General features: G+C 40.8%; 1 protein-coding gene across 2 annotated transcripts; it reads right to left on the reverse strand.

The window, feature by feature from the left end:
- Positions 1–1,016: 1,016 nt before the first annotated feature.
- LOC132768945 (neuropeptide Y receptor type 2-like) lies at positions 1,017–32,188 on the reverse strand. 2 transcript variants are annotated; one of them, XM_060765425.2, is made up of 3 exons: positions 32,089–32,183; positions 23,657–23,732; positions 1,017–2,625 (listed from the first exon to the last, which is right to left on the reverse strand). In XM_060765425.2, exon 3 carries the CDS (start codon positions 2,572–2,574, stop codon positions 1,414–1,416), a length of 1,161 nt encoding a protein of 386 aa, XP_060621408.1. In that variant the 5' UTR covers positions 2,575–2,625; positions 23,657–23,732; positions 32,089–32,183; the 3' UTR covers positions 1,017–1,413. The 2 variants fall into 2 exon arrangements, with proteins under 2 accessions (XP_060621408.1, XP_060621409.1); XM_060765426.2 differs by lacking the exon at positions 23,657–23,732 and having other exon boundaries at positions 32,089–32,188.
- Positions 32,189–72,089: the final 39,901 nt, after the last annotated feature.

Below are 72,089 nucleotides of genomic sequence, written 5' to 3' on the forward strand. Positions count from 1 at the left end.
AAATCACCCCTTAGTATTCCAAGCTATAAATCAATAAGTAAGTTGAGGACTGATGTGTGTATTCCTTCTCCCACAGCCTTTTGAGTCCCATCCACCTGCAATGAATATTTAAAGCTTAAAATAAAAGTGATAAGTCAACCAACTTTAAATTTCATAAGGTGTAGCTTTTCTCTTCTATTGTCCTCTTAAGAACAGAAACCTCTCATTAACAGAAAACCAAACTGTGGCCCATTTTTCAAAGAATGAATACAAAATAACATATTTCACACACTCAATTTCAATTTTGACTTTGGGACAACATGGTACAGGTTTCCTGCATGTTTCATATAACTATCAGGGATGTATGTTTTCAAAATGATGATTCATAAGATATTTTAAAAATAACATATGCACCTCACTATAATTCCCTCCCTCACAATTGTGCCATGACTGTGCTTATCCGAAATTAGTATTTTATCTGCTATAATACAAAATTATCAATGTATCCTGGTGAGTGGAGATAAAAGTGACAGGCACTATATATTCACCATCTGTGAAAGGCAGTGTGAGGTGGGAGAGAAATAGCCAGTAAAGAAGGTGAAGCCAAGATTTCTACCCAGAAAATCTGAGTATGTGTCACATTAAAAAGTAATAGGATTTTAGCAGTGCTCCTTGACTTGGAAGGAGAGCACAAACAGACTGACTGAGGCACTGCTTTGAAATGCCTTTATCAGTAGCTATTATCAGGAAAAGCTACCATTAAGTTACAGAACTGCAACATCAAAGTATTCATTTATGCCTAAATAAGCATAGTGGCCATTAGTCAGAGTTTACTATTTTAAAGAAGAACATCTACTGCATCCATGTGCCACACACCTTCTGCCTCCTAATTATTTTGTATACCTCTCAGAAAATGCCCATAATATAACACCAAGGGTTCAGCTGAGGTCTAGGAATGAAAGATATAACTCTGGGATGAGTAATACAAAAGAACAGACAAACCGGTCAATTAAAAGAATACACAATTTAATATGTACCATACAACCCTGTATTTTGCCCATATTTGTACAGATATTTCCATTCGTACTGGGTGCATAAAGCAGTTAAGTAATCTTGTTCACTCTTCCAGAGAACAGTAGGGCTTAATTGTTTCACAAATTAAAGTACCCAGTATACAACATGTTTTCCTCTGTTTATGTTAACAGGCAACAGAGAACCTAAGGCATGGTTTAATTAACTTGCTTCATGAAACATAATGGGCAGCACATGAGTTACTTTGGAGAGATAGACAAAGTGCTTGTGTTTGGCTATGATACTGATAGCATTTTGGCAATACAACACATTTTTTAACTTTTAGGAAAGCCATGAGTTCCAGGTGGATGTTACTCCTCAATGGTGTTCCAGCCCCTATATGGGGATGCAGCTGTTGGTTTGTTAAACTTGTGTTGGTAGCTGCCCATTGCCTGTTGAGTGCTTGATGCTCCCATTCAAGGTGGTGGCTCTGAAAGTGTAGGACCGACCCCTGATGGATCCTTCAGTATACAGTCTCTCTGGTTTGTTCTGACAGCGGAAAAACATGAGGAACCCATTCCGGTAGTTTTTGTTCATCCAGCCATAGAGCAAAGGGTTAGCAAAGGTGGAACACATGGCCACCACATGGAACACCGTGTAAAGGAGTTTATAATCATGGAAGTTGAGCACTAGATCTAAGTCAATAGCAAGCTGGAACACGTGAAAAGGGAGCCAAGAGACTGCAAACACCACTACTACCATGACTAGCATTTTTGTGGTCTTTCTCCTTCGGCAGTGACTGTCATTCCTAGCAGTGGGACTGATGTGGCTTCTGAGCTTGAACCATATCCTGATGTAAGCATAGCAGATGATGGAAAGTGGGAGAACATACTGCAAGAGGAGCATGGACAAGCTGTATATGGTGGCATCCCTGCTTTCAGAAGGCCATTTCTCTGAGCAGACAGCTATTCTGAGATTGATGGTTGGGATTTCTTCAAATCTGTACTCTCGGAAGATGGCAAGTGGACTTGCTAGAATGGCAGCAACCAGCCAAGTAATAGCTATGATGGTGAAGCTGATCTTCTTGGAAATCCTGCTGTCTAAGTGGAAAACAATGCATCTATATCTGTCCAGAGCAATAACAGTTAAGGTCAGGGTGGAGACATGAACACTTAAAGCTTGAGCATAGGACACCAAGTGGCAAAGCACAGCCCCAAACTTCCATTCATCCAAAAGAGTGTAGGCCAAGGTGAAGGGCAAACAAAGTGTGTCCACCATTAAATCTGCCAGTGCTAGGTTAGCTATGAAAAAGTTAGTTACAGTCCTCATAGTTTTGTATTTCACGATCATGTAGATGACCAAGGAATTACCAACAAATCCCAGCAGAATGATTAAGGAGTAGGCAGCTATCAGTATGATCTGGACCCCCAAGATTTTGGTGCTGTCCATCATCGCATCATTGGATCCTTGGAGCCCCTCACTTGCAGTGGCAAGGCTCTTTGTGTGCCAACCAAATAACAACTTTTTATCCAAGATACGCTCATCCACAATGATGGTGCTGTTGGCTTGATCAAGCAGCCCCATGCCTCCTTGTGCTCTTTCTTTTGTATGCAGGGTGATGGTTTGCAACTTTCTCTGTGAAAACAAGACAAGAACAAACTTTAAAAAGAATGACATTGTAAAAGGAATAAAACCTTCGACATTCTGTTTAGAGTGACATATGCAAAATAGTGTTTCAAACTAAGACCCATCTCTAAAGCCCTACCTTGGTGTGGAAATGCATATTGCTGGTTTACATACACAGCAATTCTGAAAGCAAAGGCTTACCCTGTTAGATCCCCATTTTATTGTATCTGCAGAATAAACTTAATATTGACAAAAGCACTGCAGTTGAATGATTAAAGTAGCAACCAAAATAAAGTAATGTATTTATCTTGCAAATTCTATTTATTTTATATTTAATGGATTAAAAAGATTCCAACAAATGTCATGCTGATGCAATCATTTAAACCATATATCCAATTTATCTATTAAGAAGGGCCAGCCATTAGCTTATGGTCTGTTTCTCATCTAGTTTCTGGTGACCTTGACTCTGTTTCTCAGAATAATGAAATGAAAATGAAGGATGGAAAGGAATACAGATAAATATATAAATTGATAAAGGGAAAGAATTAAAAAAAATCTTTGCCCACTACTAGTGACTATGGCTGCAATTCTCATCTCATACCATTTTGTTGAGTATTTCCTAAAGCCTTGGCACTCTGGCAGGGTCTACTACTCAACAGATGGGAAAATATAGAGCTACAACTGGCTGCACTGGCTGGAAGAACCTGGGAAATATAGCCTAAAGAAGTCATTTCTGCAGACTCTGCCAGCCCTACTTTGATATCAATTGTGTAAGGTAGATGGGATTAGGAACAGCCATTAAAAGTTCTCAAAGTACTTCAATGTCCCTCTGGAACAATATGAGAAATTTAAAGCATCCACCTTGCTTCAAATATATATGAGAGAGAGACTTAAGAAGGGTATCAAACATAAGATCCAGAAGCCCTACCATGCCCTTAAAAGATCCAGCTGTGTCTTACAGACTGCCTCCAAAGCAGGATTATTACTTAAAAGATAATCCTCTGCTGGAGTATGAAACTGGAATCCTTGGGCCAAAACAGATGATTTTAGGGTTCAACTTGATTTCATTTGATTTAATTTTAGGGTTCAACTGGATGGTACATTTAGAAGAAATGCTCCCTCAAATACTGAAAAACATGTGTTTACTTTAACACATGATTGTGCACAACCACATATCTTGCATGTAGTGTGGTTTATCTTGTATTTGGTCCTTGAAAGGTAAATGCAGATTTTCTATTGAAGTACATATCATAGAATCAAAGAGTTGGAAGAGACCTCATGGGCCATCCAGTCCAACCCCCTGCCAAGAGGCAGGAATATTGCATTCAGAGCACCCCTGACAGATGGCCATCCAGCCTCTGTTGAAAAGCTTCCAAAGAAGGAGCCTCCACCACACTCCGGGCAGAGAGTTCCACTGCTGAACGGCTCTCACAGTCAGGAAGTTTTTCCTAATGTTCAGATGGAATCTCCTTTCTTGTAGTTTGAAGCCATTGTTCCATGTCCTAGTCTCCAGGGAAGCAGAGAACAAGCTTGCTCCCTCCTCCCTGTGACTTCCTCTCACATATTTATACATGGCTATCATATTTCCTCTCAGCCTTCTTTTTCAGGCTAAACATGCCCAGCTCTTTAAGCCGCTCCTCATAGGGCTTGTTCTCCAGATCCTTGATCATTTTAGTCGCCCTCCTCTGGACACATTCCAGCTTGTCAATATCTCTCTTGAGTTGTGGTGCCCAGAACTGGACACAATATTCCAGGTGTGGTCTAACCAAGGCAGAATAAAGGGGTAGCATTACTTCCCTAGATCTAGACACCATGCTCTTATTGATGCAGGCCAAAATCCCATTGGCTTTTTTGCCGCCACATCACATTGTTGGCTCATGTTTAACTTGTTGTCCACGAGGACTCCAAGTTCTTTTTCACACGTACTGCTCTCGAGCCAGGCGTCTCCCATTCTGTATCTTTGCATTTCATTTTTCCTGCCAAAGTGGAATATCTTGTATTTGTCCCTGTTGAACTTCATTTTGTTAGTTTTGCCCATCTCTCTAATCTGTCAAGATTGTTATGAATCCTGCTCCTGTCCTCTGGAGTATTGGCTATCCCTCCCAATTTGGTGTCGTCTGCAAACTTGATGATCATGCCTTCTAACCCTTCATCTAAGTCATGAATAAAGATGTTGAACAGGACTGGGCCCAGGACGGAACCCTGCGGCACTCCGCTCGTCACTTCTTTCCAGGATGAAGAGGAAGCATTAGTGAGCACTCTCTGGATTCATCCGCTTAACCAATTACAGATCCACCTAACCATAGTTATTGTTGTTATTATTAGTTTACTTCAATTTAGGTTAACTGAATTCAAAATGTAAAACCAACTTGTACTCAATTAACCAGTGGGGAGGGGAAAGAGGAAGGGGCAGAATCTTGCCCTTTCCAATTAACTCAGGCAAAAGCAAACTTTTCTGACACTGGCCATCTTGACCACACACCAGTGGTGACTGGCCATTTGTGGCCTGGTTTCCATCCATGAAATGCTAGAGGATACTCATAAATACATGATTTGGCATCCACTCAGGGCTATTCGTCCGTTCCACAACTAGATCCTACCGATCTTTCATGTGTGCTCTAGGTATTTAAGAATGGGTTTGCAAAATATTTTTCCAGATTTTCTAACATTGTTTTATTATTTAAAGCATTTTATTCCTCCCTTCAGTTGATAATTCCGTGCATTACTGATCCCTGTTTGTATGCTATCCACCCAAGGCCAAATTAGATGCAACTGAATTTTCTAACATGTTACCTTCCTTTGTTTAAAAGTAGTTATTTGTCTCAGAGCCATAGTGCTGGTTAGAGTAGTCACCCTTTTCCTCCTTCTTTTCCCCTGCTCATTTGAATCATGCAAAGAATACATTAGCCCCAAAAGGTACAAAATCGGATGCAAGAATACTCCAGATGCTGGCATAGCCAAGGGATAGGATTGTATCACTCTGCTGACAGAAATCAAGTGGCTTACGTGCATGAGTGTTCTACTCTAAAGACATAACTCCATAGACAGTTACTGTTTCATTCCCAATGCCAGACACAGTTTCTAATTTTACAGCTTCCATTAAGCTCCATCATCATAAACTTCCATTAAGCTCCATCCCTTGAGCTTCTAAATAATAATTATCTCCCCCTACAGCTCTTACAACCTCTCTTCCCTCACTTATGGAACGTTCTCAGACATTTGCTTTGACCAGTCTGTCATAGCTTGAAAAAAGGTGATGTGAACCTGAAAATATAGTAATTGTATGTCTATGTTTGTCTCCAGGCAACCTGTTTTAGCTCTCTCTCTCTCTCAAAAAAAAACTCTTACAAATTTCACATGCCCAACTCTTCAAAAACTTGGTCATAAGCAGTCATTGACACTGGTGGGATGACCTGCAAATAACTGGTTTAAAGACAGGGGTGGAAAAGATGCACTTGGAACAGAGCATCTATCCTGAATTTATAGCAGCTCTCTCAATTATGTTTGTCAAATGCTCATTATGGTTCTTTAAACAAAGGGGGAATGGCTGGCCACACAATGACTGTTGTGGGTTTGTGTTTTTATTCATAATAAATGGTCCTGTGTTTGTTTATCAGTTGGTATAACAAACTTCATAACACCCTTACTGCAGGGACTGGCTGTTAAACTATGCAACTAAGAGAGAACTTCCCTGGATTCATCTTAAATGTTTTATGCCCTTTCTCTGCTCTGGATGTGCATGTCTTTACTCTCAGAAGAGTTTAGCACATGCAGCTGGCAAATCACAATTACAGCAGGATAACAGCACAACTTATTACATGTCATTGTCATTTTCTGTTGTTCTTACAATAGGAGACTATTATCATTGTTGGCTAAGAGAAGCTATGTTCATTCACATGCTCCTTGGGCAACAAGAGGACCACTGACTCCTAAATTAAAAAGTAACTTATCACATGAAATCTGATGATTTTGAGATAAAAGGTGAGCGAAATGTAGTTTGCTAAGTACACATTGCTCTGATGTGGAACTCTCATGATGAACAATCTAATGATCAGGATGAGCCATATTTGACCTTGGGTATGGCAGCCTTTTCTGTTATTTTACCCTTGCAGTCTGATATCTCCATGCTTGAGGGAAAGAAATTAATTGCACGTTGAAGTACAGAATGACGATTGAGTTTACTCCTGGTTTTTTAGCAGCTGCATATCAGTGTGGGAAATAATCCTTCCATCGTTACTGTCGGTAGATATCAAACTGAGCCTGTAGCTGCAGTACTTTGCCAACTCAAGCTGGGTACATTTCAATTTTATTGACAAAGTGTTCAAACTAAAAGGAAAAGGCACCACAGCCCTCCCTCAGTTAATCATGGAGAAGCAATAAGGGAGGAACATCATTATTTCTCATCAGCAGAACTAGGCCTAGATGTGCTCAAATGGATCATGTAGGGCAGGTGCAGAGGATCACCAACATCGACATCAGATGTGACAACAAAAATTATTTCCGCCAACAATTGATCTTTCTTGATAACTCAAAACACAAACATTTGGTATATGCACAAGCTGACATCACATAAGATCTATTGTGTTACAAGAGCATTTCATTATGTCTTATATACCTTAGCTCAGTCATTAATAAAAATAGAAACTGCAGTTATGAAATGAAAAGGCCACTGTTTGGGTATTTGTGCCGAATTTGGTCCAGTGAATGAAAATACATCCGGCATATCAGATGTTTACATTACAATTCATAACAGTAGCAAAATTACAGATATGAAGTAGCAATGAAAATAATTTTATGGTTGGGGGTCACCACAACATGGAGAACTGTATTAAGGGGTCGCATCATTAGGAGGTTGAGAACCACTGCCCTAATTCTTTGAAAGCTTTGTTTTGAAAGCATGTCTGAACAAACCTATTACCATTTATACTTAATAGCCCTCCAGGCATTTGGAAGTTGCCTTCTAGGGGTAGAACCCTAACACCTTTACTTCAATAAGATAGGCTACTGATTGCTGTATTAAACACACAACGTAGGTTCATTCTATTTGGCCTTTCCTTTACTGCCATACTTGTCTTGAATGTCCCCATTTCTTCAACTTGACAAGAGCCATCTTAATACCATAGTAGTTCAGATTCTCCCATGCAAGCAGTCTCAAATGGGCAGAGGCTAGACAGTGAGCAATGTGTGATAAATTTCCCCTTTTATTATTTTCCCACACTAAACACCCACTGCTGCAGAGGGCTAATGCTTCAGTTTCTAAAAGCCAACAATCAGAGAATTGTTGGGGTATAATTACTGCTAGTAATGTGACTTAATGGATTTTGTTAAGGTTAATGTTTCAGAATTAATACATTCCAGAAATAAAGCAAATCATTACTGCTGTTCATAATATTATAGCTATGAAAAACAGAGTCTCCCTTAACCAAAATGCTAAGACATTTGGGAGTTTGGGAGTGGGAAGGGGGCTTGTCACATCTCCAGGGCCTATAATATTTTCTCTCAAGGAGAAAAATATAGCAACAAGCCAAGCAAAGTAACTGTTGGAGAGAGAAGCATTTATTTACAATCTTGTCTATATTTTACACCTGTAAAATGTCTATGAGACTAGAAGTGAACATCAGTTAATGAAGTTGTGTTCCTAGGCTTTACTTCTTTAGCAGAAACTTTGGTAGTAAAGCTAGAAAGAATGGGGAAAGAACAGGGAAATGCTCCAACAGAATAAAACAAGAATACAACATGTTAAGCAAGCTTTTTATTCATAACTAATATTATGCACATGTGAAATGAAACAGCCAGATTGGTTAGATTTTACACAAGTAAAGTAAAAAATATTTCTAACTTTCTATTGACCACTTGAAAGCTGTTTCCAAAATGCTATCCAAGGCAAAAGGGCAAGATGGCACCCCCTCTCTATTCTACAATAGTATTATTTATTTATTTCCTATATTTACATCCCGCTCTTCTCACCCCGAGGGGGACACAGAGTGGCTTATAGATTGGCTTACAGATCAGCTTACAAAAGCAGATGAATCTTCTTTACCATATCCAATGCGAGATCAACATGGAAACAGCTCTATGCTCCCATAGATGGAAACAGCTATGGAAGTTAGTAAGAACAGCTAGAAAGGTAATCTAAGGAATTACTTCACTCTAGCTCAGGCATGGGCAAACTCCAGTTATTTTGGACTTCAACTCCCAGAAATCCTACCCAGCTTGCCCGCTGTTAGGAATGGTGGGAGTTGAAGTCCAAAACACCTGGAGGGCCAAAGTTTGCCTATGCCTGCATCTACCTAATGGTAGGATAAGTCCTAAGTCCTAGCTTCATGGGGTTATTATTATAAAGCATAGATGAGGAAAGTGGATATTTTCTGATATTGTTGGATTGCAACTCCTAGCACTCCTTTGCCACATACTACACTCGTTAGGGCTGATGGGAACTTCAGTCCAAGGAGGGCCACATATTTCTCATCCTTGTTGTAACATCCTTGTTGTCCTATGTGGTCCTTTGACCTTCTTTCAGAGTACAGGGTTTCAGGCATTGGTGGGTTGCAATTTCTGTAAGGGGCAGGATACACAGACATCAGATGAGAAGTAAAAGACAAATTTGTGAAAGATAAGCATTTACAGACCACTGATTTGTCTGCATTCTTGAGGATTTTGTTATCTTATGCCAGCTAAATACTGGTAACCAGGAAATGGGCAGAAGACGTTGCTAGAAGTGCTCTCTCATCATTGTACTTTATTTTAATATATGTTGGGAGCCTCTTGGGTCCAATAGTGTGAAGAAAGAAGGACTGAAATTAAATGGTTACTTTGTTCTGCTGTGGCTCATTGACCTCTGCTGTGACACAGATTTCAATTCCCATGTTTAGACCAGCTAAAACTTGTGTCCAGCAGTTTTTCTTCCCCTCCGCACTTCGTCCCCACCTACTGGGAACAGTTGTATCTTCAACTTGGGTATTATTTGAATTGATCAATCATGAAGAGGGAGTGATTTAGTTCTTTATATTTTCTTTTTCCTTTTAATCTAGCTATCAGAGTTCCCCTTTTCAAGACCCAGTTCTTCTTACTACCTGTTGTATATTTCATCCTTCTTCAAAAATATAATCCTGGAACATACAGTCTACTAAATATTCAAATCAAATTTTATTTATTTATTTATTCACCATATTTATATACCACCTTGCTCAGCCCAGAGGCGACTCGGGACGGTTTACAAACGGCAAAATTCAGTGCTCCCAATAACATAAAATATAATTAAAACATTAACATATAATATAAACCATAAAAGCAATAGAGACAATAAAACACAAGTCCTCAATGTCTCGTTACTACATCTCATTTTTTAGTTCCCATTTTCCAGTCCAAGCTTACTATTGCTTGGGCCGCTTCTTTCATACGTCTTATGATATCTGTCCATTTGTTAGTGCTGCTCTTGCCCTCATTTTATAAAATAAAAATACCTTTTTTATTCAGCCTTAATAGTTCTTCCATCTCTTTCTTTATTTTATTATAATTTTTGATATCTTGTCACAATCCCACCATATATGCATAAAAGAGCCAATTTTGCTGCATTTGTGTCAACATAGTTTTGACAATGATTTAGTTATATGGGCTAATTTAAATGGGGTTCTGTACCATTTGGTCAATATTTTCCATTGTGTTTCTCTGGCCCTAATATATTTAATTCTTCTAATTGAATTAATCCACTGTTCTGACTCATTGCAGTTTAAATCCTCTTTCCATATCTCAACTACTGTTTGTTTCAGTTTATATTGTTTTCTTATACATGTTATATTGTTTCCTTATAAATGAAACCCATCAGGCCTTTCTCCTCCTCTAATTTCCATTTTAATATCTGATCAAAATCTGTTCCTTCTTGACTTTCCTTTCTCCTCCACTCTATAATCCTGTGTTTCAAACCATTCCATAACAGCTAATTGCTAGGGCTGGGCGGTTTCGTTTCGTAATTTCGTAATTTGTTAAAAATTCGTTATTTTTTTTATAACGAAGCGATAACGAACCATTCAGGAGCATCTAAAAAACGAAACGAATTTTTAAATTCATTTCGTAATTGCTTCGGATTCATTTTGTATTCGTTTCGTTATTGTTTTGAAATCGTTTCGTTATTATTTCCACATGTCTGGGGCAAGTTGTATAGTTGTTGTTTGTTTGATCAGTGAAAAAAAAATTATAAATATCACACCAACAGTCAACAACAGAGGGAGAGGGAAGCTTCAGAAGTTCCCCCTGTCCCATTTGGAGGTTTTTTAGCGTATTGCGCGGTCACGTCCGCCATTAAAGAATCGATTTGTAATTGTTTTGTAATTATTTTACAAATTACGAAATTTCGTAAATATCGAACTTTTTTACAGAAAAATTTCGGAATTCTTTTAAAAATCGAAACACAAAACCCCCCAAAAAACGAATCGATTTTAGAAACAATTTTTTCCGTTGTTACCCAGGCCTACTAATTGCTTTGTTCACACTTGTTTTGTTTTTTTATCATATCCCAATCTTTAATTGTCCCATCTATGTTTAAGAGGTCACCAATCAATCTCATTCCACTTTGCTTTAATTTTTTTTATCATTTTACTGAATATCTGTTCATTTGTATTATCTAATATCCCTATTGAAAGTATATCTGTTTTATGTATTGGGAATTTATTTTGCCATTTTTTCCAGCATCCCATGGAGGAAATAATTAGACCCCATTTCATTTCTTTTAAAACCTTATTGTCTATCCTACTCTTCAGACACAGGCAATGGTTCCAACCATTTATGTTTTTCTCAATTCTGGCCCACCTTTTTGAATCAAGATCTAATTCTATTAATCTCATTAACTGACAGCCCTCAAGATAACTCTGTGAACTTCCTCCATTTCCTTCCGAGGAATAAAATACTAAGTTGGCAATTCTGCTTTTGTTTGTCCCTCCTAGCCACTCAGTTATGTGGTAGATTTTTCCCAGTCATGAATCACTCACTGATAAAATGATTTAATGATAACATGATCTTGATTAAGAAGAAAGTACAAGATGCTCTTATGGTACTGGGTAATGCTAGATGAAAGCAACTTAAGGCTATTTGTTGTAAGAAGTCTGGAAAACAAAGAGGAATTTTACTTGCTGGTTCTATTACTGTAGCTATATCCCCAATTGTCTAGCTTGCTGTCAACCTTTGCAGCCCAGAAAGACAGTTGCATCTGTCAAGCAGGAAATTTAGGTACCGCTTTATGTGGGGAGGCTAATTTAACTAATTTACGACACCATAAAAATCTCCAGCAGCGTGCAAAAGAATGAGGAAGTCCTCCATTGGTGTCACAAGTGGACAGTGAAGTGACAGTTCTCCTGGTGGCCGGAATATCCTTATGAAGCTGGAATATTAAATAGCCTCTGTGTGTCTGTCTGTATATGTTGTGTGTCTATGGCATTGAATGTTTGCCATGCATATGTGCATTGTAATCTGCCCTGAGTCCCCTGTGGGGTGAGAAGGATGGAATATAAATACTAGGCCTGGATAACAACGCAAAAATTTGTTTCTAAAATCGATTTGTATTTGGGGGTTTTTTTGTTTCGATATTTAAAATAATTACAAAATTTTCCCTTAAAAAAGTTTGGTATTTACGAAATTTTGTTAATATTTACAAAACATTTTGTAAAGATGGCGCCCTTTTTTTTCAATATTTTTTCAATATTTTTTTAATTTAATTATTAATTTAGTAGAATAGGGAGGAGAAATTATTATTAAGGAGGGAAGGCAGGCACTCACTCTGGCGGGCCCTCAAGCGCTGCCGCCGAGTTGGGCCCGGCTCCTCCGAAGCAATGCGAAATTGGGAGAAGGGCTCCCCAAAGGCCATCTAGCCCAGCCCTCCGCTAAGGAATTGGGAGAACGAAGCACACCCACCGCAAAGGTGAGGAAGGAGGGACGGGCCGCCTTCCCGCTGAGGGTCGCTCGCCCTCTCGCTCGCTTGCTCAGCCTTCCCCGCCCTCTCCTCCTCCTCCTCCTCCTCCTCTTTCAGGCTCTGCCTCTGACTGGCTAAGGAGAGGAGAGAGAGGAGAGCTCCCAGCAAGCATCTAGCCAAGCCATCTTACGTATTTCCAAAATGGACGGAAATACAAAAAATTTTAGCGCATGCCGTTTCGATATTTAAAAACACTTCCGGGTTTAAAAATAAGTTTTGTAATCATTTTGTAATTGCTAAAATTAACGAATATTTAACGAATTACAAAATTAACGAACGAAACCGCCCAGGCCTAATAAATACTGTAAATAAATAATAAATAAATAAATTATATTTAAATGAGTTGGTATGATTGGATAACATGTGTTTACAGAGTGGAAGATATATGTCAGATTGGAGAGTTTGTGGCCCTCCACATGTTACTGGGTTGCAACTTCCATCATCTCTGAACACTGGCCATGCAGGTCAGGACAATAGAAATTGCAGTCCAGAAATTGCTGTATACGAAAGGTTAAACTAGGAGGCTCTGCCTAGTTATAGCTAAACACAATGAATTACTAAGCAACAGGACCCATTTTGCACAAGCACCCTGTCCATGACTGTGATGTGCTGCACAGGTATCAACATGGAGTTAGGACACAGCAAAGTTGGTACTGGGTCATTCTTTCCTATACAATTTATGATTTAGATACAGATGTGTATACATATCTTTCTTTGTTTCCTGTTAAACCGAAACCACACAATACCAAATTGCAGGCAAAGCATTGACACCAAAAAAGAAGGAATAGAATTATACAACAGCACTCATGCTGAGACAGATGAAGTAAAGATGTCAGTGATGGATAAGGCAGAATCTGTAAGAACTAAAATTATGATTGCAGGTGCACTGGATATGAATACAGAGAATGGAGTCAAGTTAAATGAATTCTTTTCATTGGTTTTCACTGCCATCTTTGCATGCATAATGACTGAACCATTTTTCTCTCCAGGCAAAGTTCTAGGGTTGCCTGTTAGGTCAAGAATTAACATATCATTAGATCCAAATGGCACACACTTGAGAGTTTATAAAGAGCTCCAGTGTAAAACTGTGGCTCTTCTAACAAAGTCAGAAGTTTGTTAGGAGAGCCTCATTGCAGTATTGAAGGACTATTATGTTGCCAGGGTAAAGCCCATTATTAAAATGGGAGCTGACAAGAGCCAGAAAATGACAGGTCAATCAGCCTGCTTTCTGTTCTAGGTAAATTGCTAAAAAGAGTTATCAAATATATAAAAGAACAAGACGTGCTGCAGAGGAATAAGCAGGACTTCTGCAAAAGTAGCTTCTGTCTCACCATTTTGGGGGAATTCTATCATGTTATCTGAAAATATGTCAACTCAAGTTGGCAAAGTGCAGCCCTTGTGAAAGACTACAACTCCTGGAAGACCTTCACCAATGGTTCTCCGCCTGTGGGTCCCCAGATGTTTTGGCTTTCCACTCCCAGATATCCTAACAGCTGGTAAACTGGCTGGGATTTCTGGGAGTTGTAGACCAAAACACCTGGGGACCCAAAGGTTGAGAACCACTGCCTTACACCACCTTAGCCCATGTAGAGAAATGATGGGATGTGCAATCCAACAAACATTTTCAGGGCAGCAATGTGGGTTTCTCAGGTATTATTAGACTACAATTCCCCAGAATCCTTAGCCTTAATGCCTGGGACTTTGTGGGAAATGAAATTTAACAACATCCGAGGGCTCAAAAGTTCAGAACTACTACAGAGGATGAGGATGGGGAGGCTGAAAAATAAGGAGGTTGCCCTTCTAACTAAGAGTTCTTCCCTCCCTCTCCAATGAAATTTCCCTTCACAGTAAATTTCTAAAAATTTCAATAACTTGAAACATCAGTTGAGTATTAGAAATGCAGTTTGGGCATCTAAAGAAAAGGGAGCCACAGTTACCAAGGGAATACAAATACATTAAATATGGGAGTTCTAGGTATGAACCATTTTGAATATCTCATCTACTGCAAGGCTGGAAATTTGGAAACTGAAGAAGCAATTCATTCAGAAAGGCAGCATTCTTATCTGGGGGGAAATGTCCTCATTTTGCCCATCCCTGTAGTTGAACAGGGAGCAAACTTGTTTTCTGTTGTTGAAGAAACTAGGACAGAAAGCAACAAATTCAAAGTATGAGAAAATAGGTTCCATCAAAACATTAAGGGAAACTTCTTGACAGTAAGAGCTGTTCAGCAGTGGAATATGCTGCCTCAGAGTGTAATGGAGGTTTTTAAGTAGAGGCAGCATGGCCATCTGCCAGGAGTGCTTTGATTGGGTGTTCCTGCATGGCACTGGGTGGCCCTTGTGGTCTCTTCCAATTCTAGAATTCTATAATTCTATATCCATGAATACACAGTAGACACATTTGCTGTCATGTCTCATCACCTTTCTTCAGGAGCAACGAAGAATGAGAAGTAAATATGGGCACCTCTTGGAGAGGGACCCAATCACTGAGCTTAACCCATGGGAGCCCAAGAAGATCCCAACCAACACCCTAAGACTGCCCCCAAAAACTCACTATCTGAGACTTCAACAAAATTAGGATTGAACTTGAAAAGTTCTGCTCTCTCCTGTAGCTGCTCAAACCTAAACCAAGCCAGTATTAGTACTTCATTGTTAACTGCCATCAAGTCAACCTATGGCAACCTCAATTTATGAATGAGAGATTTCCAAGTCATCCTCTCATCAACAGCCCTGTCTGGATCTTACTGTTGCTTTCTTGATTGACGACCTCATCAGACGGGGCAATTTCCCCATCATATGCCACTTGCTCTCCCCTTTTGCCATGGAATCCATTACACAATGCACATCTATTTCCAGCCAAACTCTGTGTTGAAAGGGGTGAGGAAGTCGCTTCCCGTGTTGCCTTTGAAACAATGGGAGGAAATCAGGCAGATGGGGCCAGCGGTGAGTCGGATGATGTGGGGTATGGGGTGACAAGTTCTCCACACACACACACACATGCTGGGACCCCACAATGTGATAAGTCCATAGTGCCCTTCCAGGACCCAGTCTTCTGTTTTCCTGACTGTAAACTCCATTCTAATTAATGGCTGAATCAAGGTATGGAAAATCTTGAACAATTTCAATGTCTGCATTATGTGCTTTAAAGTTATGTAAATTATCTATGGGATAGACAAATATATTTCTGTCCAGTCCATGTAACTTTCACATTTTTAAATGAATACTTCTGGATCTGTTTCTAATCTGAGGTTTTAAAAAGTATCTTCCCAAATACCCTTGAAATAGGAGCATTTGGATTTCTATGATCTGCTGAGATTTATGTTGCTCATACTTCTGGAGAAGTGTGAAACTAGTGAATAGCAATGTCTGATTCACTTATTGGTCTAAGACAGCATGGACAAATCCAGATCCCTGGGGCAGATGGGGCCCCTTGGGCTCTTCCCTCTGCCCCTCATCTGCCTCGTCCCTCCTCTCAGCATGAGGACACAGCAGCCCACGGTGCCCCCAGGCTGAGAGGAGGGCCAAGGCAGAGACACGTGGGTACTGAGAGCTCTCCCAGGTTGAGAGAAGGGCCCTCCCTCCAGGTGCCAACCACCCCACTTGTGCCAACTGCCCTCTATGCCAACCTTCCCCCCCCCCCCCCACAACTGCTCGCAGTCTGCTCCCCACCCCTCACCCACCCTCCCTCCCTCCCAGCCCAGTCCAGCTGGCCCACAATGCAGTTCTCACCCAAAAATGTTTGCTCTTTCTAGACTAGAAGGTATCACCAAATCCTTCTAGACCTCACTCCCTTCACTGATACATGCCTATATTGGCTGCGGTGCCAGGGAATGCCTGCACCCAGAGCAGGTGGTAACTTTACCTGCAGAGGGAAAGCGAAGGAAGGGCTGAGAAACTACTGGATAACAGCTGTTCTGTGGGGAGCAGTTTGGGGGGAACGAATAATTTCTTTTGTGAGTTGCAGTGGTGTTTCTTCTTTACAGTTCCCTGAGTTGCCTTGTGGCAAACAGTACAAAAAATATACATAACACCTGGATACAGCCCACCATAACCCTTCAGAATTCACTTCATAATTAAAAGAGTTGATTTGTGAGACTTTTATAATTAGCAGCTTTATCTTTGCATGTTCTTCTAAGGATAACAATTATAGACTTTTTGAAGGAGTCCCTGGTGGCACAGTGGGTTAAAGCACTGAGCTGCTGAACTTGCTGACCAAAAGGTCACAGGTTCAAATTTGGAGAGCAGCGTGAGCTCCCACTGTTAGCCCCAGCTTCTGCCGATCTAGCAGTTTGAAAACATGCAAATATGTGTAGATCAATAGGTACTGCTCCGACGGGAAAATAAAGGCGCTCCATGCAGTCATGCCAGCCACATAACCTTGGAGGTGTCTAAGGACAATGGAGATGAGAACCAACCTCCAGAGTCAGACATGACTGGACTTAATGTCAGGGGAAAACCTTTATCTTTTTTTTACCCACACTGTAGAATCCTTCTCATGAGAGGATAGCTTGGCTTCCTTTTTGGCTTACTAATTAGTTTTTTTGCTTATCACTTAATGTTGCCATCTTTGTTGTTTCAAAATAGTATTAGCATTCCAGGAATATCCTTAAACCTGAACTATAGCCCACTCTGATCTGGGATTGGTGTTGGGATTAGGAAGAAAACTAAACAAATAATTTGTCATCAGGGTAATTATTATATGCATATAGAGATAATATATTCTCCTCTTTTGACATTACCAAAAATTGTTCCCAAATGTTATAACAAGTGATATACATAATCAGGCCCGTAGCCAGGATTTGTTTCGGGAGGGGGGTTGAGTTTGGTTCAGGGGGGGCTGAGTCTGAGTGAAAGAGGGTCTACCCTAGCAAACCTTTTGTATCATTACCCCAATACCCCCATGCATATGGGATATATTGAGCATGGTGATCAGATCATGATATGAATAAACATAATAGTTTAAACAATGTACCAGTAAGGCCTTCTCACGGACCACCATGAGAATTTCGGGGGGGGGGGGGCTGAAGCCCCCCAAGCCTCCCCCCCCCCCCCCGGCTACATACGTGTACATAATACATGGATCTGTGTCCTAGAGGTTTGGTTGTCATTTAAGTGCAGTGAATTTATGGACTTCTGCAAACTGCTGGAAAATCTTTTTCCTGAAATGATTATTGAAAGCAAAAGCCATAGACTGACAAATAAGGGCTGAAAAATGAGAAAGAGATGCACAGATAACAGCAGACATATTCTCACACTCAAGAAGCAAGAGAAAACCATTCATTTCCTCTTCTGGACAAATTCATTTTTCCAAAAGGGCTGTCTGGGGTTTTTTGCATCCTACCTTCTAGTGGAATGGGAAGTCGTAAGAGGAAAATAACACTGAAAGCTGTGTAAGTCGCCCTTAAAGGGCTGAGAATTGCGGTATATAAGCGCAGTAAATAAATAAATAACTAAATAAGCATGGTATAAGCAATGATGCCAAATCAAATTCTGAAAAACAAAGACCTCAAATCCACTGGTGTATTTGCAATGGTTGTCATCTTATTAGCGATAGATGGACATCGTTTCCATTCTCAGCTTAATGCATAAAAAATGAAGACATTTCAAAAAGGTATGACAGTTTCTGTCTTCTAGCTCAGGATTTTCTTTCAAATTGTTGAAAAGAAACAAACAAAGTATGACTGCTATGTTTGTTCCCACCTTGTTTTTTCAACACAACTGGACAAATTCATTTTTCCAACCAATTAAAAGACCACAGTTTTTTATACTCTTCCGGACTCTTTCTCAAGCTACAGGAAAAACCAAAAGAAGAACGGGATGGGAAAATAAATTTAAAGCCCTCTCCAATTTGTTTTGGAGTCTAAAACTGACATTAAAAAAACCACAAGAATGGATTTGTTACATTCCACCCCCACAGTAGTTTTTCTGTCCATCTTTATTTATTTCTCCCTAAATTCTGACCAAGCATTCTGTCAAAGTAAATATTTACTATGGCTTCACTTATCTCCATACACTCTTTATAATTACTGAAGATGAGATTTCCTGTTGTAACTAATTTACTTGTTTTGCTTCAAGTGTCATACTATTGCAGTAATTATTAAGACTCATTTCCATTTGTTTTGCCCTCCTCCCTTGGAGGATGCTGATAATGACTTTCTTATGTATGTGTATGTATTTTCAAGTAGCCTGTAAGATATTTAGCCTGCGGACTTCCTTACTCCTTTTGTAAAAGAAAGATCCTCATAAATATCGAAAGAGTCAATGTGGTATAGTGGTTTGAACATTGGATGACTGGAGACAGATTTGAATTGCAACTTGGCCATGGAAACCCACTAAGTGACCTTGGGCAAGTCACACATTCTCAGCTTCAGAGAACGGAAAAAGAAAACCTGCTCTGAGTAAACCTTGCAAAGAAAACCCTTCAAAACAGTGGTTCTCAGCCTATGTGTCCCCAGATGTTTTGGCCTTCAACACCCCAAAATCCCAACAGCTGGTAAACTGGCTGGGATTTCTGGAAGTTGTAGGCCAAAACACCTAAGGACCCACAGGTTGAGAAACACTGCTTTAATAGGTTTGCCATAAATCTGAAAAAAAATAATAATCTTGAAGGCTGACAACAGGAACGACATAAAGGTTGATGAAAGTGCAACAGTGTGTTTCTTAAACTAATTAACTCCTCATATCTGGAAGGAGTGTTATTATTTCACTGAGATTCTGTGAAACCATTCTGTATTGGTGGAAGTGACTGGCAGGAATGGAACCATGCCAATTATTGGTAGAGTAGTTCCAAAAAGGATGCTAGAACTTTCTTGGCTTCTAGACTTTTATTTTATTTGAGCTTCAAAATTGTCCAGATGATAAGTGGTACTATATATATGAAATATTCCTAGTGATTAAAAAAAACACCAGCACAGGAAGCCATGTTAGTCCATTGCAGCAAAAACAACGTATTGTGGGACTTTATAAAGATCCAGCAGTTTTTACAGATTTTAGATACACTGAACTCTGGGGGTATTTCCGAGTAGAGTTGCATAAGACAGCATTGTAATACTAAATATCATTTTTCTTATTGTTCACGAATATGCAAATTAGTTGTATACAAAGGTACAAACAACTAGATAATAAGTCCCACTGAACTCAGGCCACCATCTATACTGACCATTTGATGCAGTTCAAAACTAGTTTCAAACCATGATGGCCAGACAACAAACTCCCTTAAAAGGACCCAAAAGAATGCCATTAATGTGTGCATTGGTGCTCTGTGGTTTGTGTGTTCACCATCAGGGCCTCAAACTGGTTCTGGGATGTCCTGTGTAATCATCTGCACAATAAAACCACTTTCTGTAATAACGGCTTGAAATTGCATTAAATAGTTAGTGAAGATGGGGGTCTCAGTAAAACTTACATCTGACTAGGAAAGCTTCAAATCACACTGTAAAATTGCTTCATGCATAGGAATCTCAATGATGGATCATTCTTCAGCAATATTCAAAGCAAAGGGGATTTTTTTTTCATAAAATCTTCCTTAAATCAGAGGAACATTGTGTTTTCAAGAGCTTTCAACAAATACAGCCCAAAAAAAGTGAATTGATGAAGACTCATTAAGTGATTTGACACAGATGGTGTCAGCCTTTAAGGGTTCTTCTTGATGGAAGATGTGTGTGTCTGTTGTATACACAGACATGTGCTGCGCATCTGACACCTGCAGGCCATATGGCAATTGGGAAGTGTGCCAGTCCTCCATGTTGCACGGTCCCTATGAACTTGTCCAAACAGCAGTTCAAGACATTTGTGAGATCAGGCCAGAAGGAGAAGCATGATTCAAATGAGATCAAAAGGGCACAGTGTCAGAAAACTTCCACAACACTGTAAACCTCATCATTTCTGATACTGCTTTTCATATTTAGGTTGTTTGCTAAATGACTAACTGAAAGTATAGCTGCCATCTGCTCTTTATCGGTTTAACTTGTCATATTTTGAACTTAGGAAGGACGAAGGTTCAAATCTCCAAGAAGGAGGGAATGAAAATTGCCACAAGGAATAGTCTCCCATGTCTAAAAAGATCAAGGGACTGCAAAATGCTGCCAGAAGGGGGCAATCAGTTCTTTTCCAGACTCAATATTGTTTTCTCCAGGACTGCAACAGAAAAAAAAAAATGTTGCCTCACAAATGACAGAGAAAGAAAGGCACACACTAGCAAGCAGGCACACACACACACACAAGTGGATGCTCATATTCCCAACAAACCGCTTTTTGAATTCCCTGCTGCCCTGCCATAAAGAATTGAGAGATGGACAAAGACAACTAAAAGACAGTGTGTGATGTTTCTTGAACAGTAGCAAGTGAGGGGCAAATGAAAAGTATAGAGCACAGCTCCTCAAAGTGGTGGTCCATGGATCAGTCCAGAAGACATCGGCTGCTGGTCTTTCCATGATGGAAAGACACAGTTGTTTCAATGAACACTAACAGGTACTGGTCCTTGCCACATTTGTAACAATTGCTAGTCCCCCCAATTGAGATGCGCTGCTAGAGAGAATTACAAAACCTGAACATGAGGAAGAACTTTCTGTGTGAGCTGTTCAGCAGTGGAACTCTCTGCCCTGGAGTGTGATGGAGGCTCCTTCTTTGGAGGCTTTTAAACAGAGGCTGGATAACCATCTGTCAGGGGTGCCTTGAATGCAATTTTCCTGCTTCTTGGCAGGGGGTTGGACTGGATGGCCCACAAGGGCTCTTCCAACTCTATATTTCTATGAAAACTGGAAGTTTGATGGATGTCTGTAAATACCGAAGAGTATATAATCTTCAGACCAGTTCTCAAACTCTAAGACCCTTTCCAACTGTGGTAAGCAATGGATTAGTCACATACCGCATACATTCAAAAATGAAAATGGAATGTTCACTCTAAAAAGTAAGTGTGGTTTAGCCCGTGGTGTTGTAAAATTATGCCTTTCACACAATGTGTGCTTGTTCTTTTGTTAGTACCTCCAGTGTATTTAAGGATCTCCTCCACCACATTTTATCATCTCAAAAATCAAGTGAGGTAGGTCAGGCTGAGAGAGACTGTCTGGCCAAAGGTCACCAACACTCAAAGACTCTGTGTGGATGTGAATCTGGATCTCTGAAGCCCAACAAATAACAAGAGCCAAATCATGCTGAACACTTGAACTTAATTTGGACAAGGCTTTTACTTTAGGTAAAGGTAAAGGTTTTCCCCTGACATTAAGTCCAGTTGTGTCTGACTCTGGGAGTTGGCGCTCATCTCCATTTTTAAGCCGAAGAGCCGGCATTGTCTGTCAACACCTCCAGGGTCATGTGGCCAGCATGACTGCATGGAGCACCATTACCTTTCTGTTGGAGTGCTACCTATTTGCATGTTTTTGAACTGCGAGGTTGGCAGAAGCTGGGGCTAACAGCAGGAGCTCACCTGCAATCTTTCGGTCAACAAGTTCAGCAGCTCAGTGGTTTAACCCACTGCACCACCACGGGCTCCATGCTTTTACTTTACAGACAGCTGTATATATGCTTTACAGCACAGCTATATATGCTTGCTTATAAAACATGACAGATGTGCAGTGTGGTTCTAAGCATTGGTTGTTCACGGAAATTAGGGTCCATGCAGTTGCTTTGCAGTGTAGCCCAAAAAACTTGTCTCTGGAGACATATAATGTAAATTCTCTAACTGTCTGCAGTAGGAAAAATGGAGTTGGACAACATATTAATGGTACATATGACAAATAGGACTCTGGCTGGCTAATTGGTATAGCCCAACAATATAGATCTGTACAATCTCTATTCTGAAATTAACATACAAACTAATCATTATAGCGAGTTTCCCATGCAGTCATAAAAAACTGATATGGACCAGGGACTATTCTTCTAGTCCAAGAATGTCAACATTTCTGCCTGTAAAAATGCCCTGCCACTTTATTTACAAACAAAGCAATAGGCTTGTAATAGAGAGAAAGAGAGACAAGAAGAGAGAGTGGGTACACTGCAGGTGGCATCCCTATTTTGTACTGTACACCCCATGATGGGAATCTCAATAAGTCACACCACCAATGTCGCTTAGGAGTATAACATGGCAAGGTTTTGGTACCTTTAGAAGAATTGGAGCTTTGTTGCTGTCAAAGACAGCTAAAGGTACAAGAACCGACTGGTTTAATTCTGCATGTGGGGTTAAAAGGCACATTGAGCAAAGAACGTACTGAGATGCCCCTCAATTGCCACAAGCAAGAATGTTGTCATTATATACATCTGTGGACAAATTTCTGGAAGAACAGTATAAAGATCTGGTAGCTAACTGAAACAGAGGAAATTATTTCAGACAGTTTTATAAAAGCTGTCTGGAAAGGTAAGTGAAACCAGAATTCTCCAAGAATGCTGTCCTGTATTCATAAGATAGAAAGGAGGAAAGCATGCTTCCCTCTGCATTCTCTCACTTTCCCATCCCCAACCTTACTTCACAAACATTTCCAAACTTATAGAACAGTCTTTACCAACCAAGGGTCACCATATGTGTTGGACTTCAAGTTCTATGTTCCTCTGCCAACATGCCATACTTGCTGAGCATGATAGGATTTATAGTTCAATGCAACAAGGGGATTTGGAGAGAGCTGTTCTAAAGCTGAATTGCAATGCAGCATATACATCAAAAGCCTGAGATCAATACCAAAGAAAATATTTTGGGGAAAAGGTAGATGATATAATGTCTCCTCATTCATTGCATAAATGTTCATTCCCTTGTTGGCTCTATTCACAGGTTTTACAGAACTGAGCACTAGCACTTTGGAAATCTGTGGAACCTATTTCACCAGAGACACTAGCTAAACAAAATAAAGCAGTGTAGAGAATCTGCCCTTCTATCCTGTTACCCTCAACTCTTGTCTGTTACCAGCCTAAAAGGTGTGAAATGCTGTTTTATCAATGATGGTAAAGATGAAATATTCTAAAATCACGGCTGCACAATGAGAAACATTTGCTTTTTTTCTCAACCACCCAGCAAATGCAAAATAATACTCCTCACCACACACACAAAAATCATTGTCCATGCTGGATAACAAATAAAAGCAAAATCACTTACCTGAAGTTATTGTTTCATTGTTGCACTGGAACAAGCTCTTTGTTTCTGCCTTTCCACTCCTCTTCCAGTTTGCAATCTTGTATAAAGAAACACTTTCTCAAAGTAACTCTTTTAGAAGGACAGAATCAACCCAAATTACAGAGTTGCCCCTTGTCTTAGGACCTTCCACATGTTTGATGGAGTTGATGAGCCATGCTTCGGTTTCAAAATGTGACTGACACAGTCCCAACCCCACAAAAGCTGGATGCTCAGTTAGATACTGAATGAGCGAGAGAGAGAAGGAGGGGGAGTGTGTTTAGCAAACAGCAAAGCACGGGGAGAGGGGGGAGTGAGAGACAGCGGTTGCCTCTGCCTTTCATAGACTGCTCAGCCATTCAAGGCTTTTAATATAGCAGAAAGGTCCTAGGATGGCTATAGTGGCTGCCCTCTGCACAAAATACAGGCTGTAGACAGCATGATCTGCCTCATCTCCCAGGGATTCAGTCGATCACAGCTGTGTCACTCTCTGGCACTAGCAGCTTGACACCCCTGGGCAAGTCTTTCTCTTCTTTGTGCTATTAATCATGACTGCTGTGCTTTATGTAACACACACTTTTTTAAAAAGTAGGGATTATCTTTTCCCAGTTGCATCTGCAATAACATTTCTAGGTCTGCCTGTACAGACACTTGCTGCAGTTTGGGATGCTTAGGGTAAGTCTCATTGAGTGTAAAGAAGTGGTTCCACATAACACCAGCAGTAGAATAGCTAATTCAAATGATATAGTCTAATGGTTAGAGGGCTGGTCTGGCTAGGGAGTTAAACCCCAAATGACTTATGAATCTTCGTGGATGACCTTGGGTCTCTTCTCACTTATAAGAGGATTGTTGGGAAGATAAATTGGAAGGATGAAGAGATTTGTAAGTTGCCCTGTTTTCATTGGAGGGGGAAAATACATAAAGGTAGCAAATGAATACAGTGGAACCTTGACTTAAGGGTGTCTCAACTTAAGAGAATTTGAGTTAAGAGCTGTTGCTCAGCCTGGGTCTTACTTTCACATAAGAGCAGCATTTTGAGTTAAGAGCTACAGGGAGCACTAGTGTGCAAGTATAGGGCTTTAGGGTTTCAAGGGAGCAGCCGTGTGCTCTTGTCTGCTTTGGGAGATTTCTATCTGCTTAGTGGAATTTTTGGTTAGTTGATTTTGTGTGGTATTTAGTCCTGGTATGTTTGGCTTCATGAAGATTGGGGGGGGGGGAGAGAGAGAGAGAGAGAGAGAGAGCAAGAGATAGAGGGATGAAGAAAATGATGCTTCTGCCTCTTCACTTTGTGCTTGGTGCTTCCTTGCCACAACTTTGTGCTTCTACCATTTTAAAGTTGATCTTCCTTTTTATTGTTCCACATGAATGTGCATTATTTGTTATTTATAAAGTACATTTTCTTATTTAAAAACAAAACAAAATGGGGGCGGCCTTGGAGGACCAGAACTGATGAATAGAATTTCAATGGGAAAAGTCACTTTGAGATTAGAGTGCTTTGAATTAAGAGCTCAGTCATGGAACACACTGAACTCTTAAGTCAAAGTATCACTGTAAATTGATTCCTACCTAACATGCCTTGTATGTTGTGTGAATATAATTCTATCTACCTTTGTTGGGAAGAACTCACACTGAAATCATAGGAGGTACTGACATGATGTAGTACTCTAAGCAAATTCTCGGTCAGCCATGGAGACCAAGTGAGAAACCTTGCGCAAGTCACACTCTTTCAACCTGAGAGGAAGGCAATGGCAACTCTTCTGAAGAAATCTTCACAAAGATAGGATTGCCTTAGGGTCACCATAGGTTGGAAATGACTTGAAAGCACACAACAACAAGCTCACAGGGCTGATTTTTTGTGTATAGTAGGGGTGGGAATCATGTGACAGTCTGAATGCCATGGCAGTGTATCTCCTAACATTTCTCACTATGCACCATGCCAGTTAGTGATGCTGGAAGTCAAACAAAATCTAGGACTTCTGTAAAGGGCTGGGCTAGAAGAATTTACCAGAAAGAAAGGTTCAGAATAATACTTTTGCATGAAAGACAGGGGAATCAAATCCTTCCCCACCAATCTGGAAAACTAACAGACTTATGAAAGACCTTGTAAAACAACATAAAATTAACAATTAATAGACAAGGCAATAGGTCTTTCATTAAATCACTCCCCCACAGTCAATTTTGTATTAGAAATATTATAATTTATTCATTTTGATTTTGGAGAGATAAGAGTCAGCAGGAACTGCAGCCTTTAGAAATATATATATATATATATATGTATGTATGTATGAGACATCTTTTTCAGAGTTTTAAAGGAAGGGAAAAAAGTGACTTTTCTCAAAGAGATTCTGCACACTCTTTATGCCAATCTTTGTGCCAATTGAAAATGGAGAGAATGAGCTGGTAGATAGTTAGGGTCACCCAATGCTAATAATCAGGACAGAAAAAAAGGAGCTACAGCTTAAGCTGGATTTTGCACACTAGCTGTGCAGCTGAGTTTCCATGCCCAAAGATTGGAACATGTGCATGAATATACATTACATGGGTTACATTTTTCATATTTTAAATCTTAAACAAAGACATAAGCCAATTTCCTTCCAAACTGAAATCAATGCATTCTAAGAGAGGAGAATGTTTGTGTTAGCTGCCTTGTCCTCCTCCTAAACCCACACATACACTGCCTTCACTAGTATCTTCATTGGAGTTTTTCCCTTTCCAGTGGGCACCTGTGACTAGTAAGCGTGTTGATCAAGGCAGCAAAGAAGATGCAAATAGGAGCAGGAGGAAGAGGAAATTCACAACCAACTGACTCATGATTTTGGAGAGATGGGTGCATAGGAAAGAAGGGAGGAAGGTGTGGAGTGTATGAAAGAGTGAAAGGTGATGTGGAGAAATGGGGAAACATGACGGAACAAAGGAACTGCTGGGTACTCATGTAGATGGGAAAGTGGAGAGAGACAGAAGGAGGAGTTTGATATGTAATAGAAAACAGTAAGAAATAGAGAAGACAAGAGTTACAGAGCAAAGTATGGACTCACAGGACAGGTGTTTGTGGCCACAACATGAGGTTGCAGAGCTTCTCTAAAGATGATGAAGGAAACAGGAGAATTGAGATTATTGAAGAAGGTGGTGGAGGAGGAGGTGATAATGATATTGTTGTTTAAAAATACAGCAGATTGAGGAGAAGAAGGAGGAGGAGGAGGAGGGGGAGGGGGAGGAGGAGGAGGAGGAGGAGGAGGAGGAGGAGGAGGAGGAGGGGGAGGGGGAGGAGGGGGAGGGGGAGGGGGAGGAGGGGGAGGAGGAGGGGGAGGAGGAGGAGGAGGAGGAGGAGGAGGGGGAGGAGGAGGAGGAGGGGGAGGAGGAGGGGGAGGAGGAGGGGGAGGAGGGGGGGAGGGGGAGGGGGAGGGGGAGGGGGAGGAGGAGGAGGAGGAGGGGGAGGAGGAAGGAAGGAAGGAAGGAAGGAAAGAACCTCAGTAACCAAGAAGTGGGAAAGATCTGCTGGTGAAATGCACTTCTTCCTAACCTCTAATCCACATGGAACACATTCAAAGAGAAGCTCCTTAACCAGAGTGAAGCAACATTTTAAGTATGCCAAGTGGTCTTGTAGCATCTTAGGGACTGAGAATGACGTTGTTAGCATCAGCTTTTATCGATGAGTGCCTTATCTACATTGCAGAATTATAGCAGTTTGTCACCACATAAACTGCCATAGCTCAATGCCATGGAATACTTGAATTTGTAGTTCAGCATGATATTTACTCTCCTGAGAGAGTGCTTTGGTGCCACAACAAATTGCAAATCCCAGGATCCCATAGGCCTTCATCACAGTAGAGAATGTATCCACTTTAATGAATCCTGAACGAATCCTGTAGAATTCTGGGGTTTGTAGTTTAGGGAGGAGCCTTTAACAGCCTCACTAAACTACAAATCCCAGAATTCTGCAGAAGGCAGAAACCAAATTTAAAGTGGATTCATTCTCTAGTATGATAAACTAGAAAGTGGTGTCAAGTGCTATCATTCTGCAGTATAGCTGGACTATGAGTCTACCTCTTCAAATTTTAAGATAAACCTTGCTTAGAGTGGTGGTCTTCTCTCAAGTTATTTTAGCTTACATATAACAGAAAAGAATGTGTGTCACGTTTTAAACAGGATGTTCCTTTCTTTCTCAGTCGCCTTGAGTTGCCTTCAGGCTGAGAAAGGTGGCATAGAAATGCAGTAAACAAACAAATAAATAAATAAATAAAATTTTGTCTTATTTTTCTGTGTGTCTTTACCTTTCAGAGACCATCCTGGGAATGGGAAGGTTGTTGAAAAGAAAAAGGGATCAGAGAACAAGAACTGACCAGCAGCAGAGTAAAAACCCTGGGTAGCAAATACTGAACTGAGCCAGTACAATGGCTCGACATTTTCTCCTAAAAATTCTTGAGATAATTATTCTTATTACTTGCTTCTTCTTAAGAATATTGTACATCAAATGTATATGCTATTCAGATGTCTATTGTGGAGTACTGTTGGTGGGGCATTTTGCTTTAACTTCACATCTAGGAAGCTTTTTGTTTCCTACATAGTTCATACATCTGTGTCTTTCTCTGTAATGCCACTCAGTCTGTGAGTGGATAGGTGGGAAATGGCATATTCCAAAAATTAATGCAATTGCTTTCTTTTCCTTGAGCGTCAAACAAGAATGGGACAGCAAATCTTTGATGGAATTTCTCGCCTGCATTTTGATATGGTTAGAGTTATCAGGATTAAAATAAAAAGTATTTAGCAAAAGAGAGTGGCTTTTTAGCATAAACATACAACAGTGACTTTTCCCTTCTAACTCTCCTGTCTCTGTATACAAGGCATAAACAGCACCAATTCTAAAGGAAATGCAACGGTTTCCAGCTCTTTTGGTTTGGAATGGATTAATACCCAATGGAAACCCTAGAAACAGAAAGCTCTTGAGAAGTGCAGCTCCCCAAGATATTTTAAAGTGTGTTCCATCTAGGTCAGGACCCAAACCCTTACAAAAATAGCTTTCCAAACATACTGAATTTCTAGTTCCAGGTGGATAGTTGCTGGGAACGTCTGTGTGTGGAGAGTAACCAGATGGTTTGACAGATGAAGGAAGGCAGTGCCATATTTAAAATACAATTATCCCTTTAACTTACTAACATCTCACCTGCAGCTTCCAATGACTCTGTAAATGCACATATGTAGGGAATGTAACCAAGCATAGCCACAGCTGTACCTTTAGAAGCCAAGCTGTATCCAGCAATCCCTAGTGAGTGCTTTAACAGCAAATGTGAACATACGTAATCTATACTAAAAATCACCTTGAGACTATCTAAGTCTGTGATATTGACTCACTGCCCCAGGCTCTTTCAACAGGCTATGTGGCAGCAGACTTCTCATGCACAGAGACCATACCCCATGTACACGGTCCTTTCTGGCACAGGCAAACACATTTTCCATCTGGCAGTACCTGGACTGCATCGATGTTCTGCTCCCATTCATTGGCAGGCTGCTTGGATGTAACCATCTTGCTAAAGATGACTGAATGCCAACCTTTGGGTCCCTGGAGTGAACGTATTTCAGCATTAGTGCTGCCAGCCTGGGATATTCTAAAGAGAATTAAGTTTAATGATCTCAGCTATCAACGGGGTTGAATGAAGAAACAAAATAGCTCTTTTCTTCAGCACATCTGCCACGTATCATTTACCCCTCATTCAAGTGTTGCCAGAGGAACCTAAGTGCAGAAATCCAGTGTTGTTTCATCTATGCTGCCTGCCTATAGGATATAATGTATTTTCGTTGCTTTGGAAGAGAGGTGGAACATGAATCAAATACATAAATTATAGAGACCAGCAATTGTCATAGCGATGGAGGATTCTGGGATACTGAGCTATTTAAAGTTTTCCATAGTGGAGTTGGGGCAAGGGAAGGCTGAGCATCACAGATATGCTAAATATAGGGGATTGAGGAAGAGATGATTGGAAACTACCCTGTATTCTGAGTAACATATAGCTTGACCCATTAAGTTCAAAATGGCACTGACCACTTCAGTTCCCTTTGATTTTTACCCTAGCTGGAAAACAAGAGAGTTCACACCTTGTAATGCAAGGTCTTAGTCAAGATTTAAATGCAAATGGAAAGAAATAGCAATATGAAGTTTTCTTCTTAACATACATAGACTCTGTCAATCAACACCCATAAATGTAGGGCACTTCCAGACATGACTTCAACCCGCACTGAAGCAGGTTTAAAAAACTACTTCAGTATGGGTTTAAGTCCTCACTGTCAGAGTTTTGTAACATTTTATCATTTCTAAAGCGACTATAAGTAATTATAAGGAACAGGACCATCCCAGCAGCAAGCATTAAGGACTTAATCATCTGGCTAGCATTGGATAATTTACAGCTAGGGTGGGGTAGCTTGAAAGAGTAATAAAAAAAGCACAAGCTTCTCGGTTAGTAGTAATTGGTGGTGTTGTGGTGAGTTGTCGTTGTCAGAGTTTTGAGCTGCTGGAGACAGAGATACAGAGAGATTGAAGGACTAATGAAGAAGACCAGAGAGAAGCTAATACTATGAAGAAGGTATGAACTGACTGGGAGTGTAAAGTGTTGGAAAGAAGGGCTGGAAAAGAGTCATGAACATCTGCTAGACTTTTGTAAATACTACTGTCTAAAGTTTTCTATAAAAGATACACGTTCTACTTTTCTACTCTCTAAGCAGAGGGGGAGTGCTTCTGCTGAAGATGAGGGTTGGCTTGTTGCTGAACAAAGAATCCCAGCAATTACAACACACCCAAAACCTGAGCTTTCCCAGGGAGGGTGGCTACATGTCAACCCGATAACTATCAGGATGGCATGCAGTCACCCCAAACACCACCCCCCCCCCCCAAAGAACCCCTTAATTTTTTTTTAGCTTACTTGGCAGTCATTATCTTCCTCTTTACACCTTCCTAGCACGAAGCAATGACACACCAGAAGACTGAGGGGGGGGGGGGGTCCTTGCTTCCCCCCCCCCCCCCAGTCTCCTGCTGCATCATTTCCTCGTACAAGAAGGAAGATAATGGAAGCTGGATACGTTTTTTAAAAAAACTTTTAAGAGGTTCTTTTGGGTTTTGGTAGGAGGGTATGGGTGCCCTCTTGGGAGCCCAAAAAACCAAGAGAGCTGTGTGGATTGGGCACAGGAATCATGTGACATCCACACAGGGACCACACCTGGTAAGATCCGGATCTTATCTAATTAATCTTAATTAATTTGAAACAGTAGTTAACTCTGTATTGATTTTGTATTAATATGAAAACACAGCAAACTTAATGTAACATTTCAGATAAAAATTGTTTTGATTTTAATTTTTATTTAAAGTGTTCTATCTTCAAAAAATGCTGGTTGCTTGAGATTTCTGGTAAATTGGGAGTTCTGGTAAATTGGGTTTACCAAATACAATAAATTGGGAGTTTATTGTATTTGGTGGACTTATTAAAACTCTTTCATACCATTAACATATTTAGATTAGAGGCTGGTTTAGGATTAATATATTTGATGTCTACTCATGCCAATGACCCAAAATAATAATGTCTTGTTAAACCTCTCCAAAGATTTTAATTTCAGTTCCTTCTAAGCAAAAACAAAATCAGAATAGCAGTTTGTGACAGCAAGATGGGCCCTGATAAATTTTGGTATGTGGTCATGTTGCAATAAAAGGAAATTTTGACAGCTTGGATGCCGGCAACATTCATGCAGAAACTTCTGCCAAACTGCAGATGTTCTTTACATCAATCCTCTCTCTTGTCTCACAGCGAGAACAAGTCCCAGTGGAGAGCTTATAATAATCAAAGGTTAAATGTGGAGAGGGAGACTAAATGTGAAATTTCAGGGCAATAAAAAGAATCATGTGTTGTGGCAGACTGTGAATTGCTTAATCAGAGGGGCAGACTGAGTTTCCACCTCTCCCACAGCTAGAGAGGGTCAAGGGGCCTGGGATATTGAGCAACCGCCATGGAGCAATGATGGAATACATAAAGTGCTCCCTAATCACACTGTGACACAGCCAAAACTTGGGGGGGGGGGGGAGAGAGAGAGCGCCAAAGTGAGGGGCTTCCTAACAGATTTAAACCACAGTCCTGGAAAATTGCTTTTTTGGATTACAACTCCCAGCATCCCAAAGTAACATTTGCAAGTTCTGACCATTAAAGAAACCATTAGACAAAGCCCCACTGGCAAATAAAAGGCATCCAGATCAAGCGTTCTCTTACCAGGGAGCAGTGCTATCTATCACTGCTGAAAGGCAATAAATTTAGTCAAGCTTCAGCACCTTTGTCCTCGCCTATGCGGGAGAGAAATGTACAGCAAACTGCATTATGCACCATAAACCTGTGCCAATGCACTGATGTATTCTTCTGATGCACAAAACACTGTTGCCAGCTCACCTCATAAATGTTAGGCCATGCACCTGGCCTGCAGCTAGCCAGTCTGATACAGAGTTCTTCTAGAAGCCGTCAGCTTTTGAGTTACATGCTGGGAGGAGTGGCATCATGGATGAATGGGTAGGTGAGACATTAACATTCTGTCACAGGCACTTGGCACAGGACCTACATCAACATGACATGGCCCTGCCACCTGCCAGCTCCAACTATATGTTAGTTTCCTTTTGGGAATGATTATAGAAGACAGGAGGTTCAAAGATAAGATGTGCTTCTAGAATTCTGTTTTACGATACAGCTGATGGCAAATTAAACTTTCTCTGTACCATCTGCTTGGGACAGTGGTAAGCAAAGTGAGGACCTCTAGATGTTGTCAGGCCGCAAGTCCCACCAACCACAGGGAACATAGCAATGGGAAGGAATGCTGGCAGTTGCAGTTTAAAAGTTCGGGGTGGGTGACTTTTGCTCACTTCAACCTGGGACATCATGCACTTCAACATTTCACTGGTCACATGTGGCCAGGTAACATTGAAATGTGATCAAGATAGCAGCTAATATTTTTAATTAGGCAGCTAGAAAAAGCTGCAACAGTTTACTTTTGTCTGAGCCTACTGGAAGGGCAAGATTCTGCCCCTAACTCAGTTTACTGAGTTAATAGTAAACTACATCTGCACTTAGAAATTGGTTTGCAGTGCTTAGCGACCAACAAAGACAAAGGGGGAAAGGGGGAGAGAAAAGTGAAATATTTTTAAAGCAGCTGAAAAAAATAGAAAGGCAGGATTCATTGGCACTGTCCCTGCCAAACTGGAAAATTTGGTAGGTATGGGATATAAGAAAATGTGCTGAATTAAGACAGACCATTTTTTTGCTCATTCTTTAATCCCCTAAATAAGTTGGTTAACTATAGGGCCATTTTCTTTTGCATATAACTGTTGACTGCTACATGAGCCCCTTCTCTTCCAAGATAAGACTATAAGTGACTAGGGAGGGAGTCTTTTTGGTGGTAGCATAGCTTGTAGGATAAACCTGATAGTCATTTTAGCACCAAGTAAAGCTTTTATGAGGTCAGTATGTTCTAGCAGTCTAAGTGCTGAACTGATACTTCAGTAGTTGTTGTATACTTTTATGTTGTTTCCAACTTATGGCGACACTATGGCAGACCTATTATGAGGTTTTTTGGGATTGAGAGAGTGTGATTCACTCAATGTCTCCCAATAGGTTTCCATGGCCTTGCAGACTTTCAACCCCTAATCTTCAGAGTCATAACTTTGATGCCCAAACCTCTGATGTTCTAACCACCACACCACTCCAGGACACCAGGGTTCAAATGCCAATTCAGTCAAGAAAACTAAGTGATCTTGAGAAAGACCAATCTCTTATATTTAGAGGAAGTAATGGCAAACCTCCTCTGAAAAAAAAATGTCCAAAGGCCTCTACACACCCCCATCTCACCCCACAACCAAAAATAGGGTCACTATAAGCTGAAATTGACTTGAAGCCACATAACAACATTTTTTCTTGTCCTCTTTTAGGCCTTTGCACACCTTTAGATCAGATATTTAATTGTTTTAAGTTAAGACTGCTGCAGTACTAATTGTTATTATTAGCAATTTTATATCCATGCTATTATCTTTATTGTATGTTTAGATAGTATAGGCCACATTGAGAACCTACGGACTTCCGAGTTGAGTATTAAGTTTCTGTTCACAAAAAGTGCATCAGGGAGAGACAGAGGAGTGAAGTTTGTGGATTTCATGAAGGGATGCTCACTCATCTTTCCTTGTAAGCTCCATTTGAGAACACTCCGGGGTATTTAAACATCTGTAGCACTACTGGTTGTGCTTATGGCCACCAGTTTCAATTTTTGCAGGATTAGGATTGTTAAATCAGCTAAAGGACAGATTGCCACTAGGCATTTGAAACAAAAGTCTCCATATCTGTGAAGAGCTATTTATCAATTTCATACACAATCTAAGTGAGTAATCTTGGTTCTGCACCAGGTTTGATCCTTCCAGCAGCAGCAGCAGCAACAACAACAACAAACAATTTTCTCATTGTAATCACATTTTGCTTTAGTAGGGAACAAGATATGCCTAGCTATCCCACCAATTAGCAAGTTTTTTTTTTAAAAAAAAAAAACAAGACACCCAAACACAAGTTAGTCCAAGTTGAAGCCTACTCCTACACTTTTGCTTCCTTACTGTCTTCTGGGATTGGAGTGGGTGTCAACACTTTTTTAAAAAGTGTATTGTAAAGCAATTATGACTGAATTTTGCATGTGTGTGTGCTTTCATGCTGAGAACAACGACCAGTTCCTGAGCTTCTAATTATTTATCTGAACCACAGAAACAGCTGGAGTCAGCTAACTATCTCCTTCTGCCTTGATCAATGGAAATAAACTGGGGAACATTATGAGCTAGGGAAAGATTCTGCAATAAATCTTCCTTATAGACCTGAAAGGCAACTTATTGACTGCTGCAACAGAAGATTCAAGGTCTATCTACACCATATACTGTTATTCCCTCTCCCAATCCCTCTTCTCACCCCCATCATCATTACATTGTTAAAGCTCTGAAAGTCCTATAAGCAACTTGGCATGAAAAATGCTCCATCAGCATTGCTGGAGAGAGCTGAGCTTGGCATCCTATCTTCTCCAAATGTGGCCAGTATCTGCACTTAATGGAAGCCTTTATAAAATAGAGCAGCATATTACAGAACCCTCAAGATTAACATATTTATTGTGGCAGAAACATGTTTATATTAGAATGTATTTCATGTCATCAGCAAATATGGGTAAACAAACAGGGATATAAATCTTGGAGTCCTTGTGGAAAACAAGTTGAACATGAGCCAACAATGTGATGTGGCGGTAAAGAACAATGTGATGTGGTGACAAAAAAAAAGCCAATGTGATTTTGGCCTGCATCTATAGCAGTATAGTGTCTAAAGCCAGGGAAGTCATGCTACCCCTCTATTTTGCCTTGATTTATTTATTTATTTATTTATTTATTTACTGCACTTATATACAGCAATTCTCAGCCCCAAGGAATACTGTGTCCAATTCTGGCACCACAATTGAAGGGATATGTTGATAAGCTGGAATGTGTCCAGAGGAAGGCAACTAAAATGATCAAGGGTCTGGAGAACAAGTCATAGGAAGGAAGCTTGTTTTCTGCTGTCCTGGAGACTAGGACGCAGAACAACAGCTTCAAACTACAAGAGATTCCACCTGTACATTAGGAAGAACTTCCTGACAGTGAGAGCTGTTCAGCTGTAGAACTCTCTGCTCCAGAGTGTGGTGGAGGCTCCTTCTTTGGGGGGTTTTGAACAGAGGCTGGATGGCCATCTGTTGGGGGTGCTTTGAATGTGATTTTTCTGCTTCTGTTCAGGAGTTGGACTGGATGGCCCATGAGGTCTCTTCCAGCTCTATGATTCTATGATTCTAAATCTCTTAAGTATCTATCTATAATGCATATATAAATAGGTGACAGATAAACATAAAAGATCAAAATTGTATTTTGTATGCTTCTCCCTTTCTCTCTGTCCATGCCACAAAACATTAATGTCACAGTCACAAGCCCCTTTGTTTTCTTCTCGGTGACACACCAAATCTATTCCACCTTTGGAGTTATTTAGGTCCTAACTTTAATTTTGAAAATGAAATCACTTGGTGACTAAAAAGATTGGCTACAGAAGAACTTGAATGAGAGGAATAGAATAATTTTCAAAATTTGGGCTCAAAGTTCAAAGACTGGCTAGAAGGGATTCCATTGTGTAATGTTTGTTGTAACAAACTGATGAACGTTGGCATTTTCTCTTCATGCTTTGGGGTTATTACATGCCTTCCTGGGAAACGCTCGTTGAAAGCCACTTTCTGTTTCAGATCCTTCTGAGTTGATTTTTTTTTTTCTTGAGAGAAGGACAAATTATTAGTACGAGCATATTTTATATGCAGAGAAGGAACTGAGATCACTAAGCTATCTTTTCCAACCCTTCCTCAGTGCTTCTACTGAGATCCCTTACATGGAAAGAGTGGCTGATGCCCAAGGCATCTAATCACCACTGAGGAGGAGAGAAAAAACACCCTGCCATGCCAACTGCATGCGACCAAAAGCAATTCCCTCAAGATCAAGGTTGCCACGGGATGTGTCATCAACCATTCTTCTTGTCATCCTTCATTTACCATCCTTTTTGTGTGTCTCTCTCTGTCAATTTCCTTTTAACTTGTTTATTGAATTCCGTAACCCAAAATAACCATGAGAACAAATCAGAAACAAATTGTCAGGGTTAAAATGTCTTTCAGCCTTTGGGGCACAATTGCTTGTGTCAGACAAACATGTTAGGTTCATGTGTGAATGTTAACTTCTTTCCTTTTGCATAAATGTGTTTGTTGTGATCTGAATGTGTGGGCAAAAACACATTTTTGTCAAAACCAGAGCTTTAAGAATGGGGGCACTGGAGGGAAGAGAGGGATCACCATCTTTTTAGAGGGCTATGGGGTAGGATGTATCTAAACTTTGTCTAAAAGTCCTTAGCAAGCAACAAACCTTCTATATGAATAGAGACAATAGTTAGCAATGGTCTTGATAAACACCTTTGGTGTTCATCCATATGTGGAGTGGGAAAAATACACCTCCAATTTAAAATGTTTAAAAGCAATGCTTTTGGATTTGGAAAGATTAGTCATTTATGAGAAGCGTTGCCTGGGGAACGCTCGACTGTATTTACTCAGTCTTCGAGGAGGCTCTTTCCGTTTCGATCAGCCACAACCACCACTCACAAAGAGCTGATGAACTTGACCTAACAACACAAGCAAAATACTTTGAAACAGTTGAAATCCAACTTACTAATGCCTTGAAAGATCTCTCCAGCTACTTCAAAGATAACCACCTGTAGCCTAACCCTGCCAAAACACAAGTATGTGCTTTCCATCTATGCAACCGTGAAGCCAACAGGAAATTAAAAGTTATCTGGGAAGGTTAAGAACTTGAATATTGTTTCCATCCTAAATATCTCGGTGTCACCTTAGATCCAACACTAGCATATATGAAACACTGCTTGAAGACCAAGCACAAAGTAGCTGCACGCAATAACATCCTGTGAAAACTTGCTGGCAGCACATGGGGTGCAGACCCAAAATTAATAAGAACATCAGCCCTGGCCTGCTAAATGTGGTTGAACACTGTGAAATAAGGTTGAACACTGTGAAAGCCATCTACAACATGGCTACCAGCCTCCTCCCAGTAGACTCAAATCAAGGAAAAGCTTTATGAGAACTACCACTCCTCTTGGTGTCCCTCCAGCAACAGCAAGAGTATCCCTCCGGGCAGCTAAATCAGGAAATCCGAACTGGATGGCCCCCCACGAGGGTCTTCCTCCAGGGGCAAACCAAGAATGGGCAACTTGGAAATCCCTGAATAGACTCAGAAGAGGAGTGGGCAGATCAAAAGACCACCTGGCAAAATGGCACTACCTGAAAGAATCCCATTCCTTGTGTGACTGTGGAGCGGAACAGACAACTCTACATCTGTATGCTTGTCTATTGTGCCCTGCCTCATGTACAAATTGTTTTTAATTTGCCTTAGGTTTTGTATTGTTATATTGTGTGTTGAGGCCTTGGTCTTTGTAAGCCGCATCGAGTCCTTCGGGAGATGCTAGCAGGGTACAAATAAAGTTTAATAATAATAATAATAATAATAATAATAATAATACAGAGGAGGAATTGTTGGAAGCTACAGCCAATGGTGTTGCTATTGTCCATTTTTGGTCAAAAGATATTTAGCCGCCTGCACACCTTCTATTTTATCAGTTTTATACTAATTTATGCAATGCTTTTGATGCAAAATAAATAAGTCTGAAAGTCAGGGGGTGGAATGTGGGAGATATTTACCAATAGTCCACTTTTATCCCACTTAGAGACCTCAAGCAGCTTTCAATACAATTCAAAGATATAGCCGATATAAATGTTCAAAAAAGAGATTAGCTGTCACATTAACATTTTCAATATGAAACACTGTGAAATCATTTTAAAATATAACAACAAAGATAAAATGTAGAACAGACAGACCATTAAAGACCTTCTATGTGACCTGTTAATCATTAAATCCCTGTTTAAATCCAAAGGTCATTGTGTGTGAGAGAGTTCAAGTTGCCTATTGACTTATGATGACCCATGCATTACATACTGTTTTCTAAGGCAGTGTTGGTTTTGCCAGTTCTATTCTCTGAAATGCAACCTACTGCTCTTGGTACCCACTCACCAACTCAGAAAGACATACATATAAGCACACTGCACATATGGGATGCTATGCAGATAGCTTTGTGCTGTCTATGACACTTGCATTTTGGTACTGACAGAACAGCTATTTTACTGCTCCTGGGGAAGTGCTCCACGTATTTCCAGACTGACTGCTAGTCTCCTATCCAAGTACTTGCCTGTACTGATCCTGCTTAGCCTACATGGTTACATAGGATGTGGTACGTTTAGGGTTACCTGCCAATAAAAGGAGGGCAAAGAGGAGGCCTGTAGGCAGCCACTGAGGCTTCTTCTAGACTGTCCTTTATTCCATGATCTGAACCCAGGTTATCTGATTTAAACTGGTTTATATGAGTCTCCACTGCCAGATAATCTAGGATAAAGAGATCATCTGGGATCAGATCCTGGGACATAGTGGCAGGGTGGAAGGGGCCTGAGATAGCCTTTTGTGTCCTGTCTAGGCTAAGTTTGTGAGGAAGGTGTTCAAAGATAGCCCCAACTGAAAATTGAAGGTAGTTTGGTGCTGTGGCAGGCAACACCTGTTGAAATTATTTCTACTACATAACCATTAAAGGTATAGGGGCTGTCTTCTGTTTACTCTGTCAACCTTGGGGCAGGACTATGAAAATAAATATCTCAACCTTGGGGCAGGACTATGAAAATAAATCTCTCAGTAAGACTTGTGTAGGGAGATAAGGTATTTTAGATATTCTGATCCAAAGTATATAGGGCTTGAAAACAGGACCAATACTTTAGTGAAGTATATGAATTCATCAAAGCCTTCTGACTACCTACATAAATCAAACACCAATGAAGATAGTGAGTGGTCCAGTGATCCAGTGGTAGAGCCTTGAGCTCACAATACCAGCTGGAAGATGGAAGCCCTTGATTTTGTCTCCCAATACCGAGGCCAATTCGTTCATTCAATTACTGTACAATATGATGGTAGCTGGTGCTACAAATTAGCAGAAGTACAATACAAATCTGTATCGTGTGTTATAAAATTTTGGACTGCACTTTAATTCTCTGAGAAATCTATCATATCACTCTTGTCAAGCTGGATCTTCAGGAACACTGGAGAGGCAGATGAATTAAAAGCAACCTCTTCATTTTCAGACATCTGTTTAAATCTGGGTGGATGTATCAGGATCATTTATCATCTTCATTCAAACTCTTCACAAGATTACAAGGCAAAAATTGTATCACATGTTACTGAATAGATCATCCCTTCTGAACACAATAATGGCTAAATGCAATTAATTCAGCAGTTTTAACCATGTTCTTAAGCAAATTGCCTACAGATGCAATGAGGAGCTATTGTAGCTGAATAATGTGGAGGAACAGTGTGCTACCAATCTGCATATGAGCGAACAATATGATACGGTGGCACAAAAGGCCCATCTCATCTTAGGGTGCAGAAACGGGAACATCATCTCCAAGTTTAAAGAAATAATACAACTTGATAGTATTCAAGTGTTTGTAATAGGAATTTCTTGCCCTAAAAGACAGCATCATTGTACTGAAATGATACAAAAAAAAAAAAAAGAAACACATTCAAGATATCACAGTTCAACAAGGGTGTAAAGTGGGAAGAGATATTTGAAAAATCTGAATAAAAGGAATGAGCGGAGAGGTGTTACAAGAAAGGAAAGAGGATGAAACAGGTTTTCCCTGGCATAAGATCATCCTAACTTCTTAGTTTCTATATCAACTTATAGATTATTACTATGCACTATGTTCTGTTCTAAGAAGAACCCCAGTAAGATTATAATATTCACATTAAGGCTTGGCATCACAGATTACTGCCAAGTACCCAGCACATTGATAGTATCCATTATCTGCAATAGCCCCAAGCCAAAAACATGGGTCTGTGAACAGCCATTAAAACATAACACAATATCTTAGTGTGTTGGTACAGTAAACACTCTAGAGCCTTGATTTCCAACGTGGGGCTCTTGCCCCAAAGGAGGGAGTCAATTTGGCTTTTAAGGGAGCAATTCGAGAATGAGTTATTAACAGTGATTTTTTATTTTATTTTATTTTATTTTTCATTTCTTATAGATTCATAGAGTTGGAAGAGACCTCATGGGCCATCCATTCCAACCCCCTGCCAAGAAGCAGGAAAAATGGTTCTAGGGGCCTCATATACAGTATATTAATATATATTCAAGTTCAAGTTGTATATTCTGACATACACATTTTTAAAATTAAAATCAGAATGTACATGGTGCTCAGCAGGTGACAATGCAGAGGGGGAAAGCCCGTTCATAGAGAAGAGTGCTGAGAGCATAGAGTAAACTAGAGAGTGCATGAGCACAGAAAAGTGAGGCAACGTTCAATCCAAGCACTCCACTCCTTTTAGTATTCTCTTAACATTAAAGCTATACACAATATTTCAAAAATGTCTTTTTCTTCTGCATATAAATGTAGCTGGAAATCTGTGAAAAAAATATGAAGTACAATTATTATTTTCCTAGATAAGTTAATATTTTTATATGAAAAAATATCAGCCACAAGAAATTTAATGTCAGGTGACAGGATTTTCTCACATATTCTCACCAAATCAATTGTGCCTCAAACATTACTACTGCCCATGTCATAGTTGTTTTATTTCATGACTTCACTTTATTTCATGACTGACAGGTCGCAGGTTCGAATCCGGGCAGAGGCGGATGAGCTCCCTCTATCACCTCCAGCTCCTCATGCGGGGACATGAGAGAAGCCTCCCACAAGGATGATAAAAACATCAAATCATCCGGGTGTCCCCTGGGCAACGTCCTTGCAGATGGCCAATTCTCTCACAACAGAAGCGACTTGAGCTCCTGACATGACAAAAAAATGTCTTCACTTTATCAAGCGCAAAGTGTTTCATTAGCAAAATCCAGTATTCATAAGGTTGAAACATAAAAATCTTGCATTTTCCATTCCCATGAATTTTTCCTGATGTCTTGCATTATTTTTAAAGAAAAATAACATTTTGAATAGATAATGATCATAGAAAGAACATGCACTGACACATCATTAACCATCAGATGTTGACCATAATGTCAGAACATCCACAAAATGAAGTTTTGGACCTAGTTTCACTGCCTGTGTCTCTTTACGACAAAATAATACCAAATGTGCCATCAGATTGCTAACAAGAAAGGCTTCCTTCACATGAAAGGAGTTCACTTTTGGGATAATAAGAATTATATATCACGGGGTAGGGGATCAGGATTTTAGAGACGCTAAGGTGGGACATAGCTTTAAAAAGGCTGGGAACCATTGCTCTAGGATATTGTAGGAATGTATGAAGTTGGTTTCTAGATGTCTACTTGGTGCTGTTGCTCCACTTGTTGTTGCTGTCTGCCTTCAAGTCAATATATGGTGACCCTATGATAGGGTTTTCCTGGCAGGAGAAGTAATCCTGAAGGATTCCTCTCAGGTGGAGTGGGGAGACAACTAAATCCCCTGCCTAAACTGGACGTCTTTAGATGGAGAGGTAAGTAATCAACATTTTTCTTTGAAAGAGAAATGCAAAGAGAAAAGGTTATGACGAAGCAAAAATGAAGCAAGGGTGTTTTTCATTAACATTGTCTTCTCCTGTGAAATGTGCTCCCACTGCTACATCCTGCCAGTTAATCAGTTCAGCTGTCTAGTCATCTGCCCTGAAGGTGAACCAGGAAAAAGAAGGAATTAAGAAGTATACAGAAAAGGAGCTGATGGAATTTTAATTCATGAAGTTCTTAATTAAGGTGATAGTTATATTGGTAAAATAGTAAGCTACAAATCCCCACTCACTCATACACATTTTGATGGTTCTTTTAGAGAAAGGGAACTAAAGTTACCACTCACTCAATAAGAATATTTTTTTCTTGCACATACTTGGGACAGATGCCAGATTTTCTGAAGGGAAAGGGAAGAGGCAATACCACAAACTAAATTCCTTTCAATTCTATTTGGTAAACATTTTAGTGTCACTCTCTCACACACACTCACACACTCACACTCATACACATACTATACATTAGCCTTTTTCATTACAAGGTGACCACATGTCCTTCTTTGCAGAGGATAACCGTCTTTTTGAAGGGGTTCTTTGTCTGAAAGCATATCCAGTCCCAGTTGTCTTAAATAAGGAGAGCAGGGACCTTGAAGATGCCTAGCAACATAACCAGAGCATTTTAAACCCTGAACTAAATGTTTACATTCCCTGCTACTTTCAGACCTTGGGATTATTGTTGCTCTGTTCAGACCTTGGGATTGTTGTTGATCATAGGTTGAGCCAGCAGTGTTTCCAAGTTGAGTGAAGTAACCCCCCCCCCCCCACCTAAATTCTGTACTGGTTGGGTTTCATCTGTAGTATTATGTTCAGTTCTAGGTACATCATTTTCAGAAACATCCTGGACCTTTTCACACACCGTGCCATTTTGCTGGTAGTTGTTGGTGACACAACAGGCACGTGAGGCACCCCATGTCCCCCATGCACCCTCCCTACTTCACCCATCATATGGTGGGGTCAGGACAATGCGCGTTGTGTCTTTGCCTTTTTCCCCATCATATGAGGAAAAGGAGAGGAAGTCATATGGGGGAAAGAAGAGGAAAATGTGGGTAGCTCCTCTCAACTTCGGGAGGAATGGGGACAGGACCAAGCCAGCATCATTTGATACCACTCAACAGGCCCCATCCCAAAGAGGGAAAGGGGGCCTTAAAAACCCCTGTGTGAAGAGATCCATAGGCAAGTTGAAGTCAATTCTAAAAATGATAACAAGATAAGAGGTATGGAGAGCAAAACATAGAGGAATGGTTGAATGTGTTGAGCATGTTCATCTTAGCAAAGAGAACATTGAGGATGTCTTGATAACAGACTTTAAATATCCCAACTGCTACCAGAAAGAGGAGGCTTTTTATCTGCTGTTTCAAAGTGTAGAACTAAGGCTGCTGGTTTTAGGTTTCAAGGGTCAAACTTCAATTGAACATTAGAAGAAACCTCTTGACAATGAGAATGATTCAGCAATGGAACTAACTGCCTAGAGAAGTGGTGGGGTCTCATTTTCTGGACATCTTCAAAAAGTGGCTTGACAGCTTCCTGCTGGGGATACTCTAGCTGGAGATCCTTCATTGAGTAGTAGGATAGACTTGAGTTCTATGGCCTTCCACTTCTATGGTTCTATTATTATCGATGGGTGCCCCTCTTTTTATCAATTGGGAAGTAAGTAGATGATGTTTGCTCCACCACCACCTGTTTCTGTTTGTAACAACAGAGATCTATGGAAGGGAATACAAACGTTAATCTGCTGCTTCCTGAGTGTCAAGAGAAAAGACTCCCATTGCTTGCAGCACCATCTGCTCAGTAAGTGAACACTGAAAAGGATCCAGTTTGGAGTAACTGCATAGCTACGGAACTACAGTGGTTGCACATTTGTAACTATCCAATTCTGGCCATGGTAGTTATTTCTATATGTACATGTATCAATATCCTTAATTCTGTATGTAAATCAGTGCCTGTTATGTTTACTTTGGAGTGGGGAGAATTTTCCCTCTCTTGGTTTATGTAGGTAGCCATCCTACTTATTTCTTACCCACATGGCTTTTGTCATCCTTGTCCAACAAATATGGTCACACCATTATTTATTTATTTATTATTTATTTACTATATTTGTATAATGCTTTTCTCAGCCCTCGGGAGACTCAAAGCAGTTAACAGTAGCAAAATTCAATGCTCAAAACAACATAAAACAGATAAAAACAATTAAAACAGTAGCATATTAAACCATCAATTATACATCAATAAACATCTTGTTAGCATCTCATAATTAGAATCAGGATCCAGTCTCATCATCCAATTGTTCTATATTCCTATATTCATTACACTGCCTACTTAAATGCCTGCTCGAACAACCAGGTCTTCACTTTCCTCTGAAATGCTAACAAGGAGGGAGCCAATCTAATATCTGTAGGAAGGGTGTTCCACAGCCAAGGGGCCACCACTGAAAAGGCCCTGTCTCTCATCCCCGCCAGACATACTTATGATGCAGGTGGGACCGAGAGTAGGGCCTCTCCAGATGATCTTAACATCCTAGCTGGTTCATAGGAGGAGATGCGTTCAGACATAAGTTGGGCCAGAACCGTTTAGGGCTTTATAGGCTAAAGCCAGCACTTTGAATTGTGCCCGGTAGCAAACTGGCAGCCAGTGGAGCTGGCGCAACAGAGGAGTTGTATGCTCCCTGAGCACTGCTCCTGTTAGTAACCTGGCTGCCATCCATTGGACCATTTGAAGCTTCCGGGCCATCTTCAAAGGCAACCCCACATAGAGAGTGTTGAGGTAGTCTAATGCCACTGATAGAGAGCAAAGCTAATTCTACAGTATAAGAATTGTTCTTACTTCTCTGCCCTACCTCATTGGTCACTAACCAAAGCAGCTCTTTTATGATCATGGACCTAAAGTCTTCCTGAGAGGTCAGGATAACCTCAGCCATACTTAATTGTGCACAACTTCCAGTTCCAACAATCAGAAGCCCTTATTCTTTCTGCATGGGGAAGATGATGATGTATTTCATAGCACAACACACCTAAAGAACACTGAATATGTGGGTGCTTGTCTACATTTTTCTCTTTTCTTTTTTGTCAACTTCACTGGCAATCAACCCTTTCAAACCCTTGAGACGGACCCCTCAGCATTGGCCTTTGTCTTATTCTTAGTGAAAACAGTGTTCTGATTATCCTCTGGTGATAATTCATACTGGACCCAGTTCTCTGCCCTGAATGAGACCTTTTTGACAAGCAGTTCTTCAAGTTCTTCCAGCCCTCACCCCATCCCCATTTCTCATTGGAATTTTATCTAAGGAGGCCTCCTACAACTCTGTGTTTTCTCCACTACAAGATGAGTTCTGCTATAGAGTATGTTGCTGACTAGGGCTGTAAAATAATATTTTAAGAAAATCTTGGCCTAATATCGATGATGATTGTTTAAGTTGTTATAGAGAGGTCTGTCATAAAAAAAGATAGAATGAATGATCAATTCTACTAAATCTTTAACTTCTATAATGTTGCCCATACTTCTGTAAAACGATGAATTTATACGTGTCTCACTGTAAGTGTTCTTTTTGTGAGTGCTCTGCACAACTTTTTGACTAGAAGAATACATACATAAAAACAAGCTTTGTTAGAATGGGCAGCAGAACCCAAATACCAGCAACAATAACCAGAATACAAAACAGGTAAGAGACAGGAAAACAAAATAGGATTTTTCCTCCTCCTCTTCTATCTGCTGATGCCATTGTGTTTACACATCAAGGAAAGGGTGAAAATTCATCACAGAAAATAAGGACATCCTCAATAATTGCAAATGAGCAGGCACAAAAGAATTAATAGAGAATTTTTTTAACCCGGAATAAACCTGGATTTCAAGGTTTACTCTGGGTTAAGCCAGATTGGTCTGTAACGTTGTTTGGTTGCCTCAGGCTAATCTGGTTTTAAAAACCAAATTATAGGCCTGTGTAGATGCCATCATAGTTAGACTGTTTAAATACCTCAAGGTTACAACAAAAGGAGGGTGCAGGCCTGTTTTCTGCTGCCTCAGTGGTTTTACATTGAAGAACTGTAGATTTCAATTAAACATTAGAAGGAACTTCTTGACAATAAGAGCAGTTCAGCAAAGGAACTAGTTACTTTGAATGGTGGTGGGGTCTTCTTCCTTGGATGCCATCAAAAAGGGGCTGGGCAGCTATCTGCTGGGGATGCTCTAGACCAGCGCTTCTCAACCTGTGGATCCCCAGGTATTTTGGACTACAACTCCCAGAAATCCCAACCTGTTTACCAGCTTTTAGGATTTATGGAAGTTGAAGGCCAAAACATCTGGGAACCCACAGGTTGAGAATCACTGCTGTAGATCTTGCATTGAAAAGGGGGTTTGAGCAATGGCTATTATGCTTCCTACCAACGTTGTGATTCTATAAAATTTAGGGGCTGAAAAACTCTTCATTTTTATACATACCAAAGAAGCTGACAACAAACCCTTTATTGGTGTGTTTAGTCCCTTAATAATAGATAGAAACATAAGCATCATGTAACTTGCATTTGGAGGACATGTTAATTTAGTAGAGAAACCCAGGGCTAGATTTACTCAGATAAATAATTTCATTTAAGTAAAATTCAGACTTTTAAATATCACCATTTGATTATCAATCCTACAAGTAGATTAAACATAAATGAATTTTGCATTTAGACTGTTTAAACTTGGGCCTTATCTTCAAGCTACCTTATTATGTATGGATGTGCAAAGACAGGTATTCCAAAATCCCAAACCCTAAGTGCTTCTGATCCCAGGCATTTTCAGAGAGAGCATATGTAACCTGTGTATTTTTATTGTAAGTCACCCTGAGTCCCTTTGGGGCAATAAGGGAGGGTTAACGTTGTTGTTGCTGTTGTCGTCATCGTCGTCCTAGACTGCATTTCACTAGGAATGGTCCATACAGAAACTCAAATTCCACTGAGTTTCTTCCAAATTAGAGGCTGATTCTTGTTTAATTGTTTCATTGGTCTTGAATCCCCTTCTTTGTCCCAGAATTGTACTAAACTACAGCACCATCTGTTATACAACCACCATCCTCTCGAGAGAGAGAGACTTTCTTTCCTTTGTTGCCTTGGCCTTTGACTAATGAAAAAAGCTCTCCAAGGGTCTCTGTGACCTGTTGGATACAGCTCATCCTTGGGATGTACATTTTATGACAAATACATTATTTTAAGGCAGCAAAGCAGATTGCTTTGTGCACAGGAGTAATGGCAATGCAGTTGGCAGAGAAAGAAAGACTTGGGATGGGGGAGGGTGCTAGCATAAACTGGCCCAAATGACTGCTCTATTGAAGATGAAAGCCAGGACAATTATTAGTGAAGTATGAATTGAGTCCTCTGGATCCTCCACAGCTGAGGAAAGCTGCTCAACTGACAAGAGAGTTAGGATTTCTCAGAGAGCCTGGCTTTCAAGTTTACTGTGCTCTTTTGAATGAGAACTTTTAAAAGACTGGCAGCGGGAGTTGCTGATGAACAGGTGCCTACTGAAAGGCTGACTTTCTGATGTCTAAATGGGAGGCAATCTGCCACTGAGAAACTCATTGATTTCAAAACCGAGGGACTATGATTATGTTCAAACACATGCAGCAAATGCAGCAAAGAAGAAATGCTATTTTTTATGGCTACATAATTTTCATTCGTTTCCTGTGAGGAACCCCTGTAAGCCCCTGATCAAATTCCATTAACTACAGATAATTTATATATTTTTTCTTTGCTATTTCTTATGTCCTTACATGTGCCATATACTATGTAATATGTGGGGAATATTACATTGTTGGACTTCTCATCAACTCTCACCTTTGCCCATACCCACTGAAGCTGAAGGGAAAGGGAGTTGAACACGTGGAAGGCCATGCATTGCCCATCCTTACTACCCAACATATACTGGTCTTCTCCACAGTAAGAAACGTTTATCTGTAGACTATTTGATTTCTGCTCATCTCATAAGTGTGCATATGTTTCTATAAGTAGCCCATGGACTTATAGTGACCCCTTTAATTTCATAGGGTTTTCTTAAGCAAGGAGTACTCAAGGTGGTTTTGGCAGTTCCTTCCCCTAAAATATAACCTACAGCACCGGGTATCATTTGACAATCTCCCATCCAAGTACTAACAAGGGCAGACCCTGCTTATTTTCAAGATCAGACAGGACCTGGTACCTTTAGGGTACTTAAGCCCTTGTCTGCCAAGTATATCCATGGTAGCATAGATGTAAATATCTGAAACAGATCTGTCTATTTGTCTTTTCAGCCAAGCTTGGAAAAGTTGTTTTGAACTACAAGAATCCACCAACTAGCATGAACTGCACTCCAAAAAAGTAATCGTATTTACTCAAATCTAATGCTAACCTTTTTTAAGCTAAATGACCTTGCCAAAATTGTGGCGTGTATTAGATTTACATCATACAGTAATCTTAGTGCTGAGCCAAAGTAAAAGGGAAAGGTGCTTCAGGTACTGTACCTGGAGCTCCTCTTTGAGGGATATCATCTTTAATTAAATAGCCAGAGCTCAATGCTATAGAATCCTGGGATTTGTAGTTCAGGGAGGCACCAGCATTCGTTGGCAGAGGAGGCTCAAAACCTTGTCAAACTACAGCCCCCAGGATTCCATAACATTGAACCAAGGCAATTAAAGTGGATTTGTTCTACAGCATAGATGCACCCCAAAGTTTTCTTTTCCATCGCTGGAAGCTTTGGTGTTCTAACACAATTGTTTATAATGAAGGAATTCTAAGCAGGCGGTAACAGTAATGCATACTTTTTTCGGCCCAGTTACAAAAAGCACACTTTTTGCCACTGCGCATTACATTCAGCAGCAAATGGATGGGTTGTTTTTTTTGGTTTCAGGGTTCTGAAATCTGAGGAGCACATTAGATTCGATGGTGTCTTAGACTCTAGTGAATACAGGCATTTCAATATCTGGTTTCATGTTCTTTCAGATAATGCATGCAGAGCTATATTATTAAAGGGGTGGGAAAGGAGAAAGACCACTGGGGAATGTGCGCCTTTTATTCTGCATGTGTTGTTAACATTTCCAGCAAAACTAAGAGAACTACAAAAGCCTCTGCCATAGAGTTCTTTCTCTTTGTTAGTCACAAAGGAGCTACAAGATTCCTTTGCATACTGCATACTGATGTTCCAGACTAACGTGGCACTGTCTTTAAAGCACTGCAGGCATTGTTTTTCTTTGTGATTATGAGTTTACTATTTTTATTTAGCAAGAAGATGACAATAGGGAACTGGGGCACTGATAATTGAAAATGTGCTTAACATCCATTATGCTTAGAAATGTTTCTTTATACCTTAACAGAGACAGTTCTCTCAGACAAAGAAAGCTTTTAGGTTGCTATGCTTGGAAAGTTCTCTTGAAAGCCTATTCAAGTTGCAAAGAAAAAAATTACTTACCTTGACATTTTGAGCAGTTACAGTAGCATGATCGATGGTACTCAGATGCAAATACATAGACCCTTTTTTCTGTCCTCAGTGTCTTTTCTACCAAAAAAACAAGTATTGAGATTCAATCACAGAACCCAAACATCAATTTTATTGATGTCCTATTAGCAATAAAATACACCAACTTCATACTGCTGAAAACTGTGCTTGTTGTGTACTTTCAGGTCATTTCTGAGTCATAGCAATCCTCAGGTAAAGCTATCAGGGTGGCTTCTTGGCAAAAGTTGTTTGGAGGGAGCGCTCTTGACCTACTCTGAGACTGAGGGGCCTTCCAGATAGACCCTACATTCCAGGATGTGATCCCAGGATTTCTGTTTATTCCAGATTATCTGGCAGTGTGGACTCATATAATCCAGTTTAAAGCAGAAAACCTGGGATCACATCCTGGGATACAGGGCCCATCTGGAAGGGCCCCGAGAGAGTATGATTTGGGTTCAATAGCTGAGTGGGAATATGAACCCTGTTCTTCAGAATCATCATCTGATTTTCAAACCACTACACTACACTGGCTATATCCCCTATATCTTTGTTTTCAAATCAAATAGATTTAATAAATCTTATTGTCACAACAGAGTATAAAAACCGGAAAGAAATCCTGAAGTTTTGGAGCAGTATAGTGATTGCTGTAGCTAAGTACTTTTAAAGAGTAAATTGAAGCTCTGACAAAGACAAGAGTGATCCACAGCCTCAACAGATAACAATAAAAATGTGATAGCATTATAGAGATCCAGCATAGTGTAGGAGTTTGAGTTGAATTAGATTCTTTGCTGAAATCCCTGCTGAGCCATGAAAACCCAATGGATGGCCTTGGGCAAGTCTTCAGCTTCCTAAGAGGAAGGCAATGGTTAACCCCCCTTAAATAAATCTTGCCAAGACAAACCTATGATAGAGTCATCATAGTTAAAAGTCAACTTGAAACACCTCTCAAGAACAATGACAGCAACACTGAAATGTTTTAATACCCAAAGGCCCAGTTATTATCTGAGGTAGATCCAGGGGCGGCCCATCCATTACTCGAAGTAAGCGGTGGCGGAATACTTTTTTTGCCAGGGGGCGCTGTTCTGTCCTTAGGCCACGCCTCCTCCTGCAGGCCCCATGCGCCCTCCACAGCCTTCTAATGGAGAAGTGCAGGCCCCGCCCACTAGGCGAGAGGGAAGTCCTCCCTCCACGTGCTGCCAGGAGGCAGCCAGCCAGCCAGCCAGGCTCTTTCTTTCGCTTTCCCTTTCCTTCCCTGCAGCTGAGCCTGGACCCCTCTCAGGGCAGCAAGGAGGCCTGGTCAAAAGGTACTGCAAATGTCATCTTCTGTACATGCCTCCCCCAAACCCCTCTAGTATTTGGTAATGGAAGTCCTATATGCCAAGCTTGGTTCAATTCTATTGTTGGTGGAGCTCAGAATGTTCTTTGGTGCTTGGTAAACTGCAATTCCCAAATGTCAGGGTCTATTTTTCCCAACCCCCTCTCCAGTATTTTCTGTTAGTCATGAAAGTCCTGTATGCCAAGTTTGGTTCAGTTCTATTATTGGTGGAGTTCAGAATGCTCTTTGGTGCTTGGTGAAGCATTCTCACCTGATGTTTCACCCACATCTATGGCAGGCATCCTCAAGAGGCTGTGAGGTCTGTTTGTAACTAGGCAAGTGGGGTTTGTATATCTGTGGAATGTCCAGGGTGGGAAAAAGAACTCATGTCTGCTTGAGGTAAGTGTGAATGTTGCAATTGGTCATCTTGATGAGTATTTAATGGCCTTGCAGCTTCGAAGCCGAGCTAGTTGCTGCCCAGGAATCCTTTGTTGGGAGCGGTTAACTGGCCCTGATTGCTTCATGTCAGGAATTCCCCCCCTTTTTTAGTGTTGCTCTTTATTTATTGTTCTGATTTTAGAGGGTTATTTTAGAGGGTACTGGTAGCCAGATTTTGTTCCTCTGAGGTTGCCTGCCATAGATGTGGGGAAAATGTCAGGAGAGAATGCTTCTGGAACATGGCCATACAGCCCAGAAAACTCACAGCAACTCAGTGATTCTGGCCATGAAAGCCTTCCACAACACATTATTATGTTTATTTATACCCTGCTTTTTCTCTCCCCAAGAAGACTCAAGTTGGCTTAGATTAAAAACATTTCAGTACAGTTTAAAATCCACAAATATGCAAACATTAAAATGGAATTAAATATCATTGGTATTTTAAAAATTCAGTTAAAATCCATAAAAAACATATCCAAAACTAAAAACTGCAGCAGACCCTGACTTGATCTTTAAAACCTTTTAAAGCCTGCATTAGATTACCAAATGTAATGTCCCTTTATACACACTGCTTTATATTAATTTCCCCAGTATTCCTTTATCTGATTTGTCATCAACACACTTAATGGACTGCAAAAATATGATCCTGTGTGATTCCTTTCCATTGCTGGCCGAATAGTTTAAATTTGGATAATATTTTGACTTTGATATTTTAGCAATTATATTTTGCAGCAGTGTCTTTTGGGTTGCTAACTCTTGTCCTTCCACTTATCCTTCCATCAGTTCCAGGGCTCAATCCCAACTGCTGTTGGACGAGACACTATGGAGCTCTATATTTATATTTCCACAGTACAAAGTGGCAAAATCAAAGACTGCTTTGGGATTTTTTAAAAAAAAATGTTTTCAAACCATGGATGGTTGAAGCAGTGGTTGCAGAACACCAACTGTGTAACACTGTCACTGTACGAGTAAAGCAACAACAAAATGCTCCCCTGCCCTTAGGTGTATAATTTAATTAAAACATGACACAAAGGCAAAGGGATGCCAGTGTGGGAAGGGATGAAGGGCCTGTCCAGACAGGCCCTATATCCCAGGATGTGATTGCAGGTTTTCTGTTTATCCTGGATTATCTGGCAGAGTGGACTCATATGATCCAGTTTAAAGCTGAAAACCTGGGATTTATTTATTTATTTGTCATGTCAGAACAACCAGTCAAATTATGTTACATTTCTAACAGAACAAAGCAAAACAAGCAGATTACAAAATTTGTGAGTATGGTAGTTGATTAAATGTCCTTTGATCAGTATCTGGCCACTTGGAGTGCTTCTGGTGTTGCCGCAAGAAGGTCCTCCCTTGTGCATGTGGCAGGGCTCAGGGTTCATTGCAGCAGGTGGTCAGTGGTTTGCTCCTCTCCACACTCGCACGTTGAGGATTCCACTTTGTGGCCCCATTTCTGAAGGTTGGCTCTGCATCTCGTGGTGTCCGAGCGTAGTCTGTTCAGCGCCTTCCAAGTCGCCCAGTCCTCTGTGTGCCCAGGGGGGAGTCTCTCATCTGGTATCAGCCATGGGCTGAGGTGCTGGGTTTGAGGCTGCCACTTTTGGACTCTCGCTTGCTGAGGTGTTCCAGCGAGTGTCTCTGTAGATCTTAGAAAACTATTTCTAGATTTAAGTCGTTGACGTGCTGGCTGATACCCAAACAGGGGATGAGCTGGAGATGTCTCTGCCTTGGTCCTTTCACTATTGGCCGCCACTTCCCGGCGGATGTCAGGTGGCGCAATACCGGCTAGGCAGTATAATTTTTCCAGTGGTGTAGGGTGTAAACACCCTGTGATAATGCGGCATAGGGCCTGTCTGGAAGGGCTCCATGGCTTCACATGCCACCTGTTTCTCCAAGGCCAAAGCAGTGGCAGTTGGATGGAAGGAGGGCTCTTCATCTGCTTCTGGGTCAAGCACATGCAAGAGCAAACTTCAGCCCTCCAGGTGTTTCGGACTTCAACTCCCACAATACCTAACAGCCGGTCTAGCACTTTGTAATGTAATACAGGTTGAGTATCCCTGATCCAAAGTGCTTTGAACTAGAAGTGTGTAAATCACTTTGAGTCCTCCTGAGGGTGAGAAAAGCGGTATACAAATACTGTAAATAAATAAATAAAATGTTTGGGATCATGGGATAGCTGTTTACATACACAATGACACATTTCAAAGATAGCACCCAAGATGAAACACAAAAGAGGCATGCACGAGGCCTCTTTTCCCACGTGCCCGGCAATGCCGCTGCGCATCCCTCTCTTGGCATTAGGAAATGTGCGCCCTGCATCGCCCTCCTTCTCCATGCACTTCCTAACGCTGGGAGAAGGATGCACACTGGCGTTGTTGTCTTCCTTGGCCTGCAAGGAGGAGGAGGAGAGGAGGACAACGTGCGCACTTGTGAGGGAAGGATGGAGGGAGAGCATGCTCCCTGCATGAGGGCTCTTTTTCCGTGCGCCTGGTAATGCCGGCGCGTGTCCCTCTCCCGGAGTTGCAAAGCGTGTGGGGGAAGAGAATGCAAAGCGCATACCCAGGAGCCGATGGAGCACAGGGCCTCTTCTCCTGTGTGAAGAGGGGCAGCATTGCAAGTGCCTCTCCAGGCAGCTGTGCCATCACCTCTCTCAGGGCGGCAAGGAGGTTTCTTCATGAACGGAAGTGACTGAAGGTACTGCAAATCTAAATTATTGTACATGTTTCCCCAAAACCCCTCCAGTATCAGAGTCTATTTTCCCCAAATCCCTTCAGTATTTTGTGTTGGAACTACATCAACACTGACAAAGAAACAACAAGAAATACTATTTATTTATTACAAGCATTAATAAATTACATATATTAGAAACCAACTTTCTTATTACTTTCTTTTCAAGATCACTAGACTGGATCACAGCAACGCGTGGCAGGGGATGGCTAGTGTGTGTGTGTGTGTATGTATGGCTGGCATGGGCCAACTTCAGCCCTCCATGTGTTTTGGACTTCAATTCCCACAATTCCAAACAGCCAGTAGGAAGTCCTAAATACCTGGAGGGCCAAAATTTGTCCATGCCCCCATAGATAGATAGATAGATAGATAGATAGTGATTGGTTTTGGGGGGGGGGGCGCCAAAATACTGTTTGCTTACCATTGAAAATTACCTAGGGCCGCCTCTGGGTAGATCTACTTGTCTTTTTTCAGATGCAATGGTACAATTTACTCTGAAAAGGAAAACACATTCAATCAATAATTATGGCCAATGAGCCAAGTAAACCCTGACTAGCACGTTAATCACAACTTTTCCCCAGTTACTATGTTGTGATGGCACGCTTGAGACTATGGGAAAACTATAGTGTCTGGCTTTACTCGGGTGCTCTTTGTATACCTTCTGTTAAGATTAAGACCCTTAGCAGACAGAAGCACTTTAGGTAAGGTGAAAAGATAACCAAAATGAGTTTACTGCAAACAAGATGAATAAAGGGTTAACTCCACCCCGGACTATCGTAAGATAACTTCAAACAATACATTACAAAAGGATCCTTTGCTGGCTGCAGTCATCTCTCTGGAGTCTTCTGCTTCTGGTGCAATGCGATGGTTATAAACTGTCTCAATCTTCTTTCTTGTGAAGCATAAGTTGGTCATAAGCTTCTGTTGTCCTTTGGTCAGGTGGCATAAAAATACTGCTGAATGCAGATGTTTTTTGGATTGCTTGGCCCTAAGATACCACAATGCCCCAAGCCTCTACTGACTGTAGAAAAAGGAGGAGTCCAGCAAGAGAGCTCTATACAAGGAAATGGAATAGACCAACTAACACTGACCTCTGGGGAGATTTTAAGCTCTACCCAAAAAAACGAATACAAAGGAAGGTATCTACACACTATTAGGAAAACCTATAAACAGGGGGAACTGAAACAGGAGAGGAAAAGGCAGAGCCAAAATTTCACATAGGACCTCTCTGAAAACCTAGACTTTGGGGAAAACACTATAGACCCCACTCCAGGAGACATGCAGACAGGGGATGGGTAATCCATATTTCTATGAAATGTGTACAATGTCTATAGGACTTGTTACATTTCTCATGCTTGCCATGTAGCCATTTTTAGATTTTTATTAAAGACGTTTATATGCAATAAATCTATACAGTCAAAAAATAAAGCAAAAGAAAAAATAAAACAGAAAAAGCATAATAAAGAATGATATAGTAAGAAAGAAAAGAATATACATTTCACTTCCAACCTTCCTAATTATGATGATACAAAAACATGTAAAATAGCTTCTTCAAATATAATAATCCTTTCCTCACGTGTACTGCTTAAACCAATCTACTAATTATCTAAACCTACAGTCAACACGTTCCTGTCATTTCTCTGCAAAAAACCAATTAATGCTTCCCAGGCTTTTAAAAAAGGTCACCAATGATTTTCTCTGATCGAAGTTGTTAATTTGTCAATTTCAACTAAATCTGGCAGTCTTAATAGGCATTCTTTACTCACTGAATGTCATGAAGCTAAAATGATTTTGGTTCAGTTATATTATACACAAACATACAAGTGGATGCATCTGGAAAATAATTAAGGCATTGAGTCATAAAAAGTAAACTCAAGTTTGTACGGGGTTGGGGGAGAAACCTTGGGTTGCATGGCTGGTTTTCTGTAAAAGAGAGAGAAGGAAAAAGAGGGAAGGCTGGGCTCCCTTCACGTAAGTGGAGATTTTGGCTTAAAGAGGAGTGTGCCTGGTCATGTTTTCAGTTGGCAAAGGTCCTAAAATAAATGGAAATTGAACACTGAGGGTTGCTTTCCAAATAATCTTATACACTGATTTGTATTTCTGTGTGATTTAAGATTTTGCTTTCAAACAGCAGGCCTTTATATGACACTTTGGATGTTTCCTCTGGGTTGAGGGAACAGAAAGTCAGCAGTGACAGCCGAACACCAACTGTTGGACCAAATACAGATATATTAGAGAGCAATGAAGAATGGCAGCATAAAATTCAGATTCCTGGCTTGGGCTGCAAGTGTGTCCTAAGAAGTAGATCTCATCTCAGAAAGAAAAGTGGAAAAGAAAAATATATGAAGTTTTTTAAAACAAGAACTGAATTTTTTAAAAAAAACAAGTGCAGCAAGTCCTTCTGTATGTTCTGAGGTGCCCAATGAGTGATCCACCTAGTAGTATTACTAATTTTCTCAGCACGAACCAAATAGGCATGTATCTTATCTAGTCTTTCTTTGGTTCTTTACTATCTCCTCCGACACTCAAACAGACTGCGTTATCTTAAAGCAGGCAGTGACAGTGTCTTCTTTCTTCAAATGCATGCTCCTCCTTTCAAAAATGTTCCCACTAAACCAAAAATGTGGTCATCACCCTTTTGCTCCTCTCTCCTTTCCCAGGGAATGGTATATTTTCTCAGTTCTGGCAGAATTGTTTATGAGAAATTTTCTGTCTCTGGCAATTTGCAGCCCATCTGTGCTACTGAAAGTGATTCTAACTTCAGCTGACAGCTGGCTGGATGTTCCAGCCCACATTTTAAGAAATGAACACCCATATAGGCTTTTGCTGCTGCCACTAAAATGTCACAGATCAATTTTAAAGTAATGTCACCAAACCACCAGCTTTGTCTATAGGTGTACAAGACATAGAGATTTGTCGGTTAAGAAAATGTTAATATAAATAAGCTTCTCAACAAACTTCCCCATTGTATTCATGCAACATGGATAAAATGTAGACTAGATAATGGTTCTATTAGGTGGATTTGCAGCTGGTTGACAGACCCGTGCCAAAAATGATTGCAAATACTTTCACATTATACCAGAAAGAAGGAACAACTGTGGTGCTGCAAAGGTGTTGTGTTGGGTTTAGTGTTGTTTAGCTTCAGAAGTGACTTGCAATTTCTCAAGTCGCCGCTGACATGAAAAAAAAAAGCTTCTTTATGAAAGATCTAGATAAAGGAATACAGGAACTGTTTGTCCAGTTTGTAGTTGATAGTGAATTGGCATCATAGCTAGGATCCCAGAAGACAGAGCCAAATTTCAAGTTTTGTTGCTTTTTTTCATGTCAGGAGTGACTTGAGAAACTGCAAGTCGCTTCTGGTGTGAGAGAATTGGCCATCTGCAAGGACGTTGCCCAAGGGACGCCTGGATGTTTGATGTTTTGCCATCCTTGTGGAAGGCTTCTCTCATGACCCCACATGGGGAGCTGGAGCTGACAGAGGGAGTTCAACCCACTCTCCCTGGATTCAAACCGCTGACCTGTCAGTCAGCAGTCCTGCTGGTTCAAGGGTTTAACCCATTCTGCCACCACGGTTTCAAGTGACATCAAATTAGCAAGGTGGCCCAAAACTAGCAAAACAATTTTTGCAGGAACAACTATATACTTACATTCTATACTTTGCACTCCTTCCTTTAACACACTTTCCAGTCTCCTCAGAGCAACCACTGAAGCCTTGCTGTATTTAGACATCTATAGTACCAGAAACTATCCCATAGAATTATCTCAAAAACATCTTAGATGCTATTTTTGTAAAAACATTTGATCAGCAAGTTAAAATATTTTATTCAGGAAAACATAGCAGCAGGACCTAATTGTTTGCATTTAAATGGATATTACATTGCTATTAGTTTTCTTTCGCTTCTGGTGCTATGCATCTTTTTTAAAAACACATTAATTTCCTTTTATGTGTACCATTTGGGGTATTTAATAAACAAATAGCTATCGGGTTGTATAACAAAAAGACAGACAGAGCCACTTTGGTGCAGGCTGGTTCCCATGGCTACTGCAGCCATTCCCAGAGTTCATTAGACTTTGAAGCCAAGTGCTGACACACTGGTGACACATCTGAATTTTCAGATCTTTTTGCTCAGGGGGGCTTGGATGCATGGACCTTTCTCAAGTCACTTGCTCCGGTTTATTTTTCTGCGAGACAATCAAATGGATCTCCTGCTACACATCATTATTTCACTTGCCTATTGGTGATTCAAATGATGATTCAGTTGCCTGTTGAGTGCTTCACGTAAAGATGGGAAATTTAGAAGCTCATCATATGAAGCAGGAAAATTGCAATTATAGCAGGACAGCAGCATATTTGGCTGGGAGTTATTGCATGAGGAAGGATGTGATGTAATAAGTCCCATGGTTATCCTGCTGCAGTGGAGTCCCCAGTGGTGCAATGGGTTAAACCCTTGTGCCAGCAGGACTGAAGACTGACAGGTCAGCTCCAGCTCCACGCGCGGTGACATGAGAAAAACCTCTCATGAGAATGGTAAAACATCAAAACATCCAGGCATCCCCTGGGCAATGTCCTTGCAGATGGCCAATTCTCTCACACCTAAAGCGACTTGCAGTTTCTCAAGTTGCTCCTGACATGGGGGAAAAAATCCTGCTGTAATTGCGATCCACCTGCCTTGTGTAATAAAGTCCATGGTGAGAAATTCTCACTACATTATATTTACACTTTTAAAAAATTACTGTGAATGTTGGGTTTTTTTCATAACTCTGCAACCTTCTTCATCAATAATGATCTGGCATCCTTTGTCTTTCAACTTTGATACAGAAATTGCAAACACTGAATAAACAATAGAACTCCGTCTGAAGAATCTGGGACATGCTCAGTGCGGCAACTGGGAGGAACAAAAGCAGGAGGTGGAACTGGGAGTAGTTGAGAGGTAGCACACCTGGCCTGGCGGTTCCAGAAGGCACCCGTTAGTTTTGACTGCAATAATAAAACTTCTGTAATTTATAATCTCCTCATTCCTGATCTTAATTGGGAAACAAAGCCAGGAATATTTAAAGGAAGGCCTGTCTTAACACCAACATCATGTAAGTCTGGGACATCTCTTGGGCTGAATTTTCATATCTTACCCAGAATCAACAGCTCTGAATTTTCTCACATCAAGAATATAAGGATCTGGATGACCACAAATAGCTTTTTTTTCTGAACTCAGATAAGGTAGGGTTTTTTTAAAAAAAAATTACACTTCCCCAAATGCCCAGCAAGTGTGGCCAGTGTGGCGATTCTGGGATTTGTCGACAAAAAGGTAATTCTGCCAGGCCTTGAATTTCCACATGTTTCTACTATTGCTACAAAAAGTCAAAAAAGAAATTGCTGAAAATTCCTTTGATTGTTGTTGCTATTATTTTTGTAAAGTTCCTCTTCCTTCTTTCACAAATGTTATTTTACAAAGGTTAGCTGTTATGGTGATTATTCCAGTAGGGAGCCTTCAAAACACCATTGTAGAGATTTTATTGTTGTTATAGAGTTTTTATAATCACCCTGCTAAATGAGGATGCCATTATTTATTCTTTGTTCCCTCTTCAATAATGCCACACGACCTTTTCTTTATTAACACTGGAATGGATCCAGCACAAATCTCCCGCAGAAGGAATGCCGCCTTCCATCACCAGCCGGAAGCCTTTTGTTTGCTGGCAGAGCGAGAAAAAAAGGCAATCTTTGCCAAGCTCAAGGGTGTAGCTATGATGGTGAATGCGTGCATTGCACCCTCAAAATAAAAATTCTTCCACCTTAAATGAAATTGTCCTTCAGTCCACAACCTTCTAGTATTGTAGAAATTGAAAACCTCAATCAAACATTTAGAAATGCAGCTCAGGCATCCAATCAAAGGGGCAGATACCCACATGGCAGTGGAATTTGGGGAGAAAGGAAGATCACACACCAAAATGACTTCTGACATTTCTTTGTTCTTAGTGGAAATGTTCTCAGAAGAAGTTTGCTTGGAAATCTTAATCTGGCCTATTCTTTTTAAAATTCTGTAGGAAATGTCTTTCTTAAGATACAAAATTTCTTCAGGGTTTAAAAAAATCGCATCTGGCCACTGATTTAAAAAAAAAACTTTTAAAAGATGAATGCTTTCTTAAGCCAGACTTGTGGTTTCTGATCCACTTGGGGCTGTTCTACTGTATCAATATGCAATTTCACCTCTACCCCTCTTAATGACTACTGTATTAAGCAGTAATTCTATCCACAGACAGAATTTTCCTGTAATCTCCATGCTTTTCAGCTCCATCAGTTCATGCACTTTGCAGGTAATCAGGACTTGAGAGACAAAAAGGTGAGAAATCAAATGGAAAATGGTTGGGGATCTAGATGCTTGAAGGCCCTTCAAGACTGGCCCTATATCCCAGGATCTGATCCTGGGTTTTCTGTTTATCCCAGATTATTTGGCAGTGCCAAATCATATAATCAAGATTAAAGCAGAAAACCTGGGATCAGATCCTGGTATAGAGGGCCTATCTGGAAGGGCCCTGAGAATCTATGTAGCAAATGTAACTAAATTAGTCCCCTGACAGACTGTTTATTCAACCCTCATTGCACTTCTTCAAATTCTGGCTTTATCCTCTTTGGTCAAGAAAAAAATGAATTAGATTTTATTAAAGCCTTCAGATCCAGCAACTCTCAACTTAAATGAACCGCAACCACTATCTACAACACTGTTTAAGAATCCCAAATCCCAGAGTTTCACATACCAAAGTTAATTTCTGTGTGCGCCTTTCTTTTTTGCAGGGTTGTTTTTTTGGGAGGGAGTTGTTATTTTTCGCAGTATTTTCAACCCTCAGAAGGTTGTTGTTGTTGTTGTTGTTCATTCATTCAGTCGTCTCCGACTCTTCGTGACCTCATGGACCAGCCCACGCCAGAGCTCCCTGTCGGCCGTCACCACCCCCAGCTCCTTCAAGGTCAGTCCAGTCACTTCAAGGATGCCATCCATCCATCTTGCCCTTGGTCGGCCCCTCTTCCTTTTGCCTTCCACTTTCCCCAGCATAATTGTCTTCTCTAGGCTTTGCTGTCTCCTCATGATGTGGCCAAAGCACATCAACTTTGTCTCTAGTATCCTTCCCTCCAATGAGCAGCCGGGCTTTATTTCCTGGAGGATGGACTGGTTGGATCTTCTCGCAGTCCAAGGCGCTCTCAGAACTTTCCTCCAACACCACAGCTCAAAAGCATCTATCTTCCTTCGCTCAGCCTTCCCTAAGGTCCAGCTCTCACATCCGTAGGTGACTACAGGGAATACCATAGCTTTGACTAGGCGGATCTTTGTTGCCAGTCTGATGTCTCTACTCTTTACTATTTTATCGAGACTGGACATTGCTCTCCTCCCAAGAAGTAAGCGTCTTCTGATTTCCTGGCCACAGTCTGCATCTGCAGTAATCTTTGCACCTAGAAATACAAAGTCTGTCACGGCCTCCACATTTTCTCCCTCTATTTTCCAGTTGTCAATAATTCTTGTTGCCATAATCTTGGTTTTTTTGATGTTTAGCTGCAACCCAGCTTTTGCGCTTTCTTCTTTCACCTTGATTAGAAGGCTCCTCAGCTCCTCCTCGCTTTCGGCCATCAGAGTGGTGTCATCTGCATATCTCAGAAGGTACAGGAGCAGAAAAGTTATCCCTGGGCATACCACATTGCCTGCATCTATCTTATAGCTTCATTTACCTAGTTCTTATGAAAATAAGCTAGTAGCAAATACATGGCAATATGCTTGCTTGCCAAAACAGAGAGAAAAAAGATAGATGTTTATATTTGCGTACCTTCTTTTAGTTAGCTGTGATGCCATAAATTTGAAAATTGTCTAAGTCCTATGGATAGATGAGGGATGCCTGGCAAGCTTCGCTAACCACAGATGTTTCAAGTCAGGAATCAGGAATTTCAATAGGTTGAAGGCAAAAGACAGAGACTTTATTCAATTTGCGTTAAAGGGACACTCATACAGCATGGAGGTACAAGTGTAAAAACATAATTACAAGTAGACATTTTAATACACAAAAGTTTTCATGCACTAACATTGCAATGTTTCGAAACTGCCTCTCTTTCTCTGATTGGCCAGCGCCGAGAAGCGGACGGCATTTCCCAGACCTTTGAATGGTCAGGAGGCAGGTCCTATCTGGTGTGTGCCCTGATTGGAGGAGGTGATAGTGACATAGCCAGGGATCTTTTCCCAGCTGGGCAGGGAGGCCCCGGGGCTTCCAATGGGCCAGCAAAAGTGGTCTTGGAGGAGGAGAGGTCTCCAGGGAATTATGTCAACCCCTGGGTGGGGAGCAATGGAATGATGGAGACAAAGAAAAGTCCAAAAGTTGAATTGACAGGATCATGCAGATAACAGGTCCTGTTAGAGAAGACAATGACAGCTGTTTTTCCAGACATCTTCCCATGCTGGGAAGACAAAGACCTTTGTCCCATGGATAGCTGAGATCTTCAAAAAGGGAAATCTTAGGCAGCAGGCAGATGGTCTCCTGCTGAGATCCCGGAAGATTCTTTGTTCCATAGATTATGTCGCATCTTGGGTTCCCACACAGGGCATGGAATGGGTATCTGGAATTGCTGAAAAGGTAGTTTGAGAGGTTACTGTAGTTCATGAGTTCATGCATATTTGCCTTCATTTTATAGAGTTCAATAAGAATAACAATATAAAAGAGAGTTTGTGTGGTGTTTTTGGTATTGGCTTATAGAGGGAAAAGGAGTGAAAAGGAGGGGGGGTCTCGCCATTGCTGAGCATAAGGTTGTTATTGTTCATTCGTTCAGTCGTCTCCGACTCTTCGTGACCTCATGGACCAGCCCACGCCAGAGCTCCCTGTCGGCCGTCACCACCCCCAGCTCCCTCAAGGTCAGTCCAGTCACTTCAAGGATGCCATCCATCCATCTTGCCCTTGGTCGGCCCCTCTTCCTTTTGCCTTCCACTTTCCCCAGCATAATTGTCTTCTCTAGGCTTTCCTGTCTCCTCATGATGTGACCAAAGTACTTCAACTTTGTCTCTAGTATCTTTCCCTCCAGTGAGCAGTCGGGCTTTATTTCCTGGAGGATGGACTGGTTGGATCTTCTCGCAGTCCACGGCACTCTCAGAACTTTCCTCCAACACCACAGTTCAAAAGCATCTATCTTCCTTCGCTCAGCCTTCCCTATGGTCCAGCTCTCACATCTGTAGGTTACTACAGGGAATACCATGGCTTTGACTATGCGGATCTTTGTTGCCAGTCTGATGTCTCTACTCTTTACTATTTTATCGAGATTGGACATTGCTCTCCTCCCAAGAAGTAAGCGTCTTCTATTTCCTGGCCACAGTCTGCATCTGCAGTAATCTTTGCACCTAGAAATACAAAGTCTGTCACAGCCTCCACGGTTTCTCCCTCTATTTTCCAGTTGTCAATCATTCTTGTTGCCATAATCTTGGTTTTTTTGACATTTAGCTGCAACCCGGCTTTTGCGCTTTCTTCTTTCACCTTGATTAGAAGGCTCCTCAGCTCCTCCTCGCTTTCGGCCATCAGAGTGGTGTCATCTGCATATCTGAGGTTGTTAATGTTTCTTCCAGCAATTTTCACCCCAGCTTTGCATTCATCCAGCCCCGCACATCGCATGATGTGTTCTGCATACAAGTTAAAAAGGTTGGGTGAGAGGATGCAGCCTTGCCGTACGCCTTTCCCAATCTTGAACCAGTCTGTTGTTCCGTGGTCAGTTCTTACTGTTGCTACTTGGTCCTTGTACAGATTCCTCAGGAGAGAGACAAGGTGGCTTGGGATGCCCATCCCACCAAGAACTTGCCACAATTTATTATGATCCACACAGTCAAAGGCTTTAGAATAGTCAATGAAGCAGAAGTAGATGTTTTTCTGAAACTCCCTGCCTTTCTCCATTATCCAGCGGATATTGGCAATCTGGTCCCTCATTCCTCTGCCTTTTCTAAACCCAGCTTGAACATCTGGCAACTCTCGCTCCATGTATTGCTGGAGTCTTCCTTGCAGGATCTTGAGCATTACCTTACTGGCATGAGAAATAAGGGCCACTGTACGGAAGTTGGAGCATAAGGTGGGAAGAGTTATTTGCTTTATTTATTTATATTTTATCCCCTCTGAACATGCACTTATTTGCATGGCGAGAATAAAGATAAAAAGAAATATAAAAATACATTGTAGCAGGGGGTTGAGAATGGAGGTGTTCTTGATACATTATGATTGCCTGGATTGTAGCTTGTGTGGGGGAAAAAGGAGAGAGAAAGACCATGGGACGATCTCCACAGAAGCTCTGGCTTTTTGCTGTTGCAGACCAGTTCATGCTGAACAGCAAAGATGGTGGTGTGTGTACATGTGTGGGAGTTCAGAGATTATGGAGCTGGTGTTGCTGCAGGTCCTAAGATGCTCAAGAGAGGCTGTGTGGATGGTAAGTGTTTCCATTCATCTGGCCTTCCGTTCTTGGGAAGCTGTAATTCCCATGGGTACCAAACTATGTCTTCTTTTTCTTAGGGGAGAAGTTGGGGGTCTTTGATGACAACAGTTTGTTTATTCAGAAAGTTTAAATGACTTTTTTCTTGTGTGCCTTCAAGTCACTCAGGGTGAACCTAACACAGAGTTTCCTTGGTAAGATTTGTTTTGAAGATTTGCTTTCTTCTGATGGCCGAGAGAGATGTGAGTTGCTCAAGGTCACCTAGGAGGTTTCCATGGCTGAGTGGGGATTTGAACCCTGATCTCCAAAGTCACAATCTGATGTTGAAACCACTACGCCACTGACTAATAACTAAATGACTAAAGCCATGCAAAATACAAAGCAGCATTTTGGATAAGCCAGTAAATTGTAATGTTAACAGTTAAATATTTTACAATTACATTGTTGACATTTGAAACTTGGTTTTTAAAGCCAGTGCAGGATAGTAAAGCTTAAGATTAATGAATACCTCATTCCCATTTTGGGCAGGTACAAGGAAAGAAAGGTTTTATTAACCACAGATTGCATAGTTTGACACAAAGCATTTATGAAACGGCTGTCAGGCAAAAACACGCAAATATGAATTAATAGATAAATAGCTGACAAACCATCTTATGTCGTTCTCACAGTCCAAAAGATCAAAGCAAAACTACGATTCCACCTGCCAGTAATTCCTGAGACAGATTCCTGGCTGTTCAGGAGAGAACTAGTATGGGAAATGTCTCTCATTAACATGCCAAATACCTTGACAGGCCTCTGATCCTTGTAGGAGGGAGGCCAAGGCAGGCAAGGGTTCTACAGTTGTCCAGTGTATCTCTTTATAATTAAATGCACTGCTAAAGGTGATTATGTATGTATGTATGTATGTATGTATGTATTTCTGATAAATACCTTTCTCTACCCTGGGGGGACCCAAGGCAGCTTACACTTAGGCAACTATTCGATGCCTTCAAAAAACAATATACAATTACAAATATTTAAATAGAATTATAAAAATAAATTTACATGTTTTAAACATATAAAACAGTGCCGTCACTTTTAACCACATTTTCCAAAGTCATAGTCTGGGTTGCTCCGATAGTAATTGCAAATCATTCCATATTTAGCTATTGCACAAGATCTCCAAAGGCTTGATCAAAAAGCCACATTTTTACTTTCTTGTGGAAGGTCAGGAAGGAGGGAGTTGATCTAATATTCCTAGGGAAAAAATTCCACAGTCAAGGGGCCACCACTGAGAAGGTCCTGTCTCTCATCCCCATCAATCGCGCCTGTGAAGGAGGCAGGACGGAGAGCAGGGCCTCCTCTCATAGGGAGAGATCCATTCAGACAGTTAAGCTGGGCCAGAACCCTTTCGGGCTTTATAGGCTAAAGCCAGCACTTTAAATTGTGCTCAATAGTCGACTTGCAGCCAGTGGAGCTGATGCATCAGGGGCAGGCATGTAGCCGGGGGGGGGGAGGGGGGGGCTCGTCCGAAATTTTCATGGTGGTTCACGAAAAGGCCTTATTGGTGCTTTATTTAAACTGTTATGTTTATTCATATCATGATCTGATCACCATACTCAATATATCCCATATGCATGGGGGTATTGGGGTAATGAAACAAAAGGTTTGCTAGGCTAGACCCTCTTTCACTCAGACTCAGCCCCCCCCCGAAAATCAGCCCCCCCCCCCGAACCGCCCCCCTGAAAAAAAATTCAGCCCCCCCCCCCCAAACAAAATTCTGGCTACGGGCCTGAACAGGGGAGATGTATGCTCCCTGTACCCTGCTCCAGTGAGCAAACTGGCTGCTGCTCATTGGACTATTTGAAGCTTCTGACGAGTCTTCAAAGGCAACCCCACGTAGAGCGCATTGCAGTGATTTATTCAGGATGTAACCAGAGTGTGGACTACCATGGCCAAGTTTGACTTTGTGATATACATCACAAACACACAAGTGTTAATGAGAGCACACCCGTGCACACACCAGGACTCTCACCCAAGTCTAAGTCCTTTGTTGAATTCCTCCCTTCCTTTCAATCTAAGGAATGTATTGAATGAGGCAAGTCAAACTGAAGTGCAGCACGATAATTGCAGCTTTGGTTGAAGTTTCCTACATGAGGTTGTTCCTCCTTAGTTGGTGTTCCATGAGGGACAGTTTTAAAGTAATTCTTTTTACTACCTGAAAAAAACCATTCATGATCTCCTTTCCTGCTCATTTTGTGCTATGATACACTGTACCATGTGAAAGTTGCACTTTTACTAGTGGGAGTATTTAATTATTTATTAATTTCGGTCATTTCTACCCCGCCCTTCTCACCCCCTAGGGGGGACTCAAGGCAGCTTACATCCGGCACAATTCGATGCCAACAGTTACAATAAAATGTAATAGCAATAACACAATAGATTAAAAACAAACAATACAGTACAATACAACACAATACAATATCAACTACTTCAGGTGGAGGGCTGAAATATGGCAATGGCTCTCAACTCCAAAGTCTAGCTGTTTTCTCTGAAGCTGGAAGGAGTGGGGAGGGGGGAGATGAAGCTGTGGGATGGATGGGCAAGGGTCCCAGACAGCCTTAGCTCCTTAGATTAATGGTTGAAGGAGGTATGGTGTTATAGTACTATAACTCTACAATGCTGTGATGTGTGTTATACATCTTCATGTGTGTGTGTGTGTGTGTGTGTGTGTGTGTGTGTGTCTTGAGAGAGGTAGTGAGCAAGCAATCCAAAATCTTGTGCTGATAAGGAAGAAAGCAATCCCACTTGAATAGCGTTTTTGCAGATATTGTTATTGTAGCAGAAAAGAAAGCTCATGCGATAAGATCTATTTAGGTATCTTTTCAAAGAGTCTATATCAAGCATGGACAAACTTTGACCCTCCAGATGTTTTGGACTTCAACTCCCAAAAATTCCAGCCAGCTTACCAGCTGTTAGAAACTGTGCAAGTTATAATAATATAATAATAAAACTTTATTTGTACCCCGCTACCATCTCCCCAAGGGACTTGGTGCGGCTTACATGAGGCCAAGCCCACAATACATCAATAAAACGAAGGCAGTAACAAAATAATCAATACAAAACAGTAAAATAAATCTCAAAACAAAAATAAACAATAAACAATAACAATGAACAATAACATAAAAGCATTTAAAAACCTATGGCCAAGTTGAAGTCCAAAACACCTGGAGGGCCAAAGTTTGTCCATGCTTGGCCTATATACTTACATGAATTTATCTCCAGAATATTTTTCTGTGTTCTTCTGAAAATGGTTGGGAGGAAGGCACCTTGAACTGAGATTATGCCACAACTGAGTGATTCAATATGTTCCCCAATTTTGCACACACATAAAAGGACAAAGGAAAACTCATATAAGCATTCATTAGGTATGTATGTTTCCACTGGCTTTCTGTGGCAAGGTTTAATTTAAATTGGGACTGTAACCTGAAGGTGGAAGTGTTAATTTTTTTACCCCTTACATTTCATCTTTCTTTTCCACAATTCTGGTCTGAATCCAGCAAGTGGGTGAAAGGTACGGAAATGCTTTTCAAAAGAATGACAAAAGATGTCAGAAAGGTATTTTTGCATCTCCAATGTCTCATTTGCTCCATAGAAACAACAATGATGCTCATTTCTGCTCTTTATAATAGGTTACCAGGAGGGCAAGTAAGTGGGTGTAGGAAACGCATTGTCACAATGATAGGAAAACATGGGGTAAGTTGAACTAGACCTTACAAAGCGAGAGGAAATTGCAGATAAGATTGCTGCTGAAAATATAATGTACAATATGTAATTCCATCCTAAAAGAAGGGGAAAGCAGAGATTCAGAGTCACAGCGCTCTGTTGAAGTAGAAATGACCTTTATGGTACTTTTATTTTTAAAAAATACATCCAAAATGCACTAGATTATTTTGAAGAGGAGTGAGTACTGCATAATAACACACTGAAGTACTGTATATACTAACGTTTAAATCTGGAAATGCAAAAAAAAAAAACCATAGGTCAATGTAAGAGCCTTCTAATCAAGGTGAAAGAAAAAAGTGCAAAAGATGGGTTGAAGTTAAACATCAAAAATCCAAGATTATGGCAACCATGACAGACTATATATTTCTAGGTGCAAATATTACTGCAGACAGACTGCAGCCAGGAAATCAGAAGATGCTTACTTCTTGGGAGGAGAGCAATGACCAATCTTGATAAAATATTGAAGAGTAGAGACATCACACTGGCAACGAAGATCCGCATAGTAAAAGCAATGGTATTCCCCATAGTCACCTACGGATGTGAGAGCTGGACCATAGGGAAGGTAGATGCTTTTGAACTGTGGTGCTGGAGGAAAGTTCTGAGAGTGCCTTGGACCGCAAGAAGATCTAACCAGTCCATACTTCAGGAAATAAAGCCCGACTGCTCATTGGAGGGAAGGATATTAGAGGCAAAGATGAAATATTTTGGCTACATAATGAGAAGACAGGAAAGCTTAAAGAAGACAATTATGCTGGGGAAAATGGAAGGAAAAAGGAAGAGGGAGCGACCAAGGGCAAGATGGATGGATGGTATCCTTGTAGTGACTGGCTTGACCTTGAAGGAGCTTGGGGTGGTGATGGCCGACAGGGATCTCTGGTGTGGGCTGGTCCATGAGGTCACGAAGAGTCGGAGACGACTGAACGAATGAACAACAAGAACAACAACAACCTTCTGAGTCGGAAGCGACTGAACAACAATGTAAGAAATATACCTTAAATCTTCTCACAAAGAAGCCATTTCATTCCCTGAGTATAGTGATGAAAGGGAAGAGTTTAGTCCAGTGGTTCTCAACCTGTGGGTCCCCAGGTGTTTTGGCCTACAACTCCCAGAAATCCCAGCCAATTTACCAGCTGTTAGGATTTCTGGGAGTTGAGGGCCAAAACATTTGGGGACCCACAGGTTGAGAACCACTGGTTTAGTCCATCCCAGGAAAACCTAAAATAAAGTCCCAACTTCCTCTACACTATCAGCTGTGGTGCTGCTCCTGGCTAAATGTCTGGGCAGAGAAATGGCAACAAAGACTTCAGATTGCGGTGATAGGGTTTCATGTTAAAGGTGTGGACACATGATTTCCCACCATGGGGGGAAGAGAATTAACATCTAGGATGGCTTGAATATTAATATTTCCAGTTAATATGGGTTAGAATGGAGGGTTTGCTTTGGGGAGACCTGGCTTTGGCAAGGGAACTTCTGGAAAGAAAGAAACAAGACTCAATAACAAAAAAAAAAACCTGAATATATAGAGAAGTTTTTTATTCTGGGACAATAGAATAAAATATTAAAAAGTTGATTTTTGATAACAGTTCCACTGATCACAGCAGAATGACTTCTGATTTAGAGACTAGTAATTTCAGAATCCAAATACTATCCCTGACTTGTACATGAGGTTGACTTATGTATATATGGTTGTATATACATGTGAGTATATATGGTTGCCTGGCCAGGTGTGAGTTCTGCTACACATCAATCAAAATACAGACCACAAAGAATAAATAGATTTGGAAAATAAATTTGGCTAAAGGTATAGCCAAGGGTTGGCTTGCACGTGGGTCTGGATTCAGGCATTGACTGATATACCTATTGATCAATGAGCCCATCTGATTGATGCCATATGTAGATATTGATAAAAACATTCTGGTTAATACATCTGATCAAAATTGTAGGATGTTACCCTTTTGGTGCATTGATTCAAATGTCTTTTCACCCAGCATCCTCCGGCAAAGGCAAAGAAAGGCCAACAATCTTCTATGGCTCTAAGCAGCCTGCCTGCTTTCGTCTTCCTCCAGCACCCGAATTTCTTATTTAAATTTGCTGCAATTAACATATATAAAATATCCAGTTGACATATCAGTAAAGAGTAGTAACAAAACATATTAACAACAACAAGAAGAGTGGCATTGTTATGCATGATGCAGTTAATGAGAGCAACTGCATGCTATTGCCATTACTGTTATTCTCCTGTACCTGGAGACATCTGAAAACATCTGGCAGGTGTCCAGCTGTGGAAGTCAGGTTGCTGGCCAAGAAGAGCCTTTTGTCTAATCCAGCAGGAATTGATGTTCTTATGAACAATGGCACAGCTGCGACTTGTTCGAATACAGGTGTGCCTCTGCTGGATGGAAGCAAGCAGCCAGAGCAACAGTTCTGAAAGCACGCTCTTAACAATGCTTTAGTATTTATTTTAGTCTAATTAAAGCTATACAAAGGATAAAAGGTTTTATATTTAACTGTTCCTACAGCAGTTGTGACTTTGGAGTGCTGGCAGTCACTCTAAAGTGACTAAGCAAATCCATCACTCACTCAGATGCAGCTACAATAATAATAATACCAATTTATGAGAAAAGATTACAATTACTCCAGAGACTTGAATATCATACCACTGTTTTAGATTGTTTTTGTAAAAGCAGAAAACAGTTCTTTTTATACTGTGGTCTCAATGGAGTTGAATTCCAAAGCTGCTATGAGACTGTTTACAACACGGAGCAAACAGTTCTTAAGTATTTTGGACTTGGCCCACCAGCATGCAGCCAAATCCTTTCAGGTTGACACTCCATTTTTCAGTTAAGAGTGCTGCTGCCAAAGGCCTTGGCATTTTCAAACTTTATTTTAGGAATCCTGAGTCCTTTGCACATGAAGGCAACAAAGTAACAAAGTAATTTTACATGGACTAAATTAGCATAAAATTGGATATGATCCAGACCTGAGCCCAGATCTTTGTTTGCATAGTTTCACTAAGCACACACCTTTCACATATAGTGCCATTAGCTGCATAGCAGACTTCACTTTGTTGGAAAAAATATTTTAAAAACACTTCATACAAAGCACAAGTACATTATTCATTATTATTTTTCTCTCTCCCCAATTGTATGATGGGCACTTTCATAAACAATGAGTACTGCGCCATCTTCTTGGCTATAGCACCCATTCAAGATCATCTTTTGCTTTTCACTTAAGCAAGGGAACTCTGCCTCAGCCATGCAGGGTGTCCTTTCGTTGAGTTTGGATATCTCACTCACCAGCAATCCTTGACATTATGTTATCATTTGCCTTTCAAAGAGTTTCTTCTCATGTTTTTGCTGAAGCATTTAAGTCTTCCCTGTTTGCCAATGTCATCAACTTTATTAAGCAAAATCTGAACAGATCTTGATCTTCCTCCTGTAAAGATAAGTTGATTGGTGTCTTAAGGCAAGCATGGTAGCTACTAGACCCTATAGAGACATATTGCTTTATGTCTTCTGACTTAGCAACTGCTCAAATGGATTGGCAAGACAATATAGATGAGGATACGGTTTTATTGTTCTATCGATGGGTTTGTGGACTGAGTATTGTTTTAATGACTGTTATGATAATTTGGTTGTAATTAATTGCTATTGTTTTAACTCTGTATGTATTTATGGTTTTATACTGTGTTATTGATTTGTGGCATCAAATTGCTGTCTTTGTTAGCTGCTCTGAGTACCGTTTCCCCCCCCCCCGGGGGGGGGGGTTGAGAAGGGCGGGGCAAAAATGTTGTAAATAAATAATTAAATAAATGTCTGAAGACAAGTGGGCAGTCACATCTGCAAGTGACTGTAGGGATCTATTTTGGATCTGCATGATCTTTTGCACTTGAGGACATACATTTTCAGATGCAGGGCGGTCCCGACAACGGTTAGCTTCCTCTGGGCACATTTCTCCCTTTCACCCTCTTTGTGCCCCTTCAAAATACACTGTTGGTAACAGCTGGCCTCCAGTTAGAATGCTTGAGGGCCAGGGCTTCCCAGTTCTTGGTGTTTATTCCACATAAGGTTAGCTTTAAGCCCATCTTTACATCTCT

This window comes from Anolis sagrei, chromosome 2 (genome assembly GCF_037176765.1).
Source record: "Anolis sagrei isolate rAnoSag1 chromosome 2, rAnoSag1.mat, whole genome shotgun sequence".
Lineage (NCBI taxonomy): Eukaryota > Metazoa > Chordata > Lepidosauria > Squamata > Dactyloidae > Anolis > Anolis sagrei.

Coding starts and splice junctions, on each gene's coding strand:
- LOC132768945 (XM_060765426.2), bottom strand. CDS start 2,574: ATGGGGCTGCTTGATCAAGCCAACAGCACCATCATTGTGGATGAGCGT.